This window comes from Strongylocentrotus purpuratus, unplaced genomic scaffold (genome assembly GCF_000002235.5).
Source record: "Strongylocentrotus purpuratus isolate Spur 01 unplaced genomic scaffold, Spur_5.0 spur5_contig_825, whole genome shotgun sequence".
Taxonomy (NCBI): domain Eukaryota; kingdom Metazoa; phylum Echinodermata; class Echinoidea; order Camarodonta; family Strongylocentrotidae; genus Strongylocentrotus; species Strongylocentrotus purpuratus.
The window spans coordinates 347,617-406,184 of NW_022145530.1; the positions used below are offsets into that span (position 1 = coordinate 347,617).

Below are 58,568 nucleotides of genomic sequence, written 5' to 3' on the forward strand. Positions count from 1 at the left end.
GAACCATTTAAGATTTAAACTTAAGACTCGGGAATAGTATTTATCACCATAGGAAGACGATCTGATTAGATTTTGGAGTACGTAGGTCAAAGGTCACAGGTCACAGAGGTCAACTTATGAAATTCCTTGTATTGAGTTTGTTAGCGCGATATCTCAAGAACCATTTGAGATTTAAACTTCAAACTTAAGGATAGTATGTATCACCATAGGAAGACGATCTGATTAGATTTTGGAGCACGTATGTCAAAGGTCAAGGGTCACAGAGGTCAACTTATGAAATTCCATACATTGAGATTGTTATCATGATATCTCAAGAACCACTGGAGATTTAAACTTCAAACTTAGTGATAGTGTGTATCACTATAGGAAAACAATCTGATTACATTTTGGAGCACGTAGGTCAAAGGTCAAGGGTCATAGAGGTCAACTTATGAAATTCCATACATTGAGATTGTTATCATATCTCAAGAACCACTGGAGATGTAAAAACTTCAAACTTAAGGATAGTGTGTATCACTATAGGAAAACAATCTGATTACATTTTGGAGCACGTAGGTCAAAGGTCAAGGGTCATAGAGGTCAACTTATGAAATTCCATACATTGAGATTGTTATCATGATATCTCAAGAACCACTGGAGATTTAAACTTCAAACTTAATGATAGTGTGTATCACCATAGGAAGACAATCTGATTAGATTTTGGAGCACGTAGGTCAAAGGTCAAGGGTCACAGAGGTCAACTTATGAAATTCTATACATTGAGATCGTTATCGCGATATCTCAAGAACCACTGGAGAATTTTCACTTCAAACTTAATGATAGTATGTATCACCATATCATAATATCTCAAGAACCACTGGAGATTTAAACTTCAAACTTAATGATAGTGTGTATCACCATAGGAAGACAATCTGATTAGATTTTGGAGCACGTAGGTCAAAGGTCAAGGGTCACAGAGGTCAACTTATGAAATTCCATACATTGAGATTGTTATCATGATATCTCAAGAACCACTGGAGGTTTAAACTCCAAACTTGTTTAAATTGCTCTATGGCGGAGGCATCATTTTCGACTGCGCGCAGTCAAAATTCCATCTAGTTTTTTTTTTGCATGATGGCTCAGTGGTTAGAGCGCCCGCCTCATGAACCCCGGCCGAGTCATACCAAAGACTTATAACAATGGGACCTTCTGCCTTCTAGCTAGGCACTCAGCATGTTAGATTGGAGAAGGGTAGTAATAACATATTATGTCATGCAGGGCCCGCTGGAAGAGTAGTTTTATAACTGAAGTGGCTACCCTGGGTAAATAAAACGTTATTATTTTTGTTAAAGTTAAAAGTATACAAGTTAATATTCTACTGGCTTCTAGCAGACAATGATTCCTTATAATATATGATAATTAGCAAAAATTGAGTTTAAAATAAACTTAACTGATAACTAACTTAATCTCCATAATTTTTGCCTAGTATTATTTCCTGGGAAATCATTTAAATGGATCTATTTAGGACATGAAATCAATAAGTTATCTCTTATATTTAAAAAAAAGCTGAGATAAGCACTATCAATCACTCTCTTTGTATCATATTTCAGGATGTACACTTTATGACGATAGTCGATTGACATACGGTAGTTGATTGATATGCTGAAATGTCATTATATGCAGAATTTAGAAACACATACACCATACCCACCTACCCGCATTAAGTTAGACATCACACAAGCATATATACGAGGCCGCTCAGGGTTAACATATATATATATGGGGGGGGGGTGTTTCACAAAGATCCCAAGTTGAACTTATCTCTCAGTTGGACTTACTAGTTATGGAAAGCCGTCAGCATCTTTGAAAATATTTTGTAAAAGTTATTTTAACAGGCATAAAATGTTGATTCAAATCATTCATATTTGCTATTATCATGGGAGATTTCATGTTCTTGATGAGGAATTTATGAAAATTCAAAAATACTTTTAATTTTTGCTTTAGAATATATTGCATTTTAAGGCTACAAATGGCTCTCCATAATATTTAAGTCCAAGTTAGAGTTAGGTTTGACTTACGATCTTTGTGAAACACCCCCCTGAAGATACTATTGCAAAGTCATGACACTTTGTTCAAGCTAACTTTATGATGCGTTTGATAGCTTCTTATCAAGATGTTATATGGAAACCCTTGACCTAAGGTAAGATAATCTATTGGCAATGACTTTATTGGCATATATTTAGGAGCCATAAAGTATACCTTAAAGGCAAAGGAGAAGTGAAAATGGACTTTGGGGTTATTTCATATCATTTAAATGGGATTGCCTGGCCTATTTAGCAATGACATTTGTATGGTTTGTTGTCTATGTCTTTGCTGTCATTCTCAACCTTTCATTTTTTGTTTGTTCAGATGTTTGTGTGCATGTTCTTTTAATATGTAATAAAATAAGGAAATATTTGAGAAGGAAGAGTAAGTACACCCCCCCCCCAATAAATAAAAGTGTGTGCGTGTGAGCATTGTTCCAACCTTCACGTACAAGAAGATATTGTTCATTATTTTTTTGCTCAATATGTGGCAATTAAATGATAAGTAATTGTAACTGATAATTCATCTCTAATATTTATTCTCAGTCATAAGCATGATAAGAAAGAGATGGAAAATTTAAAATGGCAAGATGACAAAATATGAAAGAAAGTACATGTAGACAGCGCTGGAATATGTGTTCAATATTGACTCTAATTCAGGAAAATTTGTAATTTGAAGGGTGAAAGCAGGGTACAAGGGATTAGAGTGGGGGAAGGGAGGGTGATGGAGGGGGAGACTGATATTCCTTACAAATTCTCAAAGTTTTCAAACTTGACCCTCCTTGGAACAATTTCTGGTTGTCATTAAACTTGTTTGCAATAACACGTTGCAGTGATTGTTATAAGCAATCATAATCATAGTGGTTGATTGGCTGTAAGAAAAAAAATGTGTTACAGAATTGGGATAGTTTTTATCGATAACATGTTTTATGAAATAGAGTCCTGGCCCCATATTCATCAAACCTTACTAGTTGTCAAGTAACTGTGTACTATAGCCTCTGTAAGTAGTTGGCAACTAGTTCATGAATATGGGCTTTGGTGTAGAGTTGTGAACCTTATGATCATAGTATTATCAGGACCAACACAAAGATACAAAATGAGAAGGAAAAAAAAGAAAGATCAAAGGACAGTATTTGACAGCTGACACAATTTGACATGACTTACTACCTCAAAAGTTACAGTCTTTATAAAGGGGATGCAGGATTGCAGGGACAGTTTTTAACAGCTGATACAATTTGACATAACTTACTACCTCAAAAGTTACAGTCTTTGTTAAGGATGCAAGGACAGTATTTAACAGCTGAGATTATTTGCAACAACTCACTTTCTGATAATTGGGGACATCCCCTTTTCATCATACAACCTGAAGGCCAATAGCCATCGGTCCTAGCGCAGCGTTATCATGACAGTTCTTTTCCGGGGATGCTAAACATGATGACATGGGCCGGTGGGGGGGGGGGGGGGGTTTCTTGTGCCCCTTATTTATCCTCTCTTTAGACAGAGAGGGACAGAGTCAACCCCCTCAGTTACAACTCTTGAGGCACTAAAAACAGGGGATAGTGAGAAGGGGGCAAGTGGGATTAATGTTTCCTACTGTGCCCCTTCCCCTGTCAGTCATTTTCAATGTCCTTTGATTAAAATTTATAAGAGTAGTTTAAAAGAGAAAGAGATTTGTTTTTATAAAAATACTCTCTTTACTCCGTGGGGTTCATTTGTCCTCTTCAGCTTTGCAGATTCTTGCAGACGGTGATCTAAAATTGTGTTAATTGCTGCATGAGGCAGTGTGCATGTCTAGTTATGCAGAAGGTTTCACAAAGGTTTTGAAAAAGAAAAAAAAACATATTTAGTTTATTATGAATATTGTGTGCTTTTCTATTTCTAGAAATGTTGAAACTTATTTCAAGTGATTTTTCTTTTGGCAGAAACATTCCCCTGTTGATTAATTTCGCGGTTAGCGCTGCCAAGAAACGTTTGGGACTGATTTTTTTTTTTTTGTCATTTCATTTTAGGCATTGCGTTGTAGCTCAAAATAGCGAGACATTTCGCCAAAAGGAAACTCTGTGACGCGAGCATCGATTCGGCTCCCCCTGTGCCTTGACTCATGGCAGGAAGGTTCATGCACGTACCCATACTGCTTGTCACATGGGGGATAAAAAGTAGGGGGAGGGGGGAAGTGCTCAAAGTCCTGACACTAAAAGTTTGTTCCCCTTAATACTTTCACGTGACTCTGGCAGCGGGACGTTTATAAGGCTGTGACTAAAAAGTTAGTGATTCATTCAAGCCTTTTACTCACTCTTTGGTGCAGCTAGGCAGTTTTGAGTTGTTACTCCATATCATTGAGAATTTGTGATTTACCATAAACTGTATATTCAAGAACTTATCGACGAGGGAATTTCACCTAAGTTCTTCATCATATTTATAAAATCAGCTTTTGTTGGATCTTCTGCCTTTTGTGAAGACTATTGTCAATGGACTATAAAGCGTTCGGGTCATTTGGTCCTCTGGGAATTCAAAATATTATCATCTATTGTATTTTCCAGCGAACTGGGGGTAAAATTATCCACCTATAACCAGCGTCCATCGGTGCGTGACTTCACAACAAAGCAAATTTTCATTTTTAACCCGCTGTATTTTTGGCTCATTCTTTGTAAGGGCCGATGAGTATACACCAGTGAGGTCTGCGTTGCAGCTGCTGAATTGCATTAACCATTATTTTAAAAGTTGGCGGTGTATCGCCATAGTAATTGGGCAGCAGAGCACTTTGGGCTTATTTCCCCAAAAGACACAAAAGCGACTGGAGTACAGTTGTTACGGGACTACATTACAGTGATATGATTGTTAATTGTGCAACTTGGCATATTGGCAATAGTGTGGATTGCCTGAGCCAAGTTTATGTTTTGATACATGACTGAACTTTTTTATAGTGCCATTTTCAAGAAGAGCTAGCCTTTAACATTTAAAAAGAAAGTCCTCCAATCGTTCTGTGTACAAACAAACTACCATAAAAGGTGTCAATTTGAATTGGGATGGACATTAGCGAGGATTAGCGAATAAAGTGACTTCTTTTTCAGTTGAGGATTTGATGTGAGAACAAAAGTTGTAGTGCATTGAACCTGAAGTTCAAAAAAATCTTGTGTTGATGAGGATGTAAAGAACATTCTTGGCTGCATTCTTTGTGGAATCTACCAGCAGGTGAAGACATTCCATTCATTCCTTCATGACTGTTACATGCAAATGAGCACCTCTCCAAGGACATAGTCAACAGGTGTTATATGTCTGTCAGTCAGTCTGCATTGCTCACACACAGACAGGCAGTCACACTTATTCATCAGGAGCGGAAATCAAATAGAAATTTGTATTCTTCTGGGGAACCACTTCCTACGCATATAACCCTGCTTTGATTGACCTTTTACCCCCCCTAATAGTTAGGACTGGAATTGCTACTTCCATGTTTAGGGATAAATTGACTTTTTTTCAAGAGTAGTGAGTGAGAACCCACTTGTATGAACTTTGCTCTTTAGTAATTTGGGGGGAGTACTGTGGGGAGCTCTGTCTGTATGTTGTTAGCTGTGTTTGTACTCTGCTTAGAGCCTGCGTTCTGATTGGTTGAAACTAGTAGCTTGTGGTAATCTGAAACCAGTGTTTTCTTGAACTAGCTGGTGGTTTTCAGGCGCACATACATAGCGTATATATACACACAGCAATCTTTTGTGTACACTGTGACCCTCCTGCTCCCTGCTCTTTGCTCCATAAAGTTTATCTGTGAGTCAAGCGCAGGGTAGTTGATAGTGCACTCACAGACATGAGTGGTACTGGTAAAGACTGGAAAGAGAGAGAAGCAAATGGTGATTTAGCAGGCAGTGGTACGGCCAGCCTTTCCGATTCTCTCGATGGCGTTGTTCCCCATCCCAACATGAAAGGCCCGATTAAGCGCAGACATTCTGTGCACAACTTTGCGCGTCAACTGAGTTTGCGAAGGAAGCAGAAACTTCAGAGACTTGTGAGCAAGAATGGAGAATGCAATGTGGTTTACACTCATGTGCCTTCAAGGTGGTCTGACTTCTTCACTGATATGTTCACAACACTCATTGATTTGAAATGGAGGTGGCTACTCATAATATTCTCGCTGGCATACGTGCTGGGATGGATGGGTTTTACGTTCGTTTGGTACGCGCTGATCTGGTATCATGGGGATCTTGGTTACCAGGACAAAATGGCAGACAATGTCACAGAATACGAAGACTGGGAACCATGTGTTTATAACGTGCAAAACTTCATTGGTGCTTTCCTGTTCTCCGTGGAAACGCAGACGACGATCGGTTATGGTTATCGCGGAACGAGTGAAGCATGTTGGGCAGGAGGGGCCATCGTCGTGATCCAGTCTGTCTTTAGTTGCCTGGTGGATGCCGTCTTCATCGGTATGGTCTTCGCAAAAATTGCACGACCGAAGAAACGTGCCGCAACAATTAAGTTTAGCCACAATGCAGTCATCGCCGAGCGAGACGGCAAGTTGTGCTTGATGTTCAGAATAGGAGATATTCGCCGGTCGCATATTTACGAAGCTCATATCAGGGGGCAACTCATCGGACCTAAAGTTACAGACGAGGGCGAGTGCATCCCTCTTCATACGTACAACATGGATTTCAGTAACAATACCGGGGAGGATAGAATCTTTCTGGTGTGGCCTATCGTTATTTGCCATGTGATAGATGAAAAGAGTCCCCTGTACAGCATCTCAGCTGCTGATCTCCTGGAAAACAACTTTGAGGTGATCGTATGCATGGAGGGTGTTTTAGAACAAACCGGTCTTGTCATGCAAGCCAGAACATCATACTTGCCTTCCGAGATCCTATGGGGACAACGCTTCAGTAGCAACCTCATCAGCATCAACAACAACGAACAATTCAAAGTGGACTACACCGACTTCAACTCCACCTATGCTGTCCAGAGCATGCCTAGCTGCAGTGCGGCAGACTTAGAGCGCATGAGGTCAGCAGACACGGACTTATTGAACAATTCCAAAGTGAAGTCGTCGCCTTCGTCTGTTAAGTCTTCCCCCAAGAAAAGTGTCTTCCGATACAGCTTGCCTAAATCACCAAATAGTGCCTTCAACGGAAACGGAAGCATCCGATTTGCGGATGACCTGGAAAACGGAGAGAAAAACGGAGAGAAAATGCACATGTCCAATTCTAAGGCCAGTATGGCTTCTGTGGAGTCGATGACCAATGGCAATGGACATGTTACAAATGGAAACGGGATGAAGAGATCGCCTTCTAGAGAGTCTCCAGTATAGGTGAGATTTGTTCCCATGATCTATAGTGTTTATTTATCTTTATAGCATCGACAAAGGTATTTTATGTTTGGTTGAATTCTGCTTCCAAAGTCATCTATGCTGCCAAAAACTTCTGTTTTAGACGGGTGTTTTTCACTTGTTCTATAATATAAAAGTTTTTATGTGTGACATTGAGATAAAGTCCTTTAAATTGCAAAAGAGGCAAGCTTATCAATTCATAAAAAAGACCCAAAAGAGGGCAAGACACAGAGGTTATAATATCCATGCTTAGAACTTATGTTCTAAAACAGCTTGTACCGGACAACATCAAGTAATGTTATGAATTTATTTCAAGTTACAAATTAGTTAATTAACTAAAGTGAATGCTATTTATTTTCATGGAATCAAACAAAATAGACATCCTACAGGCATTTAGAAAGAAATAGAGGGAGGAGAGAGAGAGAGAGAGAGAGAGAAATAGAGGGAAGAGAGAGAGAGAGAGAGAGGGTTTATTATGTCATTTGCCGCATGAAAGAGTACTGTAAACTACATGATAGTAAACTGTATGATAGTGATAATATGGAAGGAAAGGAATAAAACAGACAAAATGCTATGATTTAGCTTCTCATTTATTCATTTCATAATCATATTCAGGTTTTTCATATTCAGCATATTTTTTTTAATGCTGAATTATATTCCTTAATCATGCAGCAACCTGCGTGTCTTATATCAAAAATATTTTAGGAAATCATTTTTCCATTCACAACCTACCGATGTGCAAATTGCTTGTGCATTGTTTGAGTATACATATTCATGAAAATAGTGTAATTCAGAAAATTTAAGAGAATATTTAATGCACTCTATACACTACCAGTAATTTTTCACTTCCCAGCAGATCTGATCTGTGCTAGGTTATCAGTTGGAATGGGGTTCCAACGTTAAAAGAGCTCATTTTATTTCTGATTTCATTTCAGCCTTGACTTTATTTCAGCCTTGACTTTATACTCGTATATATTCCTTTATGTGTTCAGTTCTATTTCTCATGATCTGAATATTGTGAAGAGGGAATCACAAATAAGAAATATTTTCCTATTTTCATGAATCATGGTATAAACATTGAGCTTTTTAAGGTTTTATGTCCATTTCAGTATTCAGTTTCTAGTGATCTTTTCTCTGTCTCACCAGGAATTATCAAGTAGGCCTATATAATGCATGTATTTTACATTCAAATGGTAGAAAAGATATTTTTCTTTCTTGAAAACACTATTTGAGATAAGAACACATCTGATAAAGATGTTCATTCTGGTATCTGGAATGCCTTCATACTGTCAAACCTGCTTTAGTTTAGGGACCACCTGTATAGAAAGACCACCTCTATAAAGACTGCATTTATTGTTTCCTTTGGAATGTGTTTCGTCCCATTGAAACATGTACTAAAGGAATCTGTACATAAAGACCATCTGCTCATAAAGACCACTTTTTTGTATCCCTTGACTTGAGTATAATAGTCTTGAAAAACTCTTATGCAGGTTTCACTGAATTAGAAACCAAAGACCAAAAATGTTGTTTAGTGTAAGTGTATCTCTGTTCAATCCTAAATTGCTTTGAAATCTAATAGCTTGTATTTTCAGTTATCTAGCCAGAAGGGATCGGATTATGTACTTCAATGTTTAATCTGATATACAGACGTGTCAATCTTCATAAATGACCAGTACAAATTGGCTCTAGTATCTTCAAGGGGTTTCAATGATCGGGGTGTTATATCATGGTTATATCGAATGAGCTTCTAAGGTTTCCGGACACCTGACTTTAGATTTTAGCCTTTTAGGACATTCATTACAGTATAAATAGCAAGTCCATTTATATCATGCACTTATCTAACCCAGGGGATGTATTTAAGACATCCTCTCATTCAAGGAGTATTTTCCTATTAAGTTTGTACCCATTTGATGCACCTGGGTGGAGAGTGGCAAATATAGATTGATATCGAGCAAAGGATATTAGTGCCGTGGCAGGAATCGAATCGTGAACCATGTGATCCATAGTCTGGTGACATATTTGCTAGACAGCAACAACTTCTTGAAGCAATTTTTACATTTCAGTGGGAATGATGAATCCTGATTCAGCTTTTTAGAGTACCGGTAAGCAAAAAAAAAAAAAAAAGGTCCAATTTCACATAAAGTATCATTCTCTCAAAGAAATGCTGTGTGATAATTTAGTGATATTTTCACCAAATACTTATACTATTCATAATACATTCAGAAAAGAAAGAAATACATAATTGGCCTAACAAATTAATACAGAATTGACGCCATGGTCCTTTAATAGTCCTTTAGAAAATTCGTCGCTGTTTTCACGAAGTGACGGTAGTGAAAAAAAATTGCATTCACTTTGCGTTACGATTTTCCTCACTACCGTCACTTCGTGAAAACAAGGACGAATTGATCTTTCCATTATTTTTTTTAAATTGATAATCTTTGTTTTTTATAGGTCATTCCTTCAGCTGTCAAGATATCTATAAGTTTTTAATAAATATTTACGTAAGTAACGAAACACATTTCAACTTCTTTCCTCAATATTTGAGATATGAAATTTTGGGCTACTTTTGATAAGGCTATCTATTGATTAGTGTGTAGACTCCACACTAATTTGACAGGTGGTATGCATACAAATATACATATGGTCTGTCTGTATGCTTTGGGGCTAACACTTTGAAAAGTTTCAGGGAAAAATTAATATTTATTTTTCGGGGGCTACTTTTCAACCTTGCCTGCATGAAAATAACATTCTAAAATTGGTTTTGCGTTGAACTCTATGCAAATTTAAGGGGGCTCTTTTCTGATTTTCGGGGGCTCTTTTGGGCATTTTGGGGGCTATTTCGCCCTGAGCCCCCGTGTATTTTTTTCACTGAAAAGTTTATGGCTCACAAGTAATGATTGTTAGGCCCTTGTGCACTGGGTCCTTGTTCAAGCTAAGTTATGTTATCGCTGTCATTGTCAGATAGTTGGTAATCATCTTGATTTTTTATTTAGGTCTTCATCATCTGCTTGATTAATTTAATATTTATTTGGTCTTATGATCTTACCTTCCCAGAATCAACAATATAACTACCTCTTCTTTGGTCAGAATTTGTCCTGCTTCTTCCTTATTTCCACTTTTCCCTTTTCCTTCTTCTTTTGTCCGTTTTACTTCTCCTTGTCGTTTCGTGGCTATTTATTGTTTTGTAATATTTTCTTGTATTTTCCAAGTATTTGTAGGCAAAATTTGAAACAATTATATTTTTTTCTGGGGGATCCACAAACTACCACAAGTACTGCTTTTAAAGGAATCCCCCCCCCCCCCCATTTCCTCAGAAATTAAGAATTTCTTGTAATCATTTTATTATGTGCAAAGTTTATTTGTATAGTTACCATGAAAAAGTGAATTATGTATGAAAAAAATGTAATACCTTTGGCTTTGTTATCTTTCTGTTGGAAATGAAATAGACATGAATTGAATTTAATTGAATAGTTAGCATTTACTCTTAACGTTTCAGTTGCAGTTTGCGGAATCAGTGAAAAGATTCATATTCACTTGAGTCTTTTGTGTCAAATCCTGATGGTGAGGGTAGCATTCATGTCTGTTTGCTTGCTAAGTCATGTGTCAAAAGAGATCTGAGAATAATCCCTCCCCTTTTTTTTGTTTAAATGTTTGGGGACATCATGTACATGTACTTGATGTTCTTGCAAAGCTAGTTGAACTTCTGAAAAAGCTTTTGTGCAAATTGCATGGAGGAGTAAGCCATACCTTAGTCATGGTGGTTGGTGGAGAAAAGAAAAAATGACAAAAATTATGAGAGCTTTTTACTAATCCCGAAAAGAGATTAAATTCCAAGCACAGTTTGGGAAATTCTTTGATCACCCTTCCCCCCTTGTATGCCTTTTGTAATTTTCAAAATAAAGTGACTGGTTTTGAAAGTAAACTGCAGTAAAATATTGTTTTTTGAACATTCTACAAGTTGTTCTGGAAGTGAGTTTTCATTTTCTAGAGTTTTGGATATTTCATGGCTACAACTGTATATCTCCCACCCCCCCCCCCCCTTCCTGCCTTTTTTGTTCTTTTTTTTTTTTTTTTACATTTAAGCAACCTCAAGGTTTAAAGTAAACTATTTTTTTCACTACTTTAGCATTTTGGCTTCAACTTAAATATGTTGACTGATTCAAAATATACTGGTACATGTATGTACTGAGAGTGTAAATTTCTGAGATTTGTATGAAGGTAGTTTGTTTCCTGGTTGTTGCTCTTGGTTTCTGTTATATACATCATCCTGTCGTATATAAACTGCATAAGGGATCAAGTGATTAATAATAACATGCTATATTCCAAAGCAGATCCTTAACTTAATGACCTACTGAAAGTGGTGAGAATTATAATTTAGAGTTTAATACGGTAAGGCAATAAATAACTTAAAGGTAAAGACCAGTATTGGAAACGCCCCAGTTTCAAAAAATGAAATGGAAGCTCTCATTACCAATCATGTGAAAGAATATGTTTTGAATAATACATGATAAAAAATATGCCGGGAAACCGCCTACTAATTCATATATTTGGTAAATTTGTTTCTCTCATGGTCTGTGAGAGATATAGGGTAGTCCCATATACATCTTTCTGTGTATAGTGCTTGTAACTTTACGAAGAATGGGCCAAATTTCTTATCATTTTGATGATTCCAGAACCTTGCAGATGCTAGATGCTAGATGATCAACCTTTTCTGATCGATTCCACAACGTTTCTTTCACAATGCAATCGCATGACCATAACTGGTCTTTACCTTTAACGGCCCTTTCATTCTCTCATTTCCATAGGCTTAATACAGAAACCATTCGGTTCCTGTATGTAATGGGTTCAAATAGAGAAAGGATAAGTTGTATTAATTTTAAATGTTACTTCAAATTTTTCTGAATATTGTGAAAAGCTTGTCGCAGTGGGAAAACAGAAATGCACTGTAAGCAGTTTCTTTTGTTAGTTATGTACCTTTCCCTGTTATTGAATCATACTCATTTTTCATGTCAGCATGAAATGAAACATGACAAAATTATGATGTTGAATTGACACCTTACATTCAGATGCTCCTGAATGTTGTGAAAAGCTTGCCGAACTAGGAAAACAGTAATGCCCTGTAATTGCCCTGTTACTTGTTAGTTTACTTTGTTAGTTATGTCCCTGTTTTCGAATCATACTCATCTTTCATGTCAGCATGAAATGAAACATGACAAGATTATGATGTTGAATTGACAATGCATGTTACATTCAGATGCTCCTGATTGTTGTGAAAAGCTTGCTGCAGTGGCCGGAAAACAGAAATGCACTGTAAGCAGTTTATTTTGTTTTTGTTATGTCCTTGTTTTCGAATCATAGTCAATTTTCATGTCAAGATGACATAAGGGAATGAAACGTGATGATATTTCACTGTTGTATTTACAGGTAGGTGTGACATCCAAGTTTTCCTGAACAATGTGAAAATGTTGCCTCAGTGGGAAATAGGTAATGCCCTGCAAGCAATTTTCTTTGTTAGTTACGGTATGTCCCTGTTTTCGAAACATAGTCATTTTTCATGTCAAGATGAAATAATGGAATGAAACGTGATGATGTTCCACTGTTTTATTTTCATGACACATTTAAGTTTTGGTGTATATTGTGAAAATCTTGCCTCAGTGGAAAAACAGTAATGCCCTGCACGCAATTTTCTTTATTAGTTACGGTATGTCCTTGTTTTCGAATCATAGCCATTTTTCATGTCAAGATGAAATAATGGAATGAAACGTGATGATGTTCCACTGTTTTATTTACATGACACCTTTAAGTTTTGGTGTATATTGTGAAAATCTTGCCTCAGTGGAAAACAGTAATGCCCTGCACGCAATTTTCTTTATTAGTTACGGTATGTCCTTGTTTTCGAATCATAGCCATTTTTCATGTCAAGATGAAATAATAGAATGAAACGTGATGATGTTCCACTGTTTTATTTACATGACACATTTAAGTTTTTGTGTATATTGTGAAAAGTTTGCTGCAGTGGGAAAAAATAAGGAATTTGCTTTGTTACAAATTTGTTTGAAATGTCTACGTTTTTTGGTAATACCGTTAGTCATTTTTCATGTCAACTTAGCCGTAAAATCATGTAGTGTTTAATAGTGAAACATGATGATATTTCAAGAATTCATCAATCTTGCGCGACATGTTCTATTAACCTTTGCTTGTTAAGTTGCTGAACTCGACAGCTCGTTAAGAATTAACAATAGCATTGCTCATAATCTTGTTGTGTACGTGTGTTCGCGTTTTAAGGGGATATTTCATCATTCATTGTTGCTCACGTTTTTCTTGCCTCTTAAGGATTTACTTATCAGTTCAATTGATAAGTTAAGATTGCATGTTTAGTGTTTACGTATCAGTTTCATTTACAAATCAGGCAACAACAGGTATTATTCCCCATTTTGTTTTGGGTTTTTTATAGGATCATTCACCTGACCTGTTTTTGATAATGGTATGAGAAGAGACAGGAGCTGAGAGTACAGTGACATGTATGGTTGGTATTTCTTGGTGATATGACCTGACATTTGCTCTAGCCACTAATGCTCCAGGCTTTTTTGTCAGAGATACAAAGTTTGGGTCAGGGTTGCAATTGGTTTTATGTTGGGTTTGGATTAGGGTTAGGTGTAATGTTTGGTCTAAGATGAAAGGAATATGATATTTTCTATTCGCGTATGATATTGACCTAGGAGCAATAATTGATGTAGACCATGTCATAGAATCATTCTAATAAACCTTTTTTTGTTTTTGTTAACTTGCTATTTGAACACTTTTAGTAAATTGTTATTTTTATAATCAAAGCTACCATTTTGAAGTTGAATCTACTTCTAAATGAATAGAATCCACTCTAAACAATTTGGTTTGAATTACTCATTCGAGGGTGGATTGCACAATTAAATTTGCACTATTATTGTCTTTTAATATATAGTGTGAATTTTCTCTCTAAAACAGAGAGATCTCTAACAAATATGACATCCCCAAAGAGTGCCTGTCCATTCCTGTACATTACCTTAGATTGAGACTTAAACAATTTAGACAATTTAGACTGTCGTCCAGATTAGACCACTACGGTACCCATTGTCCGAATTAGACCACTACCCAGGGTCGAGTTTAGTTTGCAGGCACATACCCTGGTCAGTCGTAAAAGAGAGTCTGCTCTATAAGACTACCATAGGTACTACAGCTGCTCCTGACACAACCAGTAGGTACATGTAGCTGGGCTAGGCTTCTCTCAAGGCACAAAAATTTGTTGAAAAAGTGTCAAATTAGGGTCTGTGCTTGCAGACTAGGTCGAGTCTGTGTTTATAATGTTGGCCTTTATAAGACCAGTTCCTTTCCTCTTCATGTGCTTATTATTCTCTCACAGTTTACTTAAATCCAAAACCAAATAGCTCAAAGCCTCTGTCGTGTTTACCTCTTTTAAAAAACAAACACAGCAATTCTTCTACACTTCTTCCACACCATAGAGCTTTAAGTGTGAGCTGAAGAGCATATTATCAATGAATTTAAGTAGCATAACTTGATTTCAAAATACCAGTGGTGTAGGAAAACACCATGAAAGGTTTTAGGCTTGATGGTATTTGTTATTGTTAGAGCCTCAGCTAAAATTATACAATTTAGCTAAATCTTATGCTAAATCTGAATCTTTGGCCAACATACAGCATTGTCTGTACCACTGATATATAAAGTCAAGATAAGTTTTTGAATCGAACAAACATGAGAAAAGCAATTTCAAATGTCAATGGCAAATATCTTCTGAAATCTGAATCATCTTATTTCCTCGTTTCCATTCCTAGAACTGCGAAACTGTAGCTGTCATTACTGTGTTCATGTTTTTGTTTTTTATTATTAATTACCTCATTGAGTTGTATCAGTTCTGAATTTAAGACGCTTCAGATATTTTTTTAAACTGAATCTGATGAGAAACTGAAAGGCATTAAATCATATACATTTACATAGAGCTAACACCCTTCTGGCTCTCAATAGATGATTATCAGTTCAGAGCATATCCAATATCAAATCATTTGTTTAGAGCCAGAAAGGTATTAACTAGCTCTGTATTAAAGTGTATGAGTTTAATGCCCTTCTTGCTCCAAAAAGATGAAATGATTCCTAAAATTTACTATGAGTTCTGGTAATTGGCAGAACAAATACATTTTTCACATAGTTGAAATAAAATGTATCATAAACCTTCATGACTTATACCTGCCATATGACTTTGGTAGAAATTAGAAAACCTGTATTATAAAAGGAGCAGAGTCATCGTGACCTACATGTATGTGTTTTACCACGTGGTCTCTCTGACTCTATGTGCAAATGTGTGCAAATGAGAGTCGTGCCTTTCAGTAATGGTTATTTCCAGCAAGTTTGTGCTAGTTTAATAATCATTTATGGGATCAAACAACCCCTCTGAACTCCATACATGACACCATTCATGAAATTATAAGCTGGTATTTCTTGAAATTCTTCTACTTACCGGAACTCAAACTCTGATGTTTGTGTAACATACTGTTTTGGGTGTGATCATGTTCATGTTTTTTGCTGGTATATAAAGTACTTCTCACTCTTTCTCTTCAGTGTAGTTTTGTCCGTATTCTGAGGATTACATAGCTAGAACTTCCTGATATGACTATTCAGTTGATCTTCTTGATCTTTGCCTTTGAATTGATTCATATTTTTAAAGTGGATTCTTGTAAAAATCAGTGTCTGATTGTCCTTCCGAAATACTGCAAAATGAATAGAATTTCTTAACACACCAGTGACTATTTGTTGAGATTTTTTTCATCCCAACATTTCATTATTGATTTACTCAATTGTGGTTAATATCTATTGAGATACCAGTAACCAAGACACTCTTGCCCATTTTATGAATTTTCAGGTATAAATTGTTGCTTACAAATCATCTTCTCGGGACAGTACTCCTACCTCTCTTGTGTAAAAAAAAATTCAGATTTCCATTATGCAAATTAAACTCGAGGACTTGAGGTGCTACAAAATACATGAACAAGATACTCTAAGACTAAAGAAAGCTGTCTGTAATATACAATTCTAAGTTGGTGCCATTTCTTTTCACCTAGAATAGATTCATGAGGAAATGAAAGTTGACAACTAATTTTTGTCCTGAGTCGTGATCTGAATTACCTTTTTGTCAATTGTCTGTGCATAGTGGATTTCAGGTATATAAATGCCCTTTCATTTTGTCTTCATCTAAAAGACAAAGGGGATCGCACTGTATTTCCTCATTTTCGTAAGTATTTCACTACTGTGAAATGCTTTCAAGTTAATTTGGAATTTAAAAGCTGTATTTTTCCGGGTTACTGAAGGTTATGCTCCAGGATACGTTGGTACATTAACAATCAGTGAATTTGTGTCTAAAAGGGGACTTTGCAGGATTGAATTTGAAGATTTCCTGATATATACAGGATTTAAAGTGCCTTATAACGGGACTTGATATATCATGGGTCATGTATAGCTCCCCCTCAATTGGCTAGACCACATCCTCCCCCCCCCCCCCCCAAAAAAAAACATGATAATAATATTAGAATACATTGAATAAATAAGAATAATAGAATTAAAGATCCTAAGTCAATTTCAGTGTACCCTCCCCCCCCCCCCCCCCCTCCCTGTTAAAAAAAGGTTTGTTTTTAGCCCTGATTTTGATGTTTTTTTTCTTATAATCTCAATTTTTGCTTGCTAAAGCTTCTAGGAATTCTAAAGAATAGTGGAATTGTGAAAATTTTCTATGAGGATTAGCTGGCTTGTAGTCATGACGACTGCTGGCCCAGCTTGTAGTTTAAGCCTCGAGCAGCAATCATTGTTTCGGTGCCATGTGAACCCAACTTGCTGTTAGTGGGTCGTTGTTTAAAACCCAAAAGCTAAAAACTACAAAGCTTAAAACTACAACGGTGACATACGACCAAAATTAGCTACTTGAGGCTTCCCAGCTCCCAGCACAAAGTAGTACCGGTATACACCAATCAAAGGGTTACTGTGCCAGCCAGTGCCAGGGATGGAGAGTTTCGAGAGACTGTAATATGCTCTTCAAATCAAAGTTCAAAACTTGGATCAAGACGTATGTCAGGTGATAAATATCTTGTAGAATTTGAAGAAATGTATGCCCTCATGTGAGAAACAAACCCTATTTGAGAAGTAGTTAATGGCCATATTATGGATAGAACATTTTAGCCAAAGTAAAGATCATCAACAGTAAACAAGTTTTACAAAGGTGTTGGAAAATAGGAATTGAATTTGATTTGATTTTAATTTTGTAATAAATATACACACAAGAGTTTTAGTGCATCAATAACTTTCTAGGCAGTGGTTTAACTGCTTTTGTTGAGCAATGTGTTTTGTGATTGAAGACGCCCTTTATTTTCTTAGTTTTTAATCACTGATTTTACTCTACTTTAATTTCTGAAAATATAACTAAAGATTTTTTTAATGTATTGTATTTGTTTTGTTTTCTTTGGTGGTTGTGTTTCTTTTCTTTTGTTTTTTGTTATTTTTCTTCTGGTCATTTCTTTTCTTAAAAAGTAAATTTTTAATTTGTGTCTATTCCAGATAAATAATAATGATAATAATGATAATAATATATCTTGTTTACCCAGGGTAACCTCATCAGTAGTAATACCATTCTGAATACTATACCTGAGGGCACTGCAATCACATTATTACCCTGTCTTTATAATTAGTATTGAACATTTACATTACCCCCTGATACGGCTGATTTGAATAGTATGTCAACTCAGAAACATGATCGAATGACGTCAAGTCCAAGGGTACCTTGTGAAAATATTGAACCGAGGGGGAGTTTCCTTCTCATTACAACAAGATTTTCACAGCGCTATTGTCCTCTTTTGTTTACAGTTCTTTGCTCAAGGTTTGTATCTTGTTACGATTCAAAATATATTGAAAATAGGACAAAAGAGCAATTTTTTCCCAAAATTATTAATTTTTACTTTAGAAGAAGGAAAGAATTCTGCAAGATGTGATTTATAGGCTCAGTTGTCACTAGAAAAAGAGAATTCTATTACATTTACAGGTCCTTTTGAAACTTTCGGAAGCTCCATTATATAGAGCTCCATATAAACTATAAAGGACCTCATGACAAATATTTTGTAAATAAAAAGAAAAGTATAGAAATGAATGTCTTGTTTTGATTTGATTTTGTATTTTACTTTTAAAAACCTGAGGTAGAGTAGAATTGTTTAGCCTCAAAATATTCTCAATCTCTCTTCTTTTTTCTTTTTTTTTGGGGGGGGGGGGGTACTGTTCATCATCATCTTATACAAATAATACAATGATCCAGAATTGATCTCTAATTATATAACTGTACATTCAGAGCCTTGAACCTTATTGCATTAACTTCTGTCTACTAATTCTTCTCAATCCTTCTCATAAGTTAACAAATCTTACAAAATAATCTGGTTATACAATTCCTTTTTTGATTGTGTTGACCTTACTCTTTAGAATATTTTAGAACCTGTTTTGCCACTAAATCTCCTTTGTTTGGTTCTAATTGTGGTTTAATTTTTTAAAATCATATTGTCAGTCTTCCAGAAATGGTGACAACTATTTACAAGTTTACATCAAATTGATTGTTTTCATAGGTCCTTGACCAAATGAATAAGACGTTTCCCATGAGCAAATCTAACTGAGCTTATTACCTGCTACAATAACCTGATATTCTAAAGAAAATATGCATTCAATTTGACATGATTGTGTGTAGATTTGTTTACTGTGGGAATGCAGGATGTAAATAGGTAATTTTTGTTGTTTTTCCAGGGTAGGAATTTGACATGTTTTTTTCTCTTCTCATTTGAGTGAATTAATTTAAAGGAAGCAAAGTTATTGTCCTAATGGCGGACTAATGAATATTAATAAGCCAGAATGAATCAGAAGAGCTTGGGTATTTATTCTAGTTCATTGTGTCAGCTATGGACCAATGATGGCCTGGTGGTAGAGTCGCTGCCCGCAAGCAGTGGATTACAGGTTCAAATCCTGCTGGTTCCAAGATTTTTTCTGACTTTTTTTCAATCACAGATCGATCAATCGATCTCATTTACTGGGTGTAAGCCACAAATATGTTTAAACGAGTGCATATATATATACAATGTTCTTGAGTGTTATGATTCATAGAGAGCTCTGTTGATTGACTTTCAAGTGTCAATCTGTTAGGTCACTTCAATTTAAAAAAAAAATCCTCATTCTTACCATCCAACGGCCAATACTAATATACATTCAAAATTATATAACATCTGCTTAGTGCATTAATGGCATTAACTTTTAATCAAAATATAAGGGCTATTCTCCATTAGATTACATTAGGCCAATTTACACTTAAAAAAAACCATTGTTGATTTTTTTGGACTACCATTTACTCAACTGGAGAAACCCGTAAAAAAAATGGCAACGTTTGCTCGTTCTGATTTTTGGGTGAGTACTGCCATGCTCAACTTGTCACTACCCTGCATGCGATAGCACTGAAGCGAGGCGCTATGCAACTACCGATGAATTGAAACACTGCAATGTGAGAAAAATTGATGATTTTTTTTTTTTTTGGCTCGCAGTATAAATGCAGCTATTATTGCTGCTGCCCTGCCTGTGGCAGCTAGGCATGTCCTTGGTAGTCTTTTGTCTCAATGGTGGTGAAAAACTACACTTTTCGGATTTTCAGACACAAGAGAATTACATACGTTTGTTGTTGTTGGTACAATGCAGAGATACTTGAGTGGTTTAATGTCTACTGTAACTCAATGCCAGAAATGGATTTATGGCCGACTAGTTTAAAATGAGTGTCCCCCCCCCCTGAATTATTGTTTTATTCAAAGCAGATGTCTCAGTTTTCTTTACCATTTTTATATTTCCTTCTCATTCTCTTTCCCTTCTTCTTTTGTTATATTTTGACCTGACCTCCATATTTCCTCTTTCTTTTCTTTCACTTTGGCTAATTTGTGTCTTCTTTCTTCCCTGAAATAGCTCACAAATCCCAAATCTAAGCTGTTTTGTAAAGTTATTATTATTATTGAAAAACATATGTAGGCAACACATTGCTCCTCCCTCCCTCTCTCCCTCATTCCCTCCCTCCCTCCCTCTCTCCCTCCCTCCCTCCCTCCCTCCCTCCCTCCCTCCCTCTTAAAGGATTGGTTTAATCACAAGAAAAGTGAACACTATTCTGTTAATTGGCTCTAGAGCTCAAGCTTTGGAGTACAGCTATCACTTAATTACATTATAACATCTATATTAAATACTTTTTTTAAAAGATCATAAGTGCTTTCTACTTTATTCCAGACGTTGTGGATTCTTATGAGAAGTGCCTAAAAGTGATTAGAAAATTTGCAACAGATTCAATTTTGTGCACATGCTAGTTTAAAGAGGTCTTAAAAGTCCCCAGAAATGTCTCTGTTTTATTGGTCTTGTGTAAGTTAAACGTTTTATTTCAAGGCACTGAAAGGTCATCATACCACTGCCGATATCCAGAGCAATTGTGCTAAACATTTCTTATCTCTCTCTGCTAATATTGGAAGAGAAAAAGAAGCAAGATATGGATATATTGAAATAAAGGAGTTCAAAGTTTCTTGATAAGGGATAGATAAGAAACAATCTAGGCCAATTACTAAGCCACTAAAGTCACTAGTTTACACAATGTGTAGTTGTGTAACTTGTATACAAACTACAAAGTCTTCCATTTGAAGTCCTTTTGGAGTCTCTCCACGTGCCATTTTCTCATGGTTTGTAGCCATCATGGTAGTACCATGTTTGTATTAGGTACATGGTATAATACTATATGGTTCACATGCTGTTGTTGATGGCCTACATTAAAACAAATCAGAGTATTAAGTCCTTTTGCCGCTAGCACTTTATCAAATTAATGAATATCAGTGATCTTTATGAACTAGTGGAGTTTTAAGATTCAAATGCACTATAGATATTCATGCATATATTATATTTCATTTTATTTTATTCATTTATCCCAATTTTAAAAAAATATATTCTTCAATACAAACATAAAATGGCATATCTGAAGTAGGAGGATCATGAAGAGCACACAAATGGCCTGTTAAAAATGATATATTCATATAAAGTTCCTACACATTAAATGTAGCTCTTTTCTTGAAATCTATGGATTAAATTATATTTTACGAGAATCATAATTCCAGTTTATTTGGACTACAGTATAATTCTGATTAAAATACAGAAATGGCTGAAAACAAAATACTCGCCTCCTTACTTTTCATTGTCCGATTAAGGCCTGTATAATATATTTTTGATTGTGCTTTTCGTCTTGGAAACACTTTCACTGTTTTCATTTTATCTACATGTTTTATTGTTCTTGACTTGGTATATAAATGTTTCAGATTTCAATAACCGTGCAAGAAACAAACAAATACACAATACAAAATTTCAAAGTATTTCAATTTTAATTGGGCTATTGCTGTGGTCAACTGCCAATTTGAGTACATCCTCTTGCACTCGGTTGACGTTGACGTAATCTACAAACCTCCATTGTTGATACCTCATGCCAACTCGTACTGCACTTAATCCATGCAGGGGGGGGGGTCTAAGATTTGTGCGATATCCTGACCCGATACTTTTCTTTGGTATTGCATTTCGTTTGAAATTTTCTCCACTTAAAAATACTTCAATTTTTAAAGGCCATTTACTCATTCATAAATATAAGTCTTAACTGTTTTTACTTCCCTTTTTATTGAACCGGAGCTTGTTTTTCTTCCTGAAACTGATATTGGTAAGATGGTTACATAAACTACTAAGTTTGATTAAAAAGGACGTATTTTAATACAGAATAGAGCAATGTTAAGAAGAAATAAAAGATTCTTTAGAACTCTTGAAATTTATTCCATGATAAATCCATTTACCCGTAAGCTTTTTATACTTGTACTTTGTGTTCAAACTTAATTATGTTTCTCATTAATTTCTTCCACCATTGTCCTGGCTTTTGCTTTTACCCGTCAGTCTAATATGATATGGATACAAAATGCCGAGTAATGCCAATTTGAGGTCGGGTCGTATCAATATTTGATCTCAAATGTATTACATGTATTTGCAAACAGACCCTCTTTTGAGACTGATAACAACAAATACAAGATTTCAAAGTATGACAATGGGAAACAACGAGTTACAAAACCAAGGACATTTCCAACTTATAATGTCTATTTGTCTAAATTCAGATCATCTTCAAAATCTAGAGCGAAAATTACCAGTGTTCAAAGTTTTTTTCTTTGTGTCTTGAAATGAGCTATCATCTGAAGTCAAATAAGGGGAGTGGCATTAGTGCTCGAGTGGGAAAAATATCGGGGAGAGTGTTGGATTTGGGGCGACTTTATAGTCATACTAGCATAGAATACAAAGAATTTCCATGGTGGTATTTGTATTCCAAAGGGCAGACTGTTCTCGAGTCTGCCTCAAAAAGTTGGAAGAGATAACAATAGAATGTACTGTTATGAAATATGTTAGTCTGACTTTTGTCTGACTTTCTTAAATGTATGTTATCTTTTTTTAAAAGAGATGTATACTTAAATGATAACCGAACCATAAACAGTAATATGGCATCTATACATAACAATGTATTTTTGCTGTTATGGTTTGTTTGTATTTGTGTAATTGATTGTTTTCAGGGAGGGGGGGGGGGGTATTCTTCCATATAATTGTACATACCTTTGTCATGTGATGATCAACATTAGGTTATGTGCAAATATTTATCTTGTGATATTGAAATGGTTAACAATGGGATCATACCTTGTTGGTTGTTTTAACGGTAATGATAAATAATGGGAGACACATTCCACTGTCTCATATTTTGACCAATGTCACATTGAATTTAGATGTCCCTTCAGAATGTTGTTAACCCATTCAAAGAGTTTGAGCCCGAGTTCAATAATTCCGGGATAAATTTTTGGAAATACCATGCTTAATAAAGATTTAAATGTCTTGAAGATGTTCGAGTGTAGAAAAGATCATCCATGTCTCGAATCAAAATGAATCCCAGCCCAACATTCCAATGCCAGTTCCAGGGTATTTGGCACAAACCTCAGAAAGTACTGGGTATTACATATTGTATTCTAATTGCATTATATCATTGAATGAAGTAAAGTTGTTACATACAATTAACCAAGGTCTTTCTCTTTTGCTCTCTTTTCTCTTTTGTATCACAGAAATGGGCCTCCATTATTCTGCATGTATCTTTCTGCCAAGCAAGCCAGCCAGCCATAGTGTGTGAGAAAGCCAAAACGTCTATTATGCATGTTCAGCTAAAAAGCAAGAAAGCAAATCAGCAAAGTAGCAGCAAAATGCAACAGGATCCTTTTGCCGGGTGAAAAAAAAAATGACAAAAATATAAATATGTTAATAAGATTAAAATTATAATATATGAATAGCCTTTCTATGAATGCATGGTGCCCAAGTATGGTTAAGAATGATGCTTAAAAATGTTACAATTTCCAAATATGATGTTATATAAGACTTAATGAATGTATCATGTTTTTGCCTTATGAAATTTGTTTTTGTATTTGAGTGTTTCGTCATGTCCAGTCGATAATGTAGAGTAAAGCTGTTGCCAAAAGTTGGAATCAAAGTTGTAGACTGTAATTGTTCTCTCTCTCAATGAATGTGATTCACTTTTTATATGGCACAGTGACAAGCAGTTCCAGAACAATACCAATTGTATGCGATGTGATAATGGAGTGTGTTATACCTATAAAATGTGGGAACATTACAAAGTCCTTTCACATGATTGCAAATCAAAATATTAATTCTGTAGACGAGACAGTAAGATATAGAAAATATTTGTAGAGGATGGTATTTCATGTTTTTGACTGCATTATGTAATTGATAAGACACTATTTAAGATGCAGAAGAAAAAAATCAAAAGGCATGATGAAGTGAATAAGTATCCTGTCGGCCGAGAGCAAGACGACCATTAACTCTGCGTAATTGTGCATGAGGCAACGCCATCCGAGCTCTAAGCAGTTGTCCGGTTTGTTGTAAAGAAAATGAAATCAACCATCTAATAAATGATAAGAACTACATTAGATGGTTGATTTCACTTTCTTCACCGTTCAAGACTTTCAGTCCTCGCTTCTTAAAGCTCTGTGTATTCCAATCTAAATTCCAAGAGACTTTCCAAATAATTTTTGGTCATATACCATTCTTCAACACTTGTTCACAACAACAACAACACCCATTGAAAGAATTTCAAAAAGTTTCAATATTACATTTTGCAATTGATCATGTCTCGTAGAGCCTAAGCGTAGTTTTATAAAATTCATTGTTGGAATATTCAATTTTTCTCCACCTTTGATTCTGGTATACTTTGGTATCAGCCTCGCTCAACTGCCAGCAGGTCTTGGCATATGATCAGGACTTTGATGTTGTATATTTGTAATCCAGGGTTTCTCGTTCTGGTGATCATTACCATACATGCACAATGTAGTGATATTTGTTTTTCAATGTACTGGTGAATTGTTAATGATTTCAGTATTTTTCAGTATTCTTCATTTCTTACACAGTAAATTCAGTTCTTTACCTTCAGGTATGAAATACATGAAATGTTTATAGGGTGTATCAATATTTAGTTGACATTCACAGTATTCTGTTGTATGAAAAAGACAGCAAAAGTACATTGTAACATCAAAGAAAAGTAACTTCATTGAAGTATTGGTATAAGCAAAAACATTTTGCTACACATCACTTTGCTAATGTAATAATAACCTTGATATTGTAGTTGAATCCAATATAGGTAATTATCCTTTGATTTTTTTTTAAACATTAAGTATTTATAAAATTCCTTAACTATTAGCATTACATCAATGAGATATTTGTCATTTTTTATATGCATTTCAGATTGAAGAAAAAAATGTTTAATGAGTTAGCGATGTATTGTCTATTTAGCTCCAAACAGACAATATTGTCACATCCTTTTGGACTAAACGCTGCCTACCATCTAGGGTAGTTTGGAGTGCAAATATTGCAAATATTCCATCAAATTGACAAGATCCATACATAAAAATCAGGAAAATCTATACATAAAATGATGACATTTAAGTCCAGAGATGAATTATAAGTATTTTGTAATGCGGGATGATCTAGTTGGATTAATTATCAATTTATTATTAATTATACATTTTTCAAATAAATTATGATATCAGAGGGGGTAGGAATGAGTGTTTTGAGTACTAATACCAATGCATAGTCTCTGTACTAACTTACATCAGTGCTCTTTATAGCTATAGTTAGTGTGGAAATATCATTAGTACTTGAAGAAAATACGGAATTCAAACTGGATTTTTGATGATGCAAATCTGGCTTTTTATTTTAGAAACTCCATACCCAAGAAAATTTGACTTTGAGCAATATTTGCATAGTTCCAGCCCATTTGTGATTTATTGTAGAGAATTTGAAACGAGTGGAATTATGCCATAAAAACTTTCATTGTCTCGAGACCGCTTTAAGTTCACACACTTTAAGAAAGATTTCATTATTTTGTCTTTTACAAAAAGTCTGATTTTTAACCATGTGGAATTGCTCATTATTTTGGGTAGTTTGAGAGAAATGTCAGTATGCAATGATATTTATACCTTCTGTAAGTTCTGTAAAACTGAAACTATTATGTAACAGTAATTGTATATATCTAAAGCAATAACATATATATGCATGGTTATCAAGAAAGCATTATCCATTATAAAATACATTGTATATATTTCATACCAAACATTATATAATCATGCCTTTATTGAGAAAAAAATATTGTATTGCATCCACAAGTCATTGCACACATGCTGAATATTTGCATGTGTTCTTTACATGTGTTCTTGGACTGCACTAATGTTGGAAAATTCAATACATCGTCGCTGTTTTCACGAAGTGACGGTAGTGAAAAAAAATTGCATTCACTTTGCGTTACGAGTTTCCTCACTACCGTCACTTCGTGAAAACAAGGACGACATGGTCTTTGCATCATCATTTGTATTTAGATGAGAATTACCACATTATAATCCATTAAAATGGAAATAAATGTATTTGGCTATTTCAGGGTTTTTTCTACCAAAGTAATAATAGCATACTTTCTTTCTAAATGTGAGGGCAGGTCAAAATGTGATTTACAGTGTAAAAAAATGTATACGGTTCTTTCTCTTTATAACTTTCATTATCATTCCCTTGTTAAAGTTGTTAAGGAATTGCATTCCAAATTTTTCATTCCCTTTGATGATCTGATGTCAGATGATCCTAAGCAAACAATTCAAAACAAAGACTTATTTTGTTTGAAAGAAAAAATGAACCTCAATTATTACCCAGATTTTCAATCAATTGAAAAGTTGGTGAGCATGGTCTGCTAAATGTCTTGAACAAATCTATTCCAAACCATTCAAAAAACAGTATTCAGCGTGCCTAACCTCTAACGGTGTGTGTTATTTGAGTGTCTTCATTATAAATCAAACAGTAAATATACTACGGATACAAAGTAACAATTCATACTCTGACAAAACTGGTATACAGTAAGAATTCACTATGTCTTATTTGCAATTGAATATTCATAAGTTGGATAAGTATATATTACTGAGGAATTATACCTCTGTCTAAATAATATGATCGCAGAGACTTTGGGAAAATCATCCTCCAGCAATTCCAGTAGCCTTGTCGGTCTCCTATTGAAATGTACAATCAAAACAATGATGTATATTACATAATCTGAATATGGTTTCTATGGGATATACCATAAGGTATTGACATTAACCTTGAGTTGATTTCTCTAGTCTTTGTAATGGTGTTATATTCTGACCAAATAACTTTGATACGTTTTTACAATTTCCAACTTAAAAAAATACCTCAATGTGTTCTACAGGTAGTCACAATACTCTTGCAACATAATTGGAATCTTAACTATGGTGTGTGGATTTCAGTATTCAGACATGTACACAGAAATTGTCGATTTCAACTCTCAGCATTTTGCTTGTAAATTTCAAGTTCTTTCATCTTGTATTCATCATCATTCTCTCCTCTCAAAAATTCCATTCTTTTGTTATTCTTTTGTGTATCCATGAAAGGTAACTATATTTGTATGTAGATTATATTATATTAACATGGGGGGGGGGGTTCCTTGATTTTAAAGCTATGATTGTTTTGTAGAGAGGTTAAGTTGACATGACAAACAGTTTTAAAAGTCAGTTTCTGAAAAAGTTCTATTTTCTTCAAATCTGTTGATATATACAAGAAGCTTTCATATCGTCTGTTATGACCCATTAGGAGCGAGAGGGACTTTAATTTTTTGTTAAAAGCATGAGTTAATGCCCTCCTGGTTTCAAACAGTTGATATGTTCCATTTTAACTTTTTGTAATGGATACAAAAAAAGAAATTCTCAATCGTCTTGAAGGCATAATCCACTGTTCTGATGTCTTCCCAATGAACTTATCGCAGCTTTTTCCAGGTATTTTCTCCAGGTATTTTTTCCAGTGTTTTTTCATTCCATTTATATATCTTCCATTTTCAATACTCTGCCTACTTTATATATAGTCATTTCTCTTTCGTAAATTTTTTATATATAACATTCCTCTGTATATCACCTGTATATTAAAAACCCTTTTCAACTGATGTATTCTATTTCTATTCAACGGTGGAATCCTTGTATTCTATTTTTCATGAGGAATATTCACAAAAATGTGCAAATTGAAAATACTGCTGTGTATGACTATGTTGGGTGAATGTATAAAATCTTGTTTTTTAAATCTTTGATATTCTTTTCAATCATGTTTTCAATCACTTTTTTAAAGGAAGATTTCATCAGTTGGTGGCAATATTACAAATCTATATTTGAATAACATCAGCAACAACAAAAGCTTCCACTGTACTATATTTCACGTAAAAATCTCCTTTTGATCTAATTAAAGTGAAATTGTGGTACAAATGTTAGTGAAAGTTGTAAATTAGTTTAAAACAAAACAATATGCAAGGGGCGTTTTTGCCTGCAAATTATATTATACATTAACCTAAAACTTGCCAGGTTCTTTAGTTCTTTACACAAGTTTAATGTTGACCATTTTAAAATTTTGTTCATGATATGTTTCTGACATTATACTGTCTTTTGGCTTGTTTAATTCAATTTATTTCTAGCTTGGTTTCTTAGTTTAGTAATCCTGTAATGTTATGAAACAAAGTTATCATAAGAAAAATCACCAAAGAATACATGAAATGGTTTAATTGTAATAATTCTATCATTTGGTTCATGGATTGTTTAATTTGAAATGGTAGAGACCTTAATCAAGTTTTCAGAAATAGAATGTATGCTGTACACTGTAAAATATTTACAGCCTGAATTCTAAGAACTGAAAGGCTTTGAAAGGTTTTCAAATGATAATGATGCCAATTTTTTGTTGTAGTTGAAACATATTCCTACTTATATTTTTCTTTTCATTACTATATTTTTTTCAAAATGCATCTAAGAGTTTTTGTCATTGATTATGTTCTATTATGTGTAAAATTGCATATAGTCATTTCTTTATGTATGTAAAGGGACAAATTTTGTAAATAAAAATAAATAAAGCTTGTCAGATTGCAGTGATGTACACAATAAAAGGCTGTGGTGAGATTATAAAGTAAAATTGTCACTTTTTTGTTAATGTCTTCTCTTCGTGGCTGTGTTAGCTATTCTCTTCGTGGCTGTGTTAGCTATAAACAGTGGCTTGAATGAGTGAGATGAAGTTTAAATAATAATCTTTTGGAAATGTAGCTGAGGAGGATTAGAGGGAAGGAAAAAGAGGAAGAGAATGAAGATGGAAGGAAAGATTAAGAGGTAATAAAATGGGAAGAGTATAAGTTGTAAAACATGAAAATAACTGAGGGATCAACGGTTTTCGTTTTGTTTTTGTTTTTCATGCATGATTTTATACAGATAAAAAAAGAGATTGCAAATTTCACATGAATTTAGAGAACAAAATTAAGAGCTTAAGACAGAGAGGAAGGGGGTTAAAGAAAAGAGACGTGGAGACATTTTATAAAAAGAGATGAAAAATAGACGGGGAAAGAAGAAGAAAACAGCAAAGAGGAGATATGGAGACAGAGAGGAAATGATCGCTGGAGACTTAATAAAAGGAGAGATGAAAAGATTATACAGAGTGAGGGCGATAATAATGTGAAGACAGAAAAAGAATAATGGAAAAGAAGGAGAGAAAAAAGGAATATTAAGAATTTTCAATGGACAAGAAGGAAATTTCCCAAACTAGCCGAACTAAATATATTATACAGCAACTGGCAAGAGGTGGCGCTCTTTATGAATGATTTCAGACCAACATCTATTTCGTGCAAACTCAGAGAGAGGAACCCAAACACTCTTGATAAACGAAATGTTTAAATATCATTAAAGCAATTTCCCCATTTCTTTCACCAACGTACAAAACCCGTAATAATAACCTTCCTTAAACAAATCATTTTTGTTTTTTGAGCATTTTGATACAGATTGAGAGGAAGAAAAAAGAAGAAGAAGGAAGTAGATTTAAACTAGATGGAAAATTCCGTCAAGGTGTATACCATAACCTTTCATGCAGATTGCAAAGAGGGCGCTCCTCCTAAATCGTGAAGCTGCATCGTTGCCTCCGCAGATTTAGGACGGCAGATACCATTTCAGTATTGCTCATTGATTGTGACTATAGCCCTAAAAAAGCGGAGCTAGGGGTGACAGGGGCTTGAGCCTTAAGGTAGATGCCCCTAGCAACCCCTCCCCATATAAAAGAGAAAACTAAGAGAAAAGGAAAGGGAGGGGAAAAGAAACATTACAAGAAAATGATTCAACTGACTTCCGCACCTTTTTTTCCTGGTCATTTAGGCTACTTTGCTCATTAAGTGAACCCTTAGCTCTCTCCATTATCCTCATGCCCCTTCATGAGTTGCACATCCTTGATATGCCTCCGGGTGATTATATCGAAGAGAGTGAAGACGTCTCAGTGACACCACCAGTCCACCAAGGAGACACAGAATGAAAAATTACCGGTTTGGTAAATCCAATGGGAGTTTAATAATAAAAGTCATTCAAATCACTTTTTAAAGAGCAATTTACAGTGTTAAACAAGCTTAAAATAGACCTGCATTACAATGAACATCGATTAAGGTATTGGGGTTTCGGAACTAAATTAAGGAGAGTATAAATAGCGATGGGCATAACGGGTATAGTGCCTCAACCCTATCTTTTTTGTTATTTCACTGGAGCAAATATTGACATACTGCTGCCCATTGAAAGTTGGAATATTTTTCTTGCCTCTTTTCACGAAATGATTGTAACGATATGGTTTATATCCTTTCAAAACTGTATTGATAAATTTCTGCTACTCCTTAGATTGATCAATAAAGTTCTGAGATGATATAAACTTTATCTATCAAAAATATACTGCATTGTCAAAAGAGGTAAGAATTAAAAAAAAATCCCATTTTGGGGGCAACAGCGTACAAACATTCATTCGATTCTATGCAGAATGTCGTGTAAAATTTAAACAGAAAAATAAAACTTTGTGCTTTGTCAAAATTAAGACATGTTTTCCAAAAGTAAAACTCAATGAGAAAAAAAATGGTTGATTTTAAAATGGCAAATCGCTGCGACGCGGGAGTGTGATAATTTAGGGACGGGCCGCGGAGGTGCGGCCCGTAGGGGGGGGGGGGGCAGGTTTCTTAGTTATGAGTATCTAGCTCTCGGCAGGGAAATTACTTAAAATTGATTCCTTTTTCCTCGATACATGCACTTTCCTTGAAATTTGATAGTTTTTTCTTTTCACCCTGAAACTTCTTGCTGGAGAATAATAATAAGCACACATCGGTCGCTCAATAAAAGACGAGGGATAGGGAAGGGAAGCAAAGAGGGCAATCAATATTGAAAGAGAACCAAGATCAGGCTCTTAAACTAAAGGAATGGAAAAAAGGTAGATGAGTAGAGTTTAAAAGAAGATTGATCAGAAGTTTGAGAGGAAAATAAGGTTGAAAATGGAAGGGAGGGGGTGATGGGGGTAAAATGGAAGAACGTCCCTGGAGATAAACAACAGAAATGGGAGAGGAAGAAGTCTGCTCAAAAAGAAAAGCAACGATCGAGAAACTAGATGAAGACGAAGAACGGCAATAAATAGGGGAACCGTGTACTGGAGAAGCAGTGTCATTATACTTGCCGTACTTCTACTTCTACTTCTACGACGATACTCAGCAGGACCCATAAGTCAGGATGTAGTGCTGAGGAATAAACTATCTAGTTCTTACTTCCCCATTGCAGGAATTAAAAGAAAAACAAATTCAAACAGCAAAATTGTAATGTATTTGCTCTTCATATTCCGTCATAGTTAGTATGAACGTAAACAATGCAGGAAGCATGCATTGAGGACAAGTCCGTTGAATGAATGGATATAAGTTTTGGGAGAGTCCATTATTTGATGGTCCGTGTGAGAGCAACGTGAGGGGCATTCTACATTTTTGCAAAACATTTTGTACGCTTATACACCCAAAATATCTATCATGGAATCAATTACACAGTTTAGATTTCAATCACTAAATAGAGGTTACAATTGTGGTCTTTCGTTATTCGTTAACAAAAAATGGGTGCATTTAATAAAACACTCATACCTATAGATAATGAACCAAGTCTCATCGCGCCAATAAATCAAAGGCGCGGGCTTTGTGTATACATGTGTTGTGTATACATGACGCGACGTAGTATAGGTACCAAATACTACACACGAGAAGTACACATTCACATTCATATGATGTGTATTACGACGAGCAGCACGAAATCCTGGCAGAGAAGTACACATTGATCGCCAGAATATCCGTTCTATTTCTTCCAGGATTTTGATATTATATTGGAATTATACACAAGACAATTAAAGAATATTGTAAGTATTAAAATTACGCTATTTCTGTATTTGTATGCATGTTTTTGCGAGAAGAGAAGTTATATGTTAAGTGTTCAAAAACTCAAATGCATCTTCGCCGGTGCTGACGGGGCAGCGATCTACCGGCGTGGCGCTGTGTAGTATCCATTCGTGTGAAAGTGAAACCATTCATAATTTGCTTTGTTTAGACACCGCCCAATCTAGTGTGATCACCACGTGTACAGTAAAGAGCCCATGGAAAATGCCGCTCTATATTTGGACAATGAAAGTGTTTTGGCCTTTTTGTTCAAAGGTCTTTACTTTACTAAAAAGATGCTAGATTTCTTTTCTATACACAGGATGCGATGTGATTAATATCGGTGGGATAAAAAAACTACTTCACACTCAATGAAGATGAGGCATAATGAGTCATGCTAATGCTGGAAATTAAGTGTATGTACTCAAGATATTGTTCTACTTCTAGTGACTATTCTAGATCATAGAATGAGAGATGTTTCTAGTCTCTAGATGATCATTCATCTGGATTCTGGATCATACACGTGTAATTTTGATCAGTCATCATGGTCATTCAAACGTCTTCATTGGCCAGGTTCTGAAAATGTCCATTAACGTAGGTCTTCAACCCCAATCATGAGTCATGATGATGCAATGGGTAGGGGAATAGCCTAGTAAATAATCGCCAAGTAGGCTACAATAGTACAGACTACAGTACAAGAGATTATCTGAGAGTTGAAAAGGTTGGGGGGGGGGAGGGGCAATTCCTTTTTAAAAACCCAGTCAGAAGTTTTAAAAAAATGAAATAGGCGTACCGGTAGATAAATTATATATACATCATTATCTGTGGACAGCTTATGTCAGCCATAGATTACAATACTATCAAGATATGCTATTTTAAGATGTAGTGTCTGTCAGAGGAGTAACAGCTTTCTGAAAACTCAAAAATCTGAAGCTTTGAAAATCAGAAGTTATCGACTAACTAACTTGACTTGACATGAAAATTGACTCAATGACATCATCTTATGTGGAGTACACATATTCACAATGACTTTGCATAAGTTAAGCACAGCTCATCGTCTCAGCTAAAAGGTGAGCCATTTGGGTCCACATGTTATGCCCTCACAAATACTAGAGCAAATTTGACCTCGAATTGGTGTTTTTAAAACAAATAAACCGTTCTTGTACAACGCTCATCACATATGTCCTAGATGTGCTTCCAGAAATCATAACTTTGGATATTATTACCCTGGCTTGAGGTGTAATAATAATAGGTACAAAGGTTTCGTTTAAATGCCACATCATGATTATCATTTAATACATAATAGTACAGGTCAAATCAAACAAACAAGATCCAACGGCCTACATACATGAATCATATGAATACCGGTGTTGTAAATGTACAACTGTACATGTATTATGTATTTCATTGTACATTTTTTGCCTGATTTTTGCTGATAACTTTCTTGCTCAGTTCTGTTAATGAGAGGCTATAATCTAAGCTAATTTAATGGTTTTATAAGATCTCCACCTTATTCCTTATAATTCAAAAAGATGAGAGATTGTTGTGATTACAGTATGGCTTGTTGGGAATACAGTATGTGTTGAACAAAAAAGCAAAGCAAAACAAAACAAACAGACCATTTATTACGAGGATACCAAATACATACATACATGTATATTTGTTTATACATGTTCTTACTTATTCTTTGTTGCCGTTATGAGTTTATGTTCATGATGTTGTTATTATTAATATTTTTGGGGGATGTGAACTAAATTTTGTTCCCTATTTTGATTAACAGGGCCTCATGGAAGACCACCATTATTGGTGATAATGAGTCACCCTGTCTAAATATCAGAAAGAAATAATAAATTATATCACACGTGGCTGAGTGATGCATCATCAATGTGACCCATCACCTGGGATACATACACAACTGGAATTATCTCCAAAATGTCCCCCAAACCGTCTGAATTTGATTATGATGAGGCAGCGAAGGCATGCTCCACCACCGTGGCACTGTGTGAGCCACGAATTAGTCATCTAATGGGTAGAGTAATGGAGATGAAGCCATGCGAGTCGAGTAGGGTCATGACATCTTTTGTTGACTGGCTCGTGGGTGGCAACTGGCAGACCCCACCAAATTCAAGTTCATTGTGTTACACCAGGGGGGTGTTTCACAACTAAGTTAGACTTAACAATTATTGAAAGCCGTTAGCATGATCTATGAAAATATTTTGTAAAAGTTATATAAAATCTTGCTTCAAATCGTTCATATTTTCTAATATCAAGGAGATTTCATGTTCTCGATGTGGAATTTATGAAAAATCTAAAATACTTGAATGTTTGCTCTTGAATATATTTTATTTTAAGGCTACAAATGGCTCTCCATAATGTTTAAGTCCAACTTAGAGTTAGTTTGATTTAGGATCTTTGTGAAACACCCCTCAGTATTGGTGAAGCTGCTTTGTTTGAATTTCAGATAAGGATGATTGAGCATAAAAAACATAAAGACATGTAAGTTTACTTGGCCACCATCCATGTTTTACGTCATCATAAACAATGCCCGTATGTGCATGCCAAGCCATTATATAGACATGTTCATCAAAATGAACCCCCGAACCATTGACGTTATTCACCTTATCTTTTTTGTTATTTTCACTGGATCAATTATTGACAACAAAGTTCAAATTCCACGGTCAATACATGAACGTCATGAGCCTATCATATGAACGATTCTGTCAAATAACTTGTAGGGGCCTACATGTGTACATGTACATGTATGTATTTAGAAATATATTCTTTTTGTACTTCTATTGTAGGTCTATACAAGACGTACAGTATTCTAGAAAGTATAAATGAGATCACCCTGATCTTTACGTGTACTTATAGTCAATGGTTTTTCAGGGCCGGTTTGATAGCAGCTAAAACCTTTGTCAAAAGTAATTGTGTGGGAAACAAGAAAGCCTTACTGCTTATTCTTTGTGCATGTATTTGCACTTTGCTCCTCTATTTGTACTGTTCTGTATAGTATTGCTGGCATGGGTCAGTGTTTTTCTCCATTTATTAGCAGTGTTTTTTAGTACACAGGAGGCTTACACTTACGGTTTACATCTGCACATGCATTGAGGTGTTGTTGTTGATACCACTGTTCTGTAACCCTTGATGGATAAACCATGAAGTTGATAGGCTCGTGGTATAGGACAAGTCTCTTACCAGCCACAACCCCCTCCCTTTGTCTCTTTCGGTCTCTTTCTCTCACTCTCTCTCTCTCTCTCTCTCTCTCTCTCTATACATGTACAAATGTACATGTACATAGCGTACAACTTGAGTGCAGTATATTTCCAAGTGAAGCACTTTCCAATAAACACTTTCATCATCATCATTATTATTATCATTTTAATTTTTGTTATAGCTTCATTTTCATTATAAATCATTATTGTTATTGTTATTATTATTGCTATTATTGTTGCTTTTTAATAGTTTGTTTAGTTTTTACTTTTTGAAAATTTTTGGGGTACATGCAGTTGAAAGGGGGAGGAAAAGGGATTTCCCCAAACTTCTTGGTTTATTTTTAAATTTTAGCCTCCAAGGCCTCCATCCACCTTTATCATTCTGTAGATTAAATTGGTATTTGGTACCCAGGGAAAGTCTAGAATCATTGATTTCCCCTGTAGTCCCAGACATAGTGATTTATGTCCTGTCTGGGTAATGAGCCTCAAAATATTGATTATCCATGTTCATCATTTGACACAGGCTGGTGATGAGTGCTATGAAATTAAATAAGAAATTAGGCATTCATTGTTTCATCAATTACTGTCATGTGCGGAGATATGGAGAGCCCATTGGCAACCGTCCAAAAGTTATATTGTTTTTTTTGGCACTCAGTGAGGCTTGCAAGATGTTTCGTTATCTAATGAGCTGCAAAACAAAGTTTTTTTATTTAGCTGATTCTCTTAATCAAGGGCAGTCCTTTGTAGTTTGCTTTAGTCTATTAAAGGCACACTGTCCTTCTTGTAGCTACTTGCTCCCCATATATAGAAAACTTCCCCAATCGGTGCCTGTTGGTTCCCCATGATCCTCTTTTTCTTATTCTAAATGAGAGCTGAGTTAATGAGATAGCCACCTGTCACAGTGACCTAGCTGGCTCGCTTGTTTTTTTTATCCCTTCTATCTGAAGTAGTAAAGCCTGCCTTTAAAGCAAGTATTAGGCTTGTATGATATTTCATTCATTTAAACTTTTTATTATGATACTATGAGCTAGAAAACAAAGAATTACATACATTGTAGCTTGTGCTTTCAATTAATTGCAATTCTTTGTAGTTATTTAGTACACTACAGTGTATTTTTTGAAAGGTAAAGACCAGTTATGGTCATGCGATTGCATTGTGAAAGAAACGTTGTGGAATCAATCAGAAAAGGTTGATCATCTAGCATCTAGCATCTGCAAGGTTCTGGAATCATCAAAATGATAAGAAATTTGGCCCATTCTTCGTAAAGTTACAAGCACTATACACAGAAAGATGTATATGGGACTACCCTATATCTCTCACAGACCATGAGAGAAACAAATTTGCCAAATATATGAATTAGTAGGCGGTTTCCCGGAAAATTTTTTATCATCATGTATTAGTCAAAACATATTCTTTCACATGATACTGTAGGTAATGAGAGCTTCCATTTCATTTTTTGAAATTTGGGCGTTTCCAATACTGGTCTTTACAGTGTACCTTTAAGGGGATTTATCTCTGGAAAAATTTTGACAATATGAAAGCAATCGTGAGGCAACCTCATTTTTATTTTGTTTTGGGGGAATGGGATTATTGAAACATCCTATTTCTGGCAGTTATTAAAAGGTCTTTTCTCTTTTCAATTTGTGTTTTTATGTTTAAATTATTGTTAAACAGAGTCTGTGTATGGGCATTTTCAATATATTTATCTGGTAAGTGTACAGTGAACATGATAGATCAGCTGCATGTAATGGAGGCATACAAATAAACTTTCAAATGTGTACTTCATTATAAAACAAGATACAGACTAAGGTACATGTACAACTCCTAGAGACTGACTGGAACCTACCTCACAGTTATATCAGCTCAGGATTAGCCTTGAGTCTTAACAGATTAATTATCCCAATTAGGACGATTATGTGCTTTAACTTAATCCCTTCCAGATTCAACTCAATTAGGTAATTCCATTGAGCTTTGATCAGATTTGTTGTCATGCCCTGAACACCATACATTGTACATGTACACTTGATAAGTTTATGTTGTTGTTTCTGTAACTTTATTTTTTGCAACTTTATTTTTGCCTTGGTCTTTTGATTTCCACTAACAGTAATTAAAATGATTTCTTGCATACCTTCAACTTCAAGAATCATGACAAAACTATGAAGAAAAGAGATTTAAGAAGTCATTCTATTTTCTGAATTAATATATCAAAAGAACAAATACATGTATTAAAGTTATAATAGAAGCCTTAATGTGTAATGTACCTTTAGCAGTGATGTAAATATAAATAATATATGTACATGTACATGTATACAGTACATACATTTTTTGGCAAAGAAAATACATTACATCACTTACATGAACAAGGACAAAGGCAATACAAGAACATACGGAAATGAAACAAAACAAAACAAAACTAAAATAATTAATTGAACAATAACGTTGGCATGAAGCCTTCTGTCCTAGTATCACTGGTTGTAAACATAAACTACATTGTAAGTGGTATGTTCTTTGTTTTTGCACAAGAACCAGTATAGAAATTACAATTATGTTACATGCTGTTGTATACACACTGTACAGTGTACATGTATATTGTAAGATGATCAATTAAGATGTGGACTTGAGATTACTAAATTGTATTTGTTATTTCGTAGAGTTTAGACTTAAAAATAAAGTCTGCTAGTAATAACAATGTTGAGAAGCAAGCCTGTGGAGAAGGATACAGTGTCTAAAGGCATTGTTAAACAATGTTTCCAGTTTTATAAATCTGTGATATCAGCATCTGTGATATGTGTAATATTGAAGCCCTAAAACCGCGCTTCAAAATGATCACGAAGTTCCTCATAAAAGTAAAATCTTTGAGTGACCGATTTTACCATCCTCATTTTCCCCACAAGACTGTAGTGTTATAAAAAAAACTTTTGGAAAGCAGTTTTGGAAATTTTGAAATCCAATCATAAATATCTTGATAATCAGACAGGCGATCGGCATGTAAAAATCATGGGATTCCTGACTGACCTAAAGGTTTATAATAATGATTGCAGCATGAGCTAAATCCAGCATTTTGTTAAGAATATGAGGCAAAGATACCCAATCCCTTTAATAGCTTGTGCTTCTTGTTGAAAATTGTGGTAGGGTCTGTGATTAAAAGCCATCTTCTCCCCGAGCATTAACAATCAAAATTTCAATCAATTATTCTTCCTTCATAATATGCACCCAGTCGATATCCCTTCAATTACATTGAGGCTATAAATAACTGACAATAACTGACTATGGCACCAAGAAGACAATTATCTTTTGTGGACTTTACATAAATATCATTAGATATTGATAAGTCCTTGGGGACCATTTTGCTGCCTTTTGTTATGCCACACTTTTCGGATCATTGGAATTTTTAATGTGATGTAATGTGTAAATCAATAAAAATGGTTTGATATCCTTTCGTGTGACCAATTGTATGATTAAGCCATCATCTTCCTGTGAATGTTCAAAGTGTAGTCATGCATACATGTAAACAAGATATTACAGCTCTGCAAACATTTGCAGTATTTCCATTATATCCAGTTCAGATTTTTAATGTTGTACATTTGATAATAATGATACTGGATATTTTTATAATGCTCAAGGTGCTTCAATATTACCCTGGTACTGCTAGACTACCAATGTCTGTGCTGACACCGTTCAAGGATTTCTTTCCTACCAGTAACTATTTACAGTGTAACTCCTACACCATGGAGAGTGGCAAATGTAGATTAAAATGTATTGCCAAAGGCCACCAGTACTGCAACAGCATACCATCTGATGCTTAGTCAATTTATTATTGTATATCATAGGAAAATCTTCTAATAAATGTTTGATATTTATACATTTTATTTTGGCTACTGATGTCTAAGGGGCCATGGGAGCAGACCACAACACCTTTACAAACTTTTCTTTCAAAAATATATCCTACTACATATACAAGCTATAGAAAAACAAAATGATCAATATTTGTGTAACTTATTGTATATATACATGTATATGATCTCTAAAAAAAGTTCCCTCTTTTTGAGTACTCTTAAAAGCCCAGGCCCAAGGAAGATTTGCAGCTTAAATTGTAATCGTATAGACTATAGCAGGGCTTGATGTTAGCAGGCACCCATGACACCTGCACTGTAAGTCCCGACCCCCAAACTTTAAAAAAAGAATTACACAGGACTCATGCACACATCATAATTTAAAAAGTTAAATCCGAACCCTCTTTCAAAAAAAAATTGGTGTGGATCCCTGACTAGAGAATGAACATTTTTGTCAATCTGTGAAATTTAAATTACATAAATTTACGCAACTCCACAGCAAAGTGTAGTTTGGGCATTCAAGTTGTCTTCAGAATACAGTTTGTCAATTTTAAGTTTTTAACACTGATCCTCTCCTGAGTTTACACTAAGAATATGACAGACAAAGAAAGCGGACAAAATATACAGTTCCTCAGGTAGACAAAGGAACATCCCTTCACTGCTATTATGTAAAAAGGTGAATATGCATGTGACACCTGTTCTACACATTTTCACATAATAGCAGTGAAGGGATGTTCTTTTGTCTACCTGAGGAACTGTATATTTTGTCCGCTTTCTTTGTCAGACATGTTCATAGTGTTACTAGAGTTCACAAAGAAACAACAATGAAACTTCACACTTATGAAAGTTTGATACACTAATGATTATTTTGTCGGGAAGGTCCACCGCCTTCTCATGCTTACGATGTTTTATTAACTTGATGCGCTCAACTCCAAACACGTAGATAAATGGACCCCATGCTGGTGTATCATTTCAGGAACCAGGGCGCTCCGCATCTTTTTCACACTACCACTTATTATCCTACTCACCGATTTCCCACCTTGTCGCCTTATTAAGCTGCTCTAATTCATTATTCATAGACGCAGACAAAGAAGTGGTTAAGACGAAGCCTCGAGGCTACATGTAGGTCCTCTGGCTCAAGCAGACCCAGTATTTTGCCTTGGATCGGAGACAATGGTGAAAAATCAATCAAGTCTTTTTGCCGCTACCTGTCTATTTGAGTAGGAAGTAGTTATTTTTATAAAATGTTTATTTACTCAGTGTACCCTAAATAGAGTCTTAGAATGCTTTATTTATTATTTACATGTAAATGTTAAAAATAGAATGTACAGTATGTGAAAGCAAAGTTTATTGACTGTAGATGAAAATTGTTCAGTTCGTGACATACATTAAACAACTCAATATTATGATCTTTGCACTTTATTTTCTCAAAATTGTGATCTACATTAGTTGCAAATCATGAACCTCTGTATTAAACTTGGGGAATAATTTGTTTTTGGTAATATTATTCATGATTTACATTTTACAACTAGATCATGAATAACATTACCAAAAACAAATTATTCCCCAAGTTCAATAAAGAGGTTCATGATTTGCATTATCTGATTTTGGCCTCGGGCATCTTGCATATTAAAACATTCTGATTACCGGTAAAATGCAACTCAAAATATAAATGCTTTATACTACTGTACAGGTGATAAATATTGGGAGCAAGCAAAGTTGTACTGATCATATTTTTATATTTAAGATCTGATAATTTGATTTCCTTCATGTCAATGTTCTCTTTAAAGTTTATTTTGGATTTCCTGATAATTTCATTTCCTGATAATTTTAAAGGATAATGAAATGTGCTATTTGTTTATTTATTTATTATTTTATTTTCCAAAAATGTTGTTGATATACACTTATCCAGTACATGTACAGCAATACCGATGATAATTCTGATCATACTTAACACTGCTTCAAAGTTAAGACAGAACAGCCTTTTTAAAGACTTTGAGAGCTCAGATGTTTCATTTAATATTCTTATGTTTTATGCCCTATCAAAGAAGAACTCATCTGCTCGTTTCATAACATCATTATTTGTGAGATTGATTGTTACGTAACACTAGTACCCAATCAGGGTGTGTGGGATATTTGCCCAAGTAATTACTTTTCAAAGGTTACGTGTGAATGAATCGTTCTTGCCAGCGATCTCGGTCTAGATTGACATGCTTAATAAGTAGCACTATCCAAGAGGCCAGACAGGGACGTCATTAATTGAGTAAGGTTGGAGAAGGGACATACCGTAACATGTACAAATTAAGTGATTGTCAGAACTCGAGATGACTTTGTGCGGCATGGAGTGCTGTAACCATTTGATGTATCTGTTAGGAGCATGTGTGCGAGGAGTCAAACTCATTCACACCAGGCAGGTGCACATTGTTGAAATAATCTGAATTTTAATTGATGCTCTTTAGTTTAAGTCGAGGAACACACATTGGAGAGAGCAAATGCGTTCCACTACAGTTCATGTACTTGCAGAATTATTGTTTGACTTGATGTATTTTTGTAGGTATCAGTTGTCATCATTGTTGATTAGTTTGAAAACCAAGGGGGATTAATTTGTTCTTTTATTCTTTCTGTTTCAGGTTTCTTCTGAAGTGTGAGTGTTGAGAGAGGTCTCATCATGTCTCGTCCCGCTGGCGAGACGGACCTTTACGAGCCGCTGGGGCTGATGGAACCTCCAAGGATGGAGGCGGAAATGGACCGACGCGTCAGCAACACCAGCCTCTCTTCGGAGAGTGCCTACAGCAGCAATGGGAACGGACCTCCCATTCCCACGCACCACAATCGTAAGGATTCCGTCCGCTCGTACAAACTGCGCAGGAAACTGAAGCGCAGGAAACAGATGCAGAGGTTGGTGGGTAAGGACGGAGTGTGCAATGTGGTTCACACGCGAGTGGCGAGGTTACGCTTCATTGAGGACCTGTTCACAACCTTTGTGGATTTAAGATGGAGATGGAACCTGATGGTGTTCACCTTTGCGTATGTCGTCGGATGGTTCTTGTTTGGACTTGTATGGTTTGTCATCGCCGCGGCGCATGGTGACCTCAACGCCTCACAGCGCAACTTGACAGACTGGGAACCGTGTGTGTACAACATGGAAACATTCACCGGAGCGTTCCTCTTTTCATTGGAAACCCAGACAACAATCGGATATGGCTTCCGAAGTGTGACTGAAGAATGCCCACATGCAGTATTACTAGTTGTTGTACAGTCCGTCATCAGTTGCCTCATTGATGCCGTTTTTATTGGTTGTATCTTCGCTAAAATCGCTCGTCCAAAGAAACGAGCCGCCACGCTCAAGTTCAGTCGGAAAGCCGCCATTGCCCAAAGAGACGGTAAATTATGCTTCATGTTCAGGGTCGGAGACATTCGAAACAGCCATCTGTTTGAGGCTCACTTGCGAGTTTACATGATCAAACCCAAAGTCACCAAAGAGGGGGAGATTATACCACTGTGTCATCACAACATGGACCTGGGTTATGACACTGGGGAAGACCGTATATTCTTGGTCTGGCCCATCATAGTATCACATACAATAGACGAAGACAGTCCACTCTATGAGTACTCCTGCAACACGATAGACACCGCTGACTTTGAGATTGTGGTTATCCTCGAAGGAATCGTTGAGCAAACAGGGTTGACCACTCAGGCCCGTACCTCCTACATGCCTGGAGAGATACAGTGGGGCTCTCGCTTCTGCAGCTCTGTTCTGTGCCTACGCAGCGAGTTCGACAAGCAGTACGACATTGACTACTCCAAGTTTGAGGAAACATACACTGTGCCAGGCCACCCAAGGAAGAGTGCCAAAGAGCTGGACGAAATTGAGCAAAAGGAAGAGGAAACGACGGAGAGCCAGTTGGCTCAGCTGAAAGACCTCATCACCAATGTTATCGACGAGCAGAAGCTGCAGAGATGGAATCCTAGGATGACGGAAGAAGTCTTCGCCCGTCGCTTCAAGCAGTTCGCACGGGGGGACTGCAATGGCCGAAGCAGGAGCACTGAACATCTTACTCTGAAATGGAAACCTCCAGATGTTGGAAGACTTGTTTCTATCGAGTCTCAGGGTTCCCACGAGGGTTCACAGGAGATGCATCCTCTGCGGTCTTGTGATTCCCAGACCACGGAGGAACTGTCGATGACCAGTCATCCAAGCCCGCTACCAGAAGAAGCCCTCAAAGAGATGCCAGATGAAATCAAGAGGAAAGAGTCAAATGTATAGCAGTACTACTCACAAAATGGTAAGATCCCTGTACAATATTGCAGTGCAGAATATGTGTGTTCATAGAGATATATTTGTATATATAAACAAGTGTCAATAAACATTGTACAAGTTGCTTTCATGATGAGTATGAGGTAATTTTTGACTGTGCAAGAAAAAGGTATTCAATCAATGTATTAAAGAGAGCAATGAAGTGACTTCTGGTGTATTTGGGCTACCGTCAAGTCTATCGATCACAAAGCTTAGAACAGTTAACAAATAATCTAGCTTCTGTTGAAAGATTTATGCAAGTGCAAAGTTTTAAACCTAGTTTTCTAGTCCTAAATGTGTAATACATTTTGGAAAAAATGCTGTGTGATGTTGTATCTTCAGTTTGCTTAAACTGTCTTCCATGGGGAAAGAGACTTTTACCCAAGTTACCCGATGTTCAAATAGCTTGTTTTGAGGCAGCCATTTAAGAATCACACCAGACCGATAAGAAGGGATAATATCTCATTCTCGTAAACCTGTCTCACATTTCCATAAGATTTGTGTCCGCCATCCGAAAATACTCTTCATATCTGTGTCATGTGATCATGCCGTAAAAGTGAGCATAAACTAGAGGCAGTCTCGTTTACGGGACGCTATTTATGTCGTAATGAGGCTGCATGGCGAGCAAGCCATATCAAGAGAGATAGTTGCGGTAATTAGGAGTGACAGCTTTGGATCGCGATAGGGTGCTGGGAGGCTTAGGGCAAGGTGTGGACCAATGGCCATTGCCAATTTAAGGTTGAGGGATGACTTTCGAGTTGTATTCTGCTTCCAGGTTTATGAAGCTGTTCTCATTCTAAACACCATTCCATCATTTAAAGTGATTGGCTTGTCCCAGTTAGTCTGGTTTATTGTATTTGGTGTACAGCCATGTATATGTAGGAATAGGATTGACCCAGATAAGCAGATAGTATAGTCTAGTTCTGCTGACTCATACTTTTTCGCCCCCTTCCCCCTCCCCTTCTCCTTCCCCCTCCCCCTTCCCCTTCCCCCTCCCCCCTCCCCTTCTCCTTCCCCCTCCCCCTTCCCCTTCCCCCTCCCCCTCCCCCTCCCCCTCCCCCTCCCCCTCCCCCTCCCCCTTCCCCCTCTTTCCTTCTTCTCTATCTTTGGTTAACATTGATTTCATTATTCCATAAAAGCTAGGAAACAGTTGATTATTTTTTAAACCTTGAACATTTAATTGAATGTGAGTACTTCAATGTGAGAACATCAGAAAAATAGAGGGCCATTATTTACAGTTTTTTTGCAGTTTCTAACTCTTTGGAGTATGGCCTGTTAATTTTCCCTACATCATTTCTGTACATACATGTGTATGTACATGTACAATGTACCTTGCCATAAGAATACATTGAAGTTTGCTACATAAAACAATGAAAGTATTAAACTTAACAGTGTGATGAAGTCATCAGATGCACAGAAGTTTCATGGACAGACTACATGTATTTGTATGAATAGGACTAATGATTTTTTTTTCTTGATAAGGGAACAAACATTAACTTTACAGTCCATGCAATTATTTCTCAATCAATTCTTCAGATCATTGCCAGTGTTCTGAACATAAAGGTACTACAGTACATGTAATAATCTTTTCATGCATGCAACAAAACTAAACTGAAACATAATAATTTCAATAATGTAAAAACATGATCTGCTGTACTTGACAAATTATTGTCTGTAAATCACCCCTACTTTATACATGTACAGTACATGGGGACAGTACTTTATAGCAATAATACTGCACTGTTAATAGTCTTGCTTCTACCTGTACATGTCGGTTATGTGAGATGGACAAAATATGGTTTGAATTCAAATCAACTAAATGTTCTCCAATTGGTGCCTTGTGTAATCTGTATTGTGTATCATTCACCCTGTGTTTCTTTCTTTATTTTCTAAAAATTGTTGGTATTCATACTTACAGAAAATGTTGCTTTTTTGGTTATAATATTTCATCAGTTTTGTTTCATCAGGGTAATCTATTTAAATGCATGCCAATCAATTAGCTAACATATGTGGAGTGTGTAAAATCTGCACAGGAGCTGTGTTGGTCATTTGTATCAAAGTTTGAAATCCAAAATTCTTGATTAATTCTCATAATCGTTATTTATGCAGAACGCACCAACAGTGCAGTGCATACATCACAGATTGATAAATGTACATCTACATGTATGTGTATGTGTATACTTTAAAACAATTTATTTTTTAATAGAAAGCAAAAGCTATTCATGAAGCACCTCCATTACTTTGGGAGTGATTATTTTTAGTAAAAGGTTCAGAATGAGATTTTTCCATCTTGATTGCTATCGCTTCTTTGGGTCATTACTTGCTTGTGTATTTAGCCCTTAATGAATAATCTTAAATGTGAAAACTCATTTAACTGACATAACCATATTTTTGTGTAGATTATGATAATGTAGAAGATTATCAGAGAATTTTTTTAAAATATGTTTGAAGTTTTTAAATTATGACTACTTGTTAGCCTGTTACACATGTATGCATTATAATAACACCCTACTCTAATAAATCTTTATTTTAATAGTTCAGATGTTATTAATTAACATTTCCATGAATTCAAAAGTTGTGTAATCCATGTAGACAACACGTATGTCTTGAGCATCAGTGTTAACTGCTGTAAACAAGAACCAGCCCCCCCCCCCAAAAAAAAAGGCTGACTCAATATTTTTTTTCCTGTACGCATAACCAAACGAACAGCATTTGTTTTGATTACAGATTAACATTATTGATTGAATTCATCATTAAATCTATTGAAATTGAATTAATTCATTTGTGTTTTTCCATCAGTCTTTTGTCATTGTTTTTAAAGACACTCTATGAAGTTTTAAAGCAGTGTTCATTCATGCATGTTCGTTAATTCTGTTTTGTTACATTCTTATTTTTGCATGCTTTGTTTGATAAAAAAAATGTTTTCTGTAGGTAGTGTCAATGTTTTCAGACAACTTTGAAGAGTTGGATTTTGAAATCTTGAAAGTTGATGGCTTGATGCTCCAATTATTAAACATGAATTGATTAAATACACATACCCTGTAGTCCCTGTAGCTCATGCACATGTACATGTAAATTGTACTTGGTCAATCCAAAATCAAAACAAAAATGCAATGCATGCCATGGGCAAATAAGGGCAATACAACCAGTGTACTCAGGGTTTTGTATAATTCTCGCAGACCCGGTCAATTCCTGTGGGTTTGAGCTGAGATTAGTCAAATTTCTCTGTCTGGGAATATACATAAAACACTCTAAAAAGAATTCCTACTTTGCACTTGAGCATTGTTTTTCAAATTACTCAATTCTTTAAATGATATCTACATGTATGTATTTCCAGAAAAGAAATGTGAGAGTTATAGCTGGAAATTATTGATACTACCTATGTTAGTAGAAATACAATTTCTAGCTAAATATCATTTGCTTGTATATATTTACAAATTATGGTTATTTCCCATGAATGTCATGATTATTTTGTATAAAAAAATGAAGTTTTGATCAAAATAAATCTTTCTTTTGAACTGAACCTGAAATACATTTCTTCTCTTTAACTCATTTGTTGTTTTCTGTAATATTATTATCTTTTTTTTTTACAGACCTGTACAGTTAATCATCTTACATTCGTTGATTACATATACAAGACAAATACATTTCTCTAATATATTTTGCAAATATTTAAAGATAAAGCTCAGTTCTGGTCATGCGATTGCATTGTGAAAGAAAAGGTGTGGGATGGATCAGAAACAGTTGATCATGTAGGATGTAAGTATTGGTGTGTACTGCAAGGTTCTGGAGTCATCAAAATCACAATAAACTTGGTCCAGTCTTGGTAAAGTAACAAGCACTGTACACAGAAAGATGTATGGGACTACACAAATGGTGTCGAGGCTACTAACCTTGATTTCCTAATCTATCTATGCTCATTACTCAGCCAGTATACATTTTCTACCAAAATTGTTTGGCAAATGACATTTATTGTAATCTTGAACATTCAGTGTAAGTTATGTTGATTCTGTGAGAATTTTTTTTTTTTTTTACCAGAACTCCCCTTTATCTTTAATAGAATTTTAAAATAGAAGTATAGATAAAAGATAATCTGGTTTGAAATATAGCGGTGAATAGAGACATACTAAAGCTTTTCCTCAAGCACTCATCAGAGTAAATTGCAAGAATTAACAAAAAGCTGAAATGGGACAATATACTGTACATGTAAATGGAAGCTAATGGAACGCTTTGTTTCTTTAGGTTGCATTTTTAACTTGATTACTCACATAAGCTGGAATGATAAGTTTGAAGTCCAAGAGATTTTTGCAGAATAATCTTTGTTTTAAGACGGTGAACTGTACCCTTTGGCTATTTTGACTTTGACAGCCAGAAGTGCTTTAACTCCTATACTTTTATGCAGACTAAATGCCCTTCTGGGTCTCAATAAAAATCAATATGTTTTTTTTCAATGACCTTGCGTGTCATTGTCAGGGAATATCACATGGCATTGCCATTCTATTAAATCGCAAAGAATTGTAACATTTTCAAAAAGCGCTCATTTACAATTTCAAGCCTGGGAAATCAACCGTATGCCATCACCTGCAGGTAAACATCCTCTTACATAAAAGGGAGCCCTCAGAGACAAAAGAATCGGTCACTTTAGATCCGTACCATTCAAAAGTTTCTGTAATCTTCCTTTTAACACTTTCTTTTACCTTGTCGACTATTGATTGGGCATTGACTATTGGTTAAGATCTATTCATGTGTCTGAAGGTGATACACATGAGTGATGACATCTCTATTATGAATGAGGGAAGGGATTAGCCTAGGGTTCAGGTCAGTTTGCAGGCACAAACTGTTGTCAGTCGTATTATGGATCATTGTGTCTGAAGTTCTGAACTAAGACTATGCTGACTGCACAATGCACAGTGTATAGTACATGGTGCACTTTATAGGCTCTGTATTAACACACCATGTTGTTATTTTAGTTATAACAAGTATCATTCAGTAGTGAGTATTTCCTCCAAAATCTATTCACATAAAAAAAAACCTGTTCAACGCTCCATTATTTGACAAGGGTTTGTGCCTGCAACATATTAAAGGCATCATTTAACAATGTTAAATCTGAGATGCATGGCCCTACGTGTTATCAGGGTCTGTGATATGGTGTAGTATTGAGGCCCTAAAAAAATTGTGCTTCAAGATGATCATGAAGTGCCTCTAAAATTTAAAATCTTTGAGTGACCGGTTTTACAATACTCATTTTTCCCAATAGACTGTAATGTTATAAAAACCGTTAGGAAACCAAATTTTGAAATTTCTAATTTCAATCATAGATATCTTGATCAGACAGGCGATTGGCTTGTAAAAGTCATGGGATTCATGTATGACCTAAAGGTTTATAATTATGATTGCAACATGAGCTAAATCCAGGGTTTTTTTTTAGAATCTGAGGCAAAGTTACCCAATCCCTTTAAAAGCCTATAGGGGCTTGACGGGTTGATGGTCCCAATAATTTACAAGTACAAAGTTATAACATTGATATTGCAGCTAGCAGAGAGGGAAAAAAAAGATAATACAAAGCTGTTTTATTAGGCTATTGAATTGAAAATTAAATTAAAAACAGCTGATAAATGATAAATTTAAGCTTTGTTATGCCTCCGCCACCGAAGGTGGTGCCGGAGGCATCATGTTTTCGGGTTGTCCGTCCGTACGTCCGTCCGTCCGTACGTCCGTCCGTCCGTCCGTCCGTCCGTCCGTCCGTCCGTACGTCCGTCCCGTTTGACCGTTATCACAATATCTCAAGAACCATTTAAGATTTAAACTTAAGACTCGGGAATAGTATTTATCACCATAGGAAGACGATCTGATTAGATTTTGGAGTACGTAGGTCAAAGGTCACAGGTCACAGAGGTCAACTTATGAAATTCCTTGTATTGAGTTTGTTAGCACGATATCTCAAGAACCATTTGAGATTTAAACTTCAAACTTAAGGATAGTATGTATCACCATAGGAAGACGATCTGATTAGATTTTGGAGCACGTATGTCAAAGGTCAAGGGTCACAGAGGTCAACTTATGAAATTCCATACATTGAGATTGTTATCATGATATCTCAAGAACCACTGGAGATTTAAACTTCAAACTTAGTGATAGTGTGTATCACTATAAGAAAACAATCTGATTACATTTTGGAGCACGTAGGTCAAAGGTCAAGGGTCATAGAGGTCAACTTATGAAATTCCATACATTGAGATTGTTATCATGATATCTCAAGAACCACTGGAGATGTAAAAACTTCAAACTTAAGGATAGTATGTATCACCATAGAAAGACAGACGATCTGATTAGATTTTGGAGCACGTAGGTCAAAGGTAAAGGGTCACAGAGGTCAACTTATGAAATTCCATACATTGAGATTGTTATCATAATATCTCAAGAACCACTGGAGATTTAAACTTCAAACTTAATGATAGTGTGTATCACCATAGGAAGACAATCTGATTAGATTTTGGAGCACGTAGGTCAAAGGTCAAGGGTCACAGAGGTCAACTTATGAAATTCCATACATTGAGATCGTTATCGGGATATCTCAAGAACCACTGGAGAATTTTCACTTCAAACTTAATGATAGTATGTATCACCATATCATAATATCTCAAGAACCACTGGAGATTTAAACTTCAAACTTAATGATAGTGTGTATCACCATAGGAAGACAATCTGATTAGATTTTGGAGCACGTAGGTCAAAGGTCAAGGGTCACAGAGGTCAACTTATGAAATTCCATACATTGAGATTGTTATCATGATATCTCAAGAACCACTGGAGATTTAAACTCCAAACTTGTTTAAATTGCTCTATGGCGGAGGCATCATTTTCGACTGCGCGCAGTCAAAATTCCATCTAGTTTTGAATGAATTTAGAAACAAAATTTATCTTAACGAGGGGGATAAGGAATTCCATACAACACATTCAAAATGGCAAATTGTTTTTTTTTAGATGACTGATTGTTAATTTCTATTCATGAAATTTGATTATGCTACAATATTATGATTATGAACTTGGTGGTTTTTAAAAAACATGTTCATAATTTATAATCATTTCAACAAAAAATATTTAATGGATTTGATTTTAATTTGACAGAAAGTCAATGAATATTTTTTCATTACAATTATATATACAAAACAAATTGATGGATCCATTTATGTATCCAGGGACAACTATGAGGCAATAGTAAAAACTTTGAATGAAATATAAAACAGTTCCCAGTGACCATGAGCTAGACTACACACAAGAGATGACAAATTAGAGGACATGAAATCGATAGACTAAACCACTTTGTATATTTTGTTGTATTGTTTCATTTAATTTCTTTGACACTGTTTTAAGCATAGCATGTTTCCCTCCTTGCTTTCCAATGAAAATTCCCAATTTTTTTTAATAGGATTTATTTCATTTTTGGTCTGTCTTGCTGTAGCTTCTTGAAATGAAAAAAAAAATCTCTCTTTTTATAACGGGGTAGTCAAGAAACAAACAAAAATTTACAGATTATGAATGTTTGTTTTAAATCTTTTTTTCCTTCACCCTTCTCTTTATTGCCTATCTGTCTCTCTACCCGTCTATAATGTGCTTTTCTTGGAACTCTTTATCTCTGTTTGTTTCTTTGTCCCCCTTCTCTCTCTCTCTCTTTCTCTCTTGCTTAGTTGCTCTCTTTGAATATATGTCTGTATCTTTCTTTTTTCTCATTCAAAACTCTCTTTCTCTGTCTCCTACATGTAATAGTATGTAAATTCAGGTCGATATTTGGAATAGACAAGATCTTAAATTTCTCTTCTCTATTGCTCATTGCATAATATTCCATTCTTTCTTCATTTAGTATCCCTCATAGTATCCTTCCCATCCAGCCGATCCTGTTTATGTGTGCACTAGTATACTGCATGCACATGAATGTTAAGTGCATGTTGTGATGCGTCTTTGAGAACGTTGTAGAAGCTCTCACATAATGTAAGAAACGAGCATCATTGGAATTGTAATCATGGGGGAAGAAAAAGGGACTCAACTTTTGAAAAGATTGCTGTACACGCCATTACTCTGTACATGTACATGTAGATGTAGCTACTACAAAATGCAATGTTTAACAAATGTGGCATAATTGAATTCTAGTCTTATTTCATTTACTATCCAGACAAAAAGGGGAGAAAAAGTAGGACTACTTGATTTTCTGTACACACCCTTCCAAATTCTGCTTTGCTGTAATGTAGGTCGAATTACAATGTATTTACTACAGAACGTAAGCTTTTACAATTTTGGCAGGTTGAATTCTATTGTTACGGTAAAGTAAGCCTATAAGGCAACAACAAAAACGAGCCTTGTTTCAATAAATATCCAGACAAAAAGGGGACTCGACTTTTGAACAGAATTCTGTACACACACTTCATAGCTACATGTATGTAGATTTTATACTAGTTACGAAATGCTATCTTTTATAATTTTGGAATGTCTGAATTCTATGTTTCTGTAAAGTGAGCCTAAAAGGCAATAAAAAAGAGAGTCTTGTTTCAATAAATATCCAGACAAGAAGGGGAAAAAGGGGACTTAACTTTTGAACTGAATTCTGTACACACTTATAGATTTATTCTACAAAATGCAATCTTGTATAATTTTGGCATGATGAATTCTACTGTTGTGGTCTAATGTACCATATAAGAGTCGTATTTCTATAGATAAGCAAACAAAAAGGGGAGAAAATGGACTCCACTTATTGACTGATTTATGTACACACCCATCTACTATGCAGTTGCACGTACACCTGTAGGTTAATTTTGCATTATGTTTTACTGTAGAAAGCAACCTTGCACAATTTTTTGCATGATTGGATTCTATTGTTGTAATAAAAGTTAGCTGACAATGCAACAAATAAGTCATATTTTAATTTTAAAAAGCCTGACAAATAAGCTAGACCTTGTACAATTTTTTTTTATTGACTTTATAGTTTGCTGTGTAATTGTACTATTACAAAGAAAGACTTCTCAAGCATTATATTGTACTAGCTCTAGGCCATTATTTGCTTTCCTATGGTCTATGGTTGTTGTTTTTTGCTTCAAGAGATTATACAGTGCGTCCCAGAAAAAACAAAACTGAGAATAATCGATGTTTTATCATAACTAAATCACAATTATAATTAATATATGACACATATTTGTAAAGCCTGAGATGACCTGACAACAGAGAGAGAGAGAAGGGGAGAGAGAAGAGTGGGGGGGGGGGGGGTGGGGGAGGTTGTCAGGCATTACAAGGGGGGGGGGGGGCAGTTCTCCCTCTGACAAGCAAAAAATAAATAAAATGGGAAATCCAGACCTCCTTTACACCCTTTGCAATGATACATGTAGGTCATCAGATCAATGGTCATTTGAAGCAAGAGCGAGGAAGAAAATTGGGGATTTAGTCGTGTAGTCAGGCTTATCCTTCACAAATACCTGTCTTTGTTTCCTAAATCCCCCTTTACGCTACCCATTCTCTATCCAGTTCAAAGAAATGGTGAAGGAACGAAAGGGCCAGTAGTTTAAAGCTTATCTGCCATAGTTTACAGGAGGGATTACACCGGCCTGCAAGGTCACTGGACAGGTGGTTATCTCATCAACTCAGCTCTCAGTTAACATAAGAAAAAGAGGATCATGGGGGACCAATGGTCACCGATTAGGCATTCTTTGTTATATAGAGGGCGCAAGTAGCTACAAGTAGTGCAGTGGGCCTTTAATGGAAAATTAGGTCATGGTAAAACCAGGGAGTATCCGAACTCCCTGGTAAAACATATAATTTGAATTTGTCATCTCAGGTATTAACTCATTGCCTATGAGAACGAGGTGGTCCCTGTACAAGCATATGGGAATGAAAGACGTGAGTAGTCGTTGGGTTAAAGTGTGCGGTGTCACCAAGCAAGACTCTCTGGATAAGATCCTGATTATTTTTAATGTGTTTTTTAATTTTGCATGTTTGTTTTTCAATGAAAGACAGATGTTGCATATAAACTCTTCATCTAATTTCTGTTGCGAGATGTATTCAAATTTAGAAAGTGCAATTGTATCCTGTAGTATGAGATGTTTTCTAAAATTATTATGATGGTTGGCATACATGTTACAATTAATGAAGCCAATGCAATGGGATTCTTTAAGCATCACAGAAATAGCCAAATGCACTTTGCATGATGCCATTCACCACAGTGATAAATTTAAAACAAAATTGTTTGCTCCAATCAGATTGTAAATAAGAGTCAAGAAATATGAAAAGAAAAGGAAAAGGAAAATGAAGTGTACATGTATTTACTTAAATCTCCAATGTATGAAAGAGAAATAGTACAGCTTTTGGGATTTGGTACATGTTCTACATGTAAATCAAAGAGATTTGTTGAGAACTATCCCTCCTACGTACTTGTTCCACTTCAGTACGGCCCGTTGCACACAGAAAGAAAGGCTTCATTAGCATTGGTGGATGGCTGGTCCTGATGGGACTTAACCTACATGCAGCTATACCCTTTGTTTTTTATTGTCATGGTAAACATAACAGCATTTAAAGAGAAGGTTGAGTTCTGGGAAGAGTTGAAAAATAATTTGTGGGCATTATCATTGTTATGATGCAAGTGTGGATGAACATCAGATAAAATATGTTCCCTAAAAAGCATGGCTCTTCAAAAATCGGGACAGATTTTTATGCCACATGTTTGTTAGTCCCATATACATCTTTCTGTGTACAGGTGCATGCTTGTAACTTTACCAAGACTGGGCAACATTTCTTATAATTTTGATGACTCCAGAACCTTGTAGTACACACCAATACTTATATAGTAGATGATCAACCTTTTCTGATCGATTCCACACAGTTTCTTTCACAATGCAATCGCATGACCAGAACTAGCTCAACTTTATCTTTAAGCAAGGAATCGGTGGGCTCAGTCGAGACTGATGTGAAGTGATCATAACACGGATCATTAAGCTTGCTTTAATACAAAAGTCTAGGGCTGATTCTATGGGAAATTATGGGAGTCATTACATGGTCTAGAATGCCTCTATTCTACTGTGTGAGTCAAAAAAAGTTTACACCTAGAAAATTGCTAATTATTTTAAAAATCATCTATGAACAGTAAATTATTATATCATATGAAAGAGTGTTTTATCCCAAATCATTTGGTACCATTTTTGTGTGGTATGTGTTCACGCTTGGATGAACAGGTGGCATTGTTTGCGAGCGTGCAAAAATCGACTTGCGCCAAAGTGATGCCTACAGTATGTATTATGTTGGGATTAGCGGAGTGAGAGAATGAATTGAATGTATCAAATGAAATGCGTTGCATATGTTTTTTGCAAAGGGCAAAGTCACACACACCCGCAAACACGCGCACAAATGGTCGTTAATATTTGATATTCGATATTTGATATGTGTGGCATGATTAATTTTGTTAGGGATGTTATTTGGATCTGCAAAGACCCAATTAATACCCAAATCCCAATTGTTTTATTCAAATATCACATAGGCAACTTGGCGCAAGTCAATTTTTGCACTCTCGCAAACAATGTCTCCTGTTCATCCAAGCGTTAACACATACCACACAAAAATGGTACCAAATGATTTGGGATAAAACACTCTTTCATAAGACGTATAACAATTTAATGTTCATCAATGATTTTTTTTAATAATTAGTAATTTTCTGGGTGTAAACTTTTTTTTGACTCACACTGTATGTTTTCTAAAATATTGCTTAAGATACTGTTTTGATATTTAGAGCGAGGAACAATTTAAAAATGTGAAGTCAATGTACGAAAAATTACATTAGAAAGACAAAAAACGAATTAATATGGGATTTTGAGCACCATCTAGTCATGAAAGTAACATAATTATGTGAGCAAGTGTAGTTTTGGGGGAAATTAAAGAAATATTTGCTCTTAGTCACTTTGCATTATGGGCACATGTTATTGAGAAAGGAAAACAGGGCACTTATCAGAAGGGGAAAGGACACTTACATGTATAAGAAAAGAATAGGAGCAATTGTCAAAGTAAAGAGGGCAATTATCTGAGGTGTAATGGGGTACTTTTGCACCTGAAAAGGGGCAAGCACCAGAGATGAAAAGATGAAACTTATGAGAATGGAAAACAGTAATTTGTTGAAGGAAAAAGGGCACTTATCAGATTTTAATAGGGGCATTACTCAGATGTGAAAAGGGCATATATGAAAAGGGCCTGCAACTCTATAAATGTCTTATGAAAAGCGCTATATAAGTAAAAGTTATTATTATTATTATTTTTAAATCTGTGTGTTTTTGTTCATAGCAATTGGCATTTCAATTTTAAATAGCTTCTCCTTTCTCATAAATTTTGGAACCTTACTCTAATAACTTTGTGGTGTTCAACGCTCCTAACATATAAAACTTGCTTGCTCCTTGTATATTACCTGAATCTTTAATTTTCACCTGTAGTAATATAACAATTATACAAATTTGGATTCAGGCATTAAATAAGGAAAATTTCCAGTTTGAAATGTCATTTGAGTAATCACTATTTGTCCCTAAAGTCATAACATGCGAGGCAATTAAACAGATCTGTTATTCTATTTACATTACAATCTACACCTGTAGGTAAACTGACAACTGAGCAATGGGGTGAAAATTTGCGAAGCATGACAATTGTGACTCTGCTCTACATGGAATAGTATCGCGATGTTCTGCATTAATCAACAACTTCTCTTTTTGCAAAGAGGAAGAGAACAAATTCGCAAAATGGGGCAATTTCTCAAAAAAGCTAAGAAAAAGGATTTACAGAAGAACCTACATTAGCTAGCACTTTCTCTTTGAAAAGAGGAAAACTAAGTTTTTAAAATAGGCAATTTTACTTTCATAGTACAACTGAATGATGTGGGGAAGATTCGCACATTGTGTGATTATCCAAAGTTTGCTTTGTAAAATAATTTTTGAATGTATAACTTTAATTGATCAGTCATATTGAACCATTCACTTTTTTACGCTTTTCATTTGAAAAAAGCTTCATGTGCAAAATCTTGAAACTGTTAAATTCAAGAGCGAATATATAGAAAGAAAGCATTTTATTCGTTCATCTTCTCTGTCTCCAGAGGAGGCTTTTAAAGGTCAAAGCAATCGATGCAAGTCAATATTCGTCGGCCACCTGTCACCACATGTGTCAAAGTCCATTGTTTTAACTTAATGGAAGAGACGAATGTTCAACATGGATTTTTTTTCTTCCTTCTTATTCCTGCCACAGAAATCATTTGTTACTCATTAACACGGCCTGCAGGCTCTGGAGTGGATGTTAAATATTTGATAAGTTTCTGGTAAATGAACTAGGGTAAGATTGACATGTGGAGGGAATTATCATGACTGTAAGGGTGCGTTTAGGCGACACTATACTTCCTGGGTCAAACTGGACAGTATAATGAGCTGTGGCTGGGCTTGAAATATATGTGAGAATCAGCACAATGAAAAATCGCTTGAACGCTCTCCTGCAGTAACCGTGTTTTTTAATTGCATTTTGATTTGTGATTCTAGCTTCAGAAAATTGCTTGAACGCACCCCAAGAACAAACAAAAAAAGACAAGTGCTTGGCAGCTAGGTGGTATAGTCTTGATGCTCATTAGTGCAATGTTGATAAGTTGAATCAGGCAAATTAAAAAGAGAGATTGTCATTGTCAAAGTCAGTGATCTTAAAAAGAGGAAATGAGGTCTCATTGTTTTGAAGTTCTTAAAGTTTCCCATCCCTGATTTTATCTCATTTTATTTGCTAGCTGTCACTGTGTATTTGAAGAGAAATATGCATGGGTAAAAGCAATTTCTTATTGTAGTTTTGATGTTATTAGATTTTAAAGTTAGCTAAAGTTTATGAATTAATGAGCAATTCTAGTTCTATTTAGCATTTTGACATTGTGATGAAAATAGTTCTGCTGTTGATTGATTTGCCTTGGAATATTTTTTTAAAAGACAGCCCCGGATTTCTACAGAAAAATATCAACTCTCAGTCATGATAAGAATAATGATAATCATCAGCGAATTCAGTAATTTTATCTTTTAAAGTGATATTTAAATGTGTAAGGTTGAATACTGCGTGGTTTCCCCCTAAAGATTATTTCAGTAACTGTTAGAAGCAGTTGTGCACAATTAACTTGTAGGAATATGATTGATATGAACATTAACACGTTAAAGAATGTATGTTTCCCTGAGCCCCTCTTCACACCTCTGTGGTTGAGATGATCCCCGCTATCTCTCATTATGATAGACTTTCCCTCCATTCAGACAACAAGAATTCTTTGTATAGCTAAACAAGAATGGCATTAGTAATTACCTTTTTTTTTCTAGTCTGAATGACTTGTAAATAAACGTCTTATAACGAAACACCAATTCACAAAACATATGTGTTAACAGTATTTGAGGCGTAAACCCAATAAAGAGTTTTTTTCTAGTCTGAATGTCTTGTAAAGGAACATTGTATAAAGAAACGTCATATAATGAAACATCATTAAGCAAAACGTATGTTTAAGCGTTATTATAAATGAAAACTCAATAAAGAATCAGGGTCTTGTTCTACTCCGAACGTCATATTTCATAAAAAATGGGCAGCGCCACTATCAACTGATGTCTTCAGAATTAGTTCCTTTATACATTTCTTTATACAACATTGTTATCTAGTGTGTATGCCCTTTTCTCTATAGGATGATTCTCTATACAACGTTTTTATCTACAAGTTTTGAATAAACTTTCCTCTTATCTGAACGAGCTGTTGGAAGAGCTGATAATGTCGGAGACCAATTACAATCGACAGCAGCGTATTCCAGCCATCCCGTTTCAAATGTCACAGAACAGCTCTATATGTCAGACACACCAGGCAGAAAGCTTCTCGAACCGTTAAAGGCGGAATTAACCGCTTATAGATCCAGATGGGAGCAGAATATC

The 58,568-nt window shown here is 35.5% G+C and overlaps 2 protein-coding genes across 2 annotated transcripts; both read left to right on the forward strand.

Annotated features, from left to right (window-relative positions):
• Positions 1–5,469: 5,469 nt before the first annotated feature.
• On the forward strand, positions 5,470–25,262 carry LOC584140 (ATP-sensitive inward rectifier potassium channel 12-like). Its single transcript, XM_030982515.1, has 2 exons — positions 5,470–7,356; positions 23,577–25,262. The coding sequence occupies exon 1, from the start codon at positions 5,866–5,868 to the stop codon at positions 7,354–7,356; it is 1,491 nt and encodes a 496-aa protein (XP_030838375.1). The 5' UTR covers positions 5,470–5,865; the 3' UTR covers positions 23,577–25,262.
• Positions 25,263–32,132: 6,870 nt separating this feature from the next.
• On the forward strand, positions 32,133–44,618 carry LOC592565 (G protein-activated inward rectifier potassium channel 3). The gene is made up of 2 exons (XM_011662543.2): positions 32,133–32,277; positions 41,969–44,618. The coding sequence occupies exon 2, from the start codon at positions 42,007–42,009 to the stop codon at positions 43,603–43,605; it is 1,599 nt and encodes a 532-aa protein (XP_011660845.2). The 5' UTR covers positions 32,133–32,277; positions 41,969–42,006; the 3' UTR covers positions 43,606–44,618.
• Positions 44,619–58,568: the final 13,950 nt, after the last annotated feature.

Coding starts and splice junctions, on each gene's coding strand:
- LOC584140 (XM_030982515.1), top strand. CDS start 5,866: ATGAGTGGTACTGGTAAAGACTGGAAAGAGAGAGAAGCAAATGGTGAT.
- LOC592565 (XM_011662543.2), top strand. CDS start 42,007: ATGTCTCGTCCCGCTGGCGAGACGGACCTTTACGAGCCGCTGGGGCTG.